This window comes from Littorina saxatilis, linkage group LG7 (genome assembly GCF_037325665.1).
Source record: "Littorina saxatilis isolate snail1 linkage group LG7, US_GU_Lsax_2.0, whole genome shotgun sequence".
In the NCBI taxonomy this organism is placed as follows: domain Eukaryota; kingdom Metazoa; phylum Mollusca; class Gastropoda; order Littorinimorpha; family Littorinidae; genus Littorina; species Littorina saxatilis.
Window position 1 is genome coordinate 29,253,021 of NC_090251.1, and position 72,089 is coordinate 29,325,109.

Sequence of the window (72,089 nt, forward strand, 5' to 3'; positions counted from 1 at the left end):
ATCAATGTTTCACATGGCGTTCACAAGAGAGCATGCGAAGTTTCCGACAGTCTTTAGGATTTGTAAAAAAGGCCGTGTTTTGCTGTACATGCAAAAACTACCTGTCAAAAGGGAAAGTGCCTAACAGATTGCAACAACATTCCTATTTCAAGCTCAGCCACACGCCGACATGGAAGTTCAATGGTACTTTCAAACTTTTTCTTCTCTTCGTCGTATTTAATTTCTTTCTATTTCATAAGTCGAGTGCATATGATTTCGGCTCGTGTTCATCGTGAGATGGACTTAGTTTCTTGTATTCTGTGGGTTCGACAGATTGACTAAATGTTGTAATTTCGCCTTACGCGACTTGTTCTCTCTCTGTTGGCAGCGTGTAATGCAGCTGGTTAGAAATTAGAGTTTTATTTTGCAAAGTGTGTACCAAAAGTTTGTCATGAGCTGCTTTAGGTTTGGGGTGTGGGTTGGTTTGATATTTCCTCCTTGCAGATCAAATCTGTATTCATTTTTGATGTTGTGTCTTATTTTGTGAAAGGAAACATGCAGACTGACTGAACCTATATATATAATTATGTAACTCATAAACACATGGGTGTAGTTATGTTCATAACACACACACACACACACACTCACACACACACACATACACACACACACATACACACACACACACACACACACACACACACACACACAACTGTGTAGATGTATCGTACACCTGATATATTACTCAAAAAAAATTGAAGTTCACGAAGAAATCGTTTTATTTCTGTGTCATTCAACATCTAGTTTGAATCAGACAAATTGAAACTGGTACAAATATTCAATAATGTTGCGATGTGGAAATGGACACGATATCGGAAAAGATAGACAACGGCAAGATTATTCAAGTATGTACATGCTTGTTGATGTCTACTTAGGCGATGCTCAGAACACTAGTTAGATCTTCCGAGATTAAAAAATGACGATGATCTGTAAACAAACCAGGACAAGGAAAGAAAGACAAAACGTATTTGAAAACAAATCATACTATACAGATTGACAAACTGAAACTTCGAACTCTGTTGATATTTCACGGGAGATGAGGTATGGTGCAAACGTATATAATTATACTGACTACATTTTGTTACGTACTCATCAACAACAACAAAAACCGATATAACCAAAGGCACACACACACACACACACACACACACACACACACACACTTTGCTGGTTTGCTGATGTCACAGGAAACGAATGAACAATAGAAAGCGTGATAAATTCCTGGCCAGAAATCAGTTACAAAGACCTGAAAGTCTGCTGAATGGAACTGCTTAATGTACACATTTGAACTGCTGTCAAAATTACTATGTAATACGATATTCGGGTTTTAAAATTGGTAGCACATTACAACCAATAATGATGTTTTTTGCTTCGGCATTGAATAGAAGCAATGTTCACTATTTACTAACAAAATAATGACGAAATAAACACAAAACCAAATCAGTGAGGCAGAGGGGACAAAAAGCCGAGCGGGTGTGTGTGTGTGCGTGTGTGTGTGTGAGCTAGTGTGTGCCTGTGTGTGTGTGTGTGAGTGTGTGTGTGTGTGTGTGTGTGCCAGTGTGTGTGTGTGTGTGTGTAGAGCGATTGAGACCAAACTACTGGACCGATCTGTCGAACCCACAGAATACAACTGCACGCACTGCAGTGTTTTCAGTCACGAGAATAAAACAGCTTCGTCAATCCACGCGGCAAGGAAGTCGCACAATTTTTGCGTGCAGCACGAAGTAAACAGACATGCAAGAATATCGACGGGTTCAAGTTTAGGTCGCTCCAGGAGAAAAATTCTTTTGGATGTTTGCCTTTAAGAATTGACCCAGGAGAGCTCACAGAGATCTACAATAACATAAATTTATATTTACGCACAGTGACCGTTGGAAAACAACAACTATGTAAAACTAGAACAGAACTCCAAACTTAACAAACACACAAAATCATAGAGTCTTGATGATCTCAACAGCCACGCAAGGAAGATACAAAGGCTTTTCGAGGCAGTCGAGTAATTGGCAATCCTCTGAACATTTGAAAATGAACAGATCTGGTAACTGATTTACTATCTTCCCCTCATGACTGGCTAATAAGTTAGCTGTCCGTTCAACTCACTCGTAGCTTCTTAACCTTGCTCAGAGCTATTATGCACGTGTTGCATTTTTCACATCATGGTTTTGCGACAAGGCAGGCACATTTCTGCGTGCGTGCGTGCGTGCGTACGTCCGTACACGCGTCCTTGCGTGCGTGCATGTGTTTATTTGCGGGGGTGGCCCGGGCGGGGATGGTTCCCACATGGTAGCCACAAGATAACATTTCAAGACAAGGTGATCGATACAATGTACTTGCCTTTCAACTCTAACTGTGTGCTCAGCTCGTTCATCTGTGTTGTTGCAGAAACTGGACGTGTAGATGGTCACATTGGGTGGCTCGGGTACCCCTCTGGTCGGGTTCCATTCCGCTTGACTCGAGGTGAAGGTCACACGGTCCCAGACGATCTCTGTCCTGGCCTTCTTGGCGTTCCTGATGTTGAGTTTGGGGGCTTCGGTGACGGCCCAGTTTCGCACCAGTTGCTCCAGGTCGGCCACACCCTTGCTGGAGCTTTTGTCTTCAGTAACAGTTGAATCCTGATTTGCAATAAATAAAGAAGAAGAAAATCGGAAATAAGAAATCATTAAATTTGTAAGAAACTGGTGTGTGTGTGTGTGTGTGTGTGTGTGTGTGTGTGTGTGTGTGTTGTGTGTGTGTGTGTGTGTGCGTGTGTGTGTATGTGTGTGTGTGTGTGGTGTGTGTGTGTGTGCGTGTGTGTGTGTGTGTGGTGTGGTGTGTGTGTGTGTGTGTGTGTGTGTGTGTGTGTGTGTGTGTGTGTGTGTGTACATTAACCTAGTCTTAATTGTGTATGTATGCTATGTGCGATTTTAGCATCCACAGTTTGCTCAGGGTCGGACAATATTAAAACTATCTGAAAGAAATACATTGAGGAGAAGTCCCGACTCGTATAAAGCTTAAAAGTATAAAATTTCCACTGCGCAATCAATTGTTAAAAATGACTAAAAGCAAAACGCTTTATTTTTAAGAAAGGTCTATTCATAGAATGTGTAACAAAACAGGGAACTAAACATCCTCCACATCTTCCCACCTTCGGTCTTCGCAGTATAGGCCTATATGTATATGAATAGATAAGATACACAACCAATAAACATAATGAGAAGACGAACACTTGGCCTCGGGTAGTTGAGTTTGCTTCTCAAGAAAATGAAGCATTATATTCTGCAAACTAAATATTGTTATAGTTCCTTTGCGTTAGGCTACTACTGCGTATGGTAGGTCTAACCCGTTGCAAAATATCCTGATTTTCCTGAAAGAGAAAGAAACGTAATTTTTTTACTCACCAACATCATGGTGTCGTTGGAGCTGCAAACTGAACCCATATGATGCAAAAAATATCAAGATGAATCAATATCCACCGTCTGATAAGTAAAGACTGGGACTCCTTTATATACCTTTCGCCCTGCAAACCCGTAATTGTTCAAAACAGATTTAAATTTAACTCTGATTCTATCTCCCTGTCTGAGGAAGAAAAACTTGCACGCATGACAGGCAGAATTTTCGCGAAACAACGGTTTAAAAATAGCAATGAACAAATACTGCATTAAATATTCATGCACGCGCAAGTTGGGTTAGCTTATTGCTATGCAATGCTGTAAACATGCAACTTCGGATGGGGATCTACCCGACCCAAATCACGCTTGCTGATGTAAGAATTACCTGTACTTGTAAAAATGAATCCCCCAACGCAGAAAGGATATTGTATACCATGTAAGAATGCAAGCAAATCGAAATCAAAACTAGGAAATACATCTACCTTACGTAAGCAATCGTGACACTATAAACATCCGAGAAAAAAAGAAAAAAACATTGTGCAGATGGGTCATAATGCCTTGGCATAAGCGCGACGGAAAAGACCTAGCTGACAAGCTTGAAATAAGAAAAGGCGGGTTGCTCTTTTACGTTTGGACGACTGCCACTGAGACACCTGAATAGCAGCATAATTATATACGACTCATCATAGTGTAAATTGTTGTAAAGGGGGTCCCCCTGTTACAACAGTGTGCGTCACTTTGACGGCTCAGTAGTGTTTATGTCAGAGACTATTGTAGCGGGATTGCAGAGTTTGTTACACGTACGGTACTGTAGTGTTTCTGTCGAAGACAATTGCTGCGGCATTGCAGAGTTAGGTACACGGCTCACTGAGTAGAGTTTATGTCAGAGACTATTGTACATAGCGGCATTGCAGAGTTTGCTACACGGTACAGTAGTGTTTCTGTCACAGATTATTGTAGCGACATTGCAGAGTCAGGTACACAGGCACCGTAATGTTAATGTCGAAGACGACTATAGCGGCATTGCAGCCTCGGAGAAATATCCAGAAAGCTCCGTACACGTGGACGAAGAAATATCCAGAAAGCTGTAAAAGCCTAAGAATACGATTTTAAAACAATGAAAGAAAGAAAGATAAAAGCCGGAAACAAACAAATAAACTAACAAACAAATCAAACAGATCGAGACTGAAAGAAATAAATTGTAGCCGAGATGTTGCTCTCAACGTGCACATGACAGTCATCATCATGAGTGATTTGCGATTCTCTGTTCTTTTACCAAAAAAAAGAACTTGCTGCACATGTGGAGTTTTCGCGTGGGTGTCACATAAATTTAGCTCATTTTCACTGCATGACGTCTTTTCATTCAAACTCAAAATAGGACTGGGTTTTTCGACCAGGTTAACCATATCGCTGATAAACGGTTATTTACGGCAGTGGACAGCTCCGCTTACCCCCCCCCCCCCCCCCCCATTATAATGGATGTACATGTCGTAATATAGATGTACAGAAGCTATGAACAGAAACTCAGTCTAAAATAAGCAGTGTCGTAAACGAAAGGCAGTGTTAAATGGGGGATCGTAAAAATGGCGTTCCACTGTAAGATAATTTTTTTTTTTTTTCTTTTTAAACAAGCGCCACTCCGACCTAAGCACCCGGTCGTCACTTAGTGTCAGTTAGTGTCACTCTATACATTGCACAATGAGCAATTATACTGTCGCGGTCGGCGGTCCCGTCATCATCAAAACAACAACAAGAACTGGTTCTACTGATGTGACACTGGAGCCTCTGACCGGCTAAAATTACTATATATGACACGTCATACTGAATCGCTAAGGTCGTGCTTCCCAAGAATATTCTCCCTAGGCCTCTACTCTAACAAACATCATTTCTTCAACTGGTAATGATAATAAATGAAAATACGTGCATAATTATATAGTTTTACTGACTTGAAGTTTTACTGACTTCTGGATAGTTCTCTGTCTGTGTGTGTCTATCCGAGTGTCTGTCGATCCGACCCCCCCCCCCCCCCCGACCCCCCCTCCCTCTCGATCCCTCTCTCTCTGCTGCATGTCTCTGTCTCTTCTGTCTGTCTGTCTGTCTCTGTCTGTCTGTCTGTCTGTCTCTCTCTCTCTCTCTCTGGCTCTCTCTCTCTCTCTGGCTCTCTGGCTCTCTCTCTCTCTCTCTCTCTCTCTCTCTCTCTCTCTCTCTCTCTCTCTCTCGTCTCTCCTGTGCTCTCGGCTCTCTCTCTGTCTCTCTTTGGGACATGCTTTACCTACGGCCGAGAGGGCAGCAGGTGAACAGGGTCCGCCTCAAGGAAGAAATTGAGCAACTAAACACAGACTTGCATGACTATGTGCGTGAAATACGAACTGAACATTCCTCAGTCGAGACTGGAGAAAGACTGAACTGTCTCTGCCTTTGTGTTGATATATAAACAGCATCGTTATTCGCGATCGATCACATTGACATTGGTCTCAGACGAAAGACACGCTGTCGACTTGGATGTGACCAAGTGGATACTAATTCCGGGTTCGGTTTTCCACCCGGTTTTTGTTTTACTGAGTACCTTCGTTGCGCGTGACATGATGTGTAATATTCCCATTGCAATTAAGGGGCCGATGATAGTAAAACGGGGGGCGGCAAGGCGGCGGGGGCCCGGGTAGCTCAGGTGGTAGCCTGAGAGCACTGGACTAAGTTGTGATCGAAAGGTCACTGGTTCGAATCCGGGCCGGGACGGACACGGGTCAACTTTATGTGCAGACCCAGAGACGGTATCCATCTCCCACCGGCCCGTGTCAGTCACCACAATGGCACGTTAAAGATCTTGGTCATTCTACTGACCACTAAGTGCAGATGGCTGATACCACCTAAACACGCATACATCAAAAGCGTAAAAACTCGAATCGTATTTTAACCAATTCATGTCCAATTATAGGCAATTAAGACCTGACGGACAATAAGCCCCTTACTAAAGTGGCCCTTACAAGGCGGGGGCAAAGATTGACTGATGTGCGTGTGCCTGTGCCCTGTAGGTTTAGCCAGGAAAGATAACTTCGCAGCAACAAGTTGCAAGTGGTTGCCTCCCTACGATTGGAAGCAGACGCGGCCTACGTGCGGAAAGCAGGGAGGGATCGGTTTCCGCAGAAGTTTGGCGAATCATCTCTGAATCCGTTGCGTGCTGTAGTCTGGATCCAAGATGGCATCTTTTGGACACGTAGGCACCGGCTCACGCGTGTTTCTTCAAAATGTTCACGTCGATTCCGTCATGAAAGTTGTGATTTGTGTGCTTACACTTACAGTTTTGGAACTGCGCTCGTGTGTTGCAGACGACATTTCAGCAGAAGAACCGATGCGCTTTGATCAACTTTATGCCGAAGGTGTGAAGGCATACAATGATCAGCTGTGGTATAAGTGTGCTTACAACCTCGAAAATGCCGTGAACGATTACAGAAACTTCAGGAGAACTTTGACCGATTGCCGTTTGGCGTGTAAAAAGGGAGAAAAGGAGTCGTACTTGGACGAGTTGCCATCAGATTTGGGCGATTTCTCTGTATTCGCAACTTTTTTGAAGCACGCAGATTGCTTCAGAAGATGCAAGAGTGTTGTCTACGCACAGAGGCCAGGGCTGAGATTAAACAAAATATTGGAAACGACGTTTGAGACTCGAAAACCGTACCAGTATTTGCAGTTTTGCTGGTACAAGGTGAGTGCAAACCGGCATGACCACTTACTAAGCTGTTAAACGTTTCTAAAGAGAATTGTATCACGTTTCACACAAAAACAGCAGCAAGGCATGAAACTATGTCAGTGTGCCTGTGATGAATACTATACATGTATGTGCAGTGCGTAAAACGTACTAAGTGGCCTATCACCTGTTACGTGCAACGTTTTGTTTAGAGGGTCAGTGATGTTTATTAATTATACACAGGGTTTTCATGAATCTTCAGCAAAACGATTAGTGAAGTACGTGTTGCACTTGCTGCTGAGATTCTTGCAAGGTAACAAAGAGTGTTCTGTTTATTGAGATTGAGTACACCAGTACAGTTAACTTAATCAATTACCAAGACCATGCAGCTGATAGTGATGCTGATAGTAACTGTTGTACTGATGAGATGATAAGATGTCAGCTAGCTAATAGCTAGTGTAAGAAACCTATGATTGATTCTTTCTCAGTTTTTATTGTTTTAATTTTGTTCATTGTGAGAAAACATTATTATTTCATTAGTTAACTGTTAATAAGTGTGGTGATTATGTGTTTAACAGCTTAGTCGAGTAAAGCAAGCAGCATCAGCTTCCTATACGTTCTACCTTGCCAACCCAGAGGATTCCGATGTTAAGATCAACATCGCTTTTTACAGAGACAGGGCCAAGGTGTCTGAGTCTGACTTCTTGGACCTCGAAATGAAACCTTACAAGGTATATATTTATATTCTTTTGTATCACTATCAGTGTAATTGTGCATACATGTGCAGAAGGTGCAAGAGTGAAGTGAAGCACCTGTAGCTAGGTCATATGTTTGATTTTTTCCCTAACCCCTGAGAATAAGTAGCATTAAATGATTAATTGAGATCTTAATATGCACACTTTGAAGAAAAAAAGTCATGAAGATAAAAAAAAAATGTTCATACTTAGCACAATAATGTATTTTAGTGATTTTTTACTAGTGTACTGTTACCATAAGCATAGAATAGCTAGGCACACAGTCAGAATAAATGAAAGCAGATTAAACAATTTAAACTGAAGTACATTGTAGTAAAAACAGAACCTTCCACAGCTATGTGCGAGATGTTATAAAAATAAGTGTAAAGAGCTGTAAATGTTCGCCCAACATTCTATGTAAAACTTGTAAACTTGCAAACACACAGAAATAAGGTTTTACGTGGGACTAACTTCTTTTTAACACATCACCAATAAACTTTATAAAGTTCCACCTTTTCAGTTCACATTATATTAAAAAAAAAAGAGTGAAGAATACGAGCTCAATTTTCTTTTTCACCTTCCTAAATGTAAAGCATACTGTAGTGCAGACCTGGGAACCCATACGATTTCACCTTATTTTGTACGCCCTTTTTGTTCAAAATACAATCAGTACGGTCGGTTGAAAAAACACGACGAAAAAATTCCCAGACTACTTTTCTTCACAAGCGTAACCCTGCCTTTCCTGTCTTTTTACTGGGGCACCGTTTATTTTAATGATTAAAAATAACATTGTAACTCGGCATTTGATCAATGATTACAGCTTGTCATTAAACATTGAAAGAAGCATTTGTTTTAAATGTATTGGTAAACTTAATTAACGGTGCAACGGATGCGCGCAAAGCATGTTTGTTGGAATCATCGATGTTCAAATGTTTTGTGGAGTACACTCATGGTTCTGAAAATAAGCCAAGTTTGTTTGAGAATACTCCAAGTACATAACAGGGGTTCCCAGGTCTGGTAGTGACTGACTGAGTCAGTGACTGATGTGCAACAGATGTTTGCATAGATCTAGGAGTCACAGTGCTTTGTTTACCGGTTGTTTAACGCTAACACAGTAACAGGAATGGTATCTGGCTCACAGAAGGAAGTGGGTGGGGCGGTAGTTCCTTAGCAGTTGTAAGGGAGCTAGGGGGTTGGGGTGAGGGGGGTTGGTGGTGGTGTTTGATCAAATGAGTATGTGTCTGTCAATAATTTCTCATCTCCTCCATCTCCTCTCTGTTTCGGCGTTCCCCAGGGATCAGTTCTAGGCCCAGTTTTATTTGTACTATACACCACTCCTCTCTCTGCCGTCATCAAGCAACACGCAGTCAATCACTACCTCTTTGCAGACGACACACAACTCCAACAAGCATGCAAGCCTACAGAAATCCAAGCGGTGACGCACACTCTCCAAAACTGCACTTCAGATATTAAATCATGGATGACAAACAATATATATGCTCAAGTTAAATGATGACAAGACTGAATTTCTTCTTTTCTCTGGAGCTTCCTCTTCAACCACTTCCCTTCCAGCCTCCATTACAGTAGGTTCTAGTGACATTTCTCTCTGATAGTGCTAGGAATCTTGGGTTCATCATGGACTCCCACCTCTCAATGAAACAACACATCAAAAAAGTCTGTCAGACATGCTACTTTGAGATCAGGACAGAAGAATAGGTTCCATAAGAAAATTTCTCACTGTTGATGCCACTAAAACTCTCGTTACATCCTGCATTCTGTCCAGATTAGATTACTGCAACTCCCTTCTCATAGGCTGCCCTGACTCCACTCTCCAACCCTTGCAAAAAGTACAACACTCTGCTGCACGTCTCATTTTCAGAGCACAGCATCGACAACCCTGCACTCCTCTCATGAGAGAACTTCACTGGCTTCCTGTATCTGAACGTATTAGGTATAAAGCTGCCTGCTTCTGCTACAATATCATCTCTGAATCGGCACCTGCCTATCTTTCTGAACTGGTCTCCCTCTACACTCCCTCTCGCACCCTTCGTTCTTCTGATGATGCTCGACTTCTCCGTCAAGGTCGCTTTAAACGCAAGTTTGTCTGTTGCAGGTCTGCCACTGCCGCTTTTAATTCCACAATGTGGCCTCGTTTTAACTTAAGGCTTTCCAGGTCCTTTTCTCCTGCATATTTCAAGGCACTGAGGCTTGTGAACTCCTCTTTTTCCAGAACCTCAATTACAGTTTGGGGCAGATTTTTTGCCCAAGAAGTAAAATTGAACTCCATAGTTTTGCAGAACTGAAAATCGCTGAACTTGCTTGCTGGCCACTGCGCTGCTACTAATGACTTCGGTCCTCGCTCTCTCTCGCTCTCTCTCGGACTCCCTTATCTGTTACCATTGTTTCATTCCAGACTGCTCTCCTTCACTCATCACCTCCCCCCTGCCCTCCAACCCTCTTCCATTCCCCGCATTCGTTCCCACGGGACTCTGCTATCACTTCCTCCTGCATTACCTCTACTGACACCTCCTCCCCCCACCCCCCTTCCTTTTGCTGCATATCTGTCTCGTTTAAATAGAGTTTATGGTCGCTGACCGCTCCCTCTAAACTCACACTTAAACGCAAGGCTCATGGCTTCCGCACGATTTCGTACTATGGACCTCAGTTATGGAATTCACTCCCCTTTCAATTACGTCACTCTCCATCCATTTCATCTTTTAAGTCCAATTTGAAAACTTACTTAGAGAAGCGCTTGACACACTGAAAAAGGCCTACTACGAGCAAAAGAAAAAGAATCAGTGATGCATGTGCTTTTGATGTGATCTTCTTTGAAATTATGATGACTACAAAAACTGACTGATGTGTTTTGTTTGTGAATGATGGATGTATGTGCATGATTGCGTTTCGCAGACACAGTTGTCATATGCGTTGTAATTGGCGACGAATGCTGGATGATTACTATTTTTGTGCCAGGATTACTATTTTTGGGGCTGAGCATTACTCCAAAACACTTATGGGGGTAAACAGGTCTGGCATGATGTGTTGTTTGAATCTGACAGTGATTGTATGATTTTTGTATACATGTATTGTTGTCACGCGCTTTGAACTTCTGATAAGGCGCTTTATAAATGCCCGTTATTATTATTATTATTATTGCAGTCTGTCAGGAAAGAGGGTCTAGCTGGCTGGGGTTTGTTGGCGGCTCCAGTGTTATTCCTTTGATGTTGATAATAATAATAATAATAAATGAGCATTTATATAGCGCAACATCATAACTTTACAATTATGCTCTTTGCGCTTGACACATTTATAATTAAAAACAGTTATACAAGCATTTACATCTACATTCATAGTCAACAACGCTTAATTAAAAGCATACACCATCGAACATACAGTACAAAAAATTCTTCCACTAACTAAGTAATAAAAACATGAATAAAATAGGTAGTGAAAACAAGGAAATGCCAGCTGAATACCCAACAAAACATGATCCCTATTGAGACAGCTAAACATAGTGGAGGTTGTTTTGTTTGAGGACTGTGCCCTTTTGATTGGGATGCATGCATGCTCTGGTTCACCAGAAAGTGTAGACAGCTGGTGTGTGTGTGTGTATGCATGTATACTTATTTTTTTTGTATGGCTTTTTGAGTATTTTCCGATGTAGGAAATATATAATATTTACTCCAATATTTCCTTAGATTTAAATTAAACTGTTTCAGTGTTTGGTTATGTGTTATTCTTGATGCAGTAAAAACTTGTTTATGAATGATTGAATCTGATTGTTTTCATCATGTCACAAATTAATAGATCTATTATACTTGATTTACTGTAACTGTAAGGCTCCCCCCCCCCCCCCCCCCAAAAATAAAAATAGTCTGTTTACGGTAATTAACATAGGCAAAAACAATAGGGTCGGTAGGTCGGGATTTTTAATAGCAGAACTGTTGTTCAGCAGTTGACATGCGCAGCAGGGCTGCAGCAGTAGCAATGTTGCATTGAAAGGAGAAAGAGTATCACTATCAGACTCTAAACTTTTCAACATACCAGACTTGTTGTGCAGTGGAAGTGTGCTATTTCCATTCAGCTTGCTTGACAGCTGGAAGGTGTTTACAAGGAAGGAAGTTCATTTACAGGAATGCAACCTTTTTGGTGTTTCCCATCCAACAGAAACTGGCATGATTACACTGCTTGATAAAATCATTTGAATGCATACAAGGGCGGATCAATTCACTTTGGAGGGGGGGGGGGTTACAAAATGACTGCGAAGATACAAGTTGAAGGCGCCTAAGCCTCTAGGGGGGTCCGGGTGCATGCCCCCCCCGGAAATTTTTTTTATCCAAAGAAGCAAAATAGAGCTATCTGGTGCATCCTGAGCCAATAAATTACCTCTTTTTTGGCGGGGTGGGGGGGGGTTACGTAACCCGTGTAACCCCCCCCAGATCCGCCCTTGGCATATACTGATAGTTGTGACATGTAGAAGCTAGGTCTTAGCAAAAATATTTGGACTTTGATTACACATTTTCAATCCAGGTCCACTGAGTCTGGGAGCAACACTGGACATGTGTCAGCAATTAAATGTTCTTCAGCTATGCATACTAAGCACAAAGCAAATTTTCCAGTCATGCAGTTCCTTCTAAACTGCATTTAGCATACAGTTTTGTTTTAATTAGTTTTGAATTTCAGCTGGCTAATCTGTGAATCATGTATGTGAACTTACAACACACACACCCCCCCCCCCCCCCTTCCGAGTCTCTCTCTCTCTGTCTTTCTCTCTCTCTCCCACACACACACACATACACACACACACACACACACACACACACACACACACAGAGTTTCAATGTTAAAAACTTGAAACAAGTATCCCTGTAGCATCGATGAAGGTTGTGTACAGGAACATCATAAAAGCTTGCTTACAAACGGACTCGCTGTCTTCGAATAAAACAGCTTTCGAATAAAATAGCTTACCGTTGGATCTGTGCTCAAACTGCGGCTTTCTTGTCCACATTCCTGGCGCACAGATCTGCAATGTGCAAGGTTACTGTTGAATACACACAATTTATGTTGAAGTCACAGGGCACAGACAGACATATCCCCCCCCCCCCCCTTACACACACACACACGCGCGACTGCGTGAAGATGCACGTCACCTTATCATTTAATCACACAATGTAGAAACGTGGTGGTCAAAACTGAATAGTATCATGAATCTCTGAAGAGAATTTTTTTTTTTTAAACAGTCGTTCGAGTAAGGCACACGCAGACGGAATGTAGCTGAAGCCATACCGTAAAAACTATGAACAGATCTATAAGATTCTACAAAAAATGTGACATTTTAGTTCTATTCATCTGGATGAGCTTGATCTATTCGAAGTAGAATCGGCCACTGAAAATGCAACAGAGTCCCACCCACCACCCCCCCCCCCCCCCGCCCCCGTTTCCCACGACACACACCATGACACGCACCACGACACGACACTAGCTGAGAAAAGGAAAACGTGTGGAGGAATACATAATGTAACAAGAGGCGAAGCCTTCAAGGCTCACGTAAGAAATCGACAAACAGTAACACAAACTCAATCACTCCGTCACACATACACACACACACACACACACACACACACAGTGAGCATAGGTGACACTGTGCAAGAAAGCGAGACACTAGATCTAGATCTAGCCTACTTAAGCCTGTCCTTAATTGAGCCCGTAGTCGACTACACGAAGCTTCGCAAAGTCTTAATACCCAAAACCCGCAGCTACGGCGTGGTACTTTGACCCCAACATCGCTTCTCAAGTTTTGACATGCGAAGCTTCGCCGTAGCTCGCAACGAAGTTTGTTTGTTTTTTGTAAGAAGAGTGCTTTTTGATTCAAGATGGACGACGAAATCAGACTCAATACCATAGTGAAGAATGCACTTATCGACTTTGGTCGATATCGACTAACCTCCTACCTGTATTATTTCATACTGCGATGCATTGACATGTCGAATGAAACTCGAAATCCCAGCGCTCACGCCAACTGGTCCCGGCCGTGCTCAGTCAACGAAATAGAACACATACACTTAACTTACGTCATCATCAAGTACGTAAAGTACAATTTGTGACGTAAAGTACTCAGAAAGAAGCACACCACGCGCTGGTCGAGACTACGTGCATGCGCTTTCTGACTAATAAGATTTGAGACGCCAAGACATGAAAAGATAACTCTCTTTTCCGCCATAGTGCCTTCCAACTAGTCTCGGCCCGCTCAAAATAATGAGCCAAAATGACCGAGACTTTCAGTAATTCTAACCTTCTTACGCCATAATGTACGTCTTCAAATGACGAAATGTTAAAGTTTCTACCACAGACATACACACGCACACACACACACACACACACACACACACACACACACACACACGCACAGACAGACAGACAAAGTTACGATCGCATAGGCTACATTTACGTGAGCCAAAAACCAGATCTAAAAGTAAGCCCGGTTTACGATTTCAAACTTTGAGTATAAAATGTTCGGACGCGCCCTTTCAGCCTACAGTGAAATGGTAATGTACGTACAAGCTTTGTTTCAGAACTTTGAAACGTAATAACTAGGTTTGAATTCAAATATACAAGTAAAGTTAATGGAAGATCAAAGTAAAGGTTGGGTGTAATGTCAAAAAGTATACTTAATCTCAGCATGCTCTTCCACAGAAAAAACTCCCAGGGCTTTGTCCTGCTTGCGATTTTGCCAAAAGTACTTTGAAAACACCCCCGACGTAACTTTCTATGAGCATCATAGTGTTTTTGCCACTTGCCGGTTGAATTTGGCGCCCAATTCCAACTTTGCTGCATCTCAGGGTTGTTTCTGGTCCCCCAAATGTACACATTCAGACCTATGCCACCCTGATCGATCACAATTTTGTTTTTTACGTAACTGGCGCAAGATAGCAGACATCTTTGGACCGTAAATGACTCTTTGCGCATGCGCCGCTAATAATTTGATTGGTCGATATTTTTAGGCAAAGCACATGGTCTCAGAAAACCGAAAACAAAACATTGGAAGCGTGAGTCACGCTTCCAAAAAATAAAAATAAAATTTACACATATTTTTTTTTCTATAACTTTTTTCCCCATGGTTCATTCATCATCTGACATAACTTTTTAGCAAAATCTAACCATAAGATTATTGAAAAAAATAAAAAATGTAGACGACCACCTTTTAAAATATGGGTTTTTTAACTTTTTTGGGGGAAAAAAAAATATCCCGACCTACCGACCCTATTTTTTTTTGCCTATGTTACCGTAAACAGACTTTTTTTTGTTGGCCTTATACCTTTATCGTTGTTCTTTTAGGACTCGGAGGAGAATAGGTCAGTTGAACTGAATTGACAATATGTACATGTGCAAATGTTCTGCCTACAAGAAAAAATTTTCTGTCAGACCTGAGCTACATGTCAAAACTATCTGATGATTGACCGGCCAGGGATTGGAGCAATGCGTAAACAAACAATAAAATAGGCGACAGAGACCAAAGACCTAGGCCTGAGAACAACACTGCCTTTACAGTGATGTTTTTATCATTAATTGTTCTTTCAGGAACACTACATCCGAGCAATGCTGGCCTACAGAGAAGAGGATTGGCTGGGTGTGGTTGATCAGCTGGAGAAAGGCATTGACCAGTTCTTTACGGAAGAGGAGAGATGTCGAGCTGACTGTGAAGATGAGATGGACAGCACAACGTCCAGCGAACCTTCACACTTCAGTGGTTTGATTGCAGGTATGACTTTCTTTTTATATTGTAAGCCTTCTACAGCGGTCATGTTAACCGAATAATAGCAAGATCTAGATGCTGCACTTTTCAGCACGTGTACGGGTAACGTCATCAAGTCTAGTCTTTACGTCACGCGTTTGCCAAGATCTGCAGACTTGGTGGGAGCAAAACAACGTATGATTTGGAACATTAGAGAAATAAAAGTGAGTCATGGGTGATGCAATATCTACACGTTCGATCATCTAGAACACTCCTCGCCCCCCCTAATTGGCGTAGAGGCGCGTCCCCCGGGTGGTGGATGGGGGAGCCTTCTCTACTAACTTCTGAGAGAAGGTCGCATCACTCTCGATGCCGTGAACCTAATTAGGATCTTTTTCTTGTTTCTTCTCTATTTCTGCCTCCCCAAAGTCCTTTTACTTTCCTTTTCTCACCCATAAAATTCTTCACTTATTACTCTTGTTAAGTGGTTCTTGTATAGAATATAGTCAATGTTTGTAAAGATTTTAGTCAAGCAGTATGTAAGAAATGTTTAGTCCTTTGTACTGGAAACTTGCATTCTCCCAGTAAGGTCATATATTGTACTACGTTGCAAGCCCCTGGAGCAATTTTTTGATTAGTGCTTTTGTGAACAAGAAACACTTAACAAGTGGCTCTATCCCATCTCCCCCCTTTCCCCTATCCCATCTCCCCCCTTTCCCTCGTCGCGATATAACCTTCGTGGTTGAAAACGACATTAAACATCAAATAAAGAAAGATCTAGAACACTGTATTGTTGATATTTTACCATTAACAGTTTGGTTTAGATCAAATAGTTGGAGTGCTGGAATGTCAGCAGGGTTGCGAAAACAAGTGAGCAGTGAAGTAATGGTGGTTTTTGGTCTGTTTTTGTCTGTTTCACAGATCACATAGTTGGAGTTCTGGAATGTCAGTTGGGGTGTGAAGGAAACTTGAGTGTTGTATACTCAGAACCCATCGAGGACTTTCTGTCTGAGCAGTTTCACTACCTTCAGTTTGCCTACTACAAATGTGAGTATTGCAGTGGTATATATATCTGTTTGCTTCTGAAGCATTGGCCACTCTCTGGCCTTTTTTCTGTAAATAGAATTATGTGCGTGCACCTAGAAATGTCCTCTTGCTATCAGTTTGTTGGAAAGACACAGTGGTACTTGTGACGTGGGGCCCGTTTGATGACATTAAGACACCTCCCAGGAAAGGACACATACCTAACCTGTTGCTCCTTTGTGTAATATCTTTAGCAAGATCATGACAGGCCACCTGCAATTAATGTAGGGACCCTTTTTGTTAGTCCAAAAGGGTGTCCTTTTTTATTGCAGGGTAGACCACTGCACCTTTCTTCAAAAATTAATTTCTCTGTTTCAGAGATAATTTAGTAATATTGTATTGGTACTTCAAGCTTTCCTCATGAATACAAACTGTAACAGGTTCATTACACTTGTGCATGTGAATTTATTTCAAACAAGGAGATCTCGAAGATGAAGATCTATATTATTTAGCAGCTGCAGACTGTATGGACTGTTATTGACTTCTGCAGTTGTAATCTCGCTGTCTGTGAATTTGCGATGCAGTTGACTCCCCTTGGAAGACAACCAAAGATCTCAGAAAATCAGGTCTTAAAAGGGAGCAATTAATTAAGTCTTAACATGAAGGTAAATTCGCAGATGCTGTGAAAACCTGAAAAGAGCAAGGTCTTAGAAGTGAAAAGTAGGATATGCGCCGAAATGGCTGCGATCTGCTGGCCGATGTGAATGCGTGATGTATTGTGTACAAAAATTCCATCTCACACGGCATAAATAAATCCCTGCGCCTTGAATATGTGCGCGATATAAATTGCATTAAAAAAATTTTTTACAAAATTAAAAAGAATCCCTGCGCTTAGAACTGTACCCACGGAATACGCGCGATATAAGCCTCATATGGATTGATTGATTGATTGAAGTTAGAAGGGGAAAGGCGGGCGCTGTGGTGGGGTGGTAAGACATCAGCCTCTTAATCGGAAGGTCGAGGGTTTGAATCCGGGCCGTGGCCGCCTGGTGGGTTAAGTGTGGAGATTTTTCCGATCTCCCAGGTCAACTTATGTGCAGACCTGCTTAGTGGTTTATCCTCCTTTTGAGTGTACACTCAAGCACAAGACCAAGTGCGCACGAAAAAGATCCTGTAATCCATGTCAGAGTTCGGTGGGTTACAGAAACACAAAAATATCCATCATGCTTCCTCCGAAAGCGGCGTATGGCTGCCTAAATGGCGGGGTAAAAACGGTCATACACGTAAAATTCCACTCGTGTTTTTGTACGTGGGAGTCTAAGCCCATGAACGAAGAAGAAGAAGGGGAAAGTCTTTCAGTCTTAAAAGGGTAGATTCACTGTATCACTTGATTACGCTTATTCTATTTTTCTTTCTTTCTTTCTCTCTAAAATTTTCTTTTCTAACCTATAAATCATGATTTGTGCTTCCAGTGGAGAAAATTCAGCAGGCAGTGGAGGCTACAGGGTCGTTTCTCCTGTTTCACCCAGACAGTGAAGTTGTGAAGGAAAACCAACAAATCTTCATGAAGAAGTACAAGTACTCAGAGGACCAGTTTATCCCTCGCAAGGTCAGTGGGACTAGATACTGTGTGAAGCTCGTATTTTTAGGTAAGGGGCTACTAGTGACATGAAAGTAAAATAAATAACATATTTTGGGTAAAGTTGAGTCGTAGGGATTAAACCTGGTAAACTGCTGAACAGCATGACGGAAGTACTGGGGGTGGACATAGGCGTGGATTTTTGGAGTGTGAGAGTGTGTGTGCATGCAGATTTGCTGCTGATGCTATGAATGGGAAGTGCAGTAATAAAAAGATTAAAACATTTAAAAAATCTTAAAAAATTGACATACATGTACTTTCGTGGTGATTTTCTGAAGAGATCCCATGGCAGTGAACAGAATCTGGACAGTTGAGAATATACCTATTGTCAAAAATCGAATAGTGAGTTATTACATGTAAAGACTGACATTATTCTTGCAGGATGTGAAGCAGTATGTTGAGAGGCAAAAGAAGCTACAGACACTACTAGACTTCCTGAAAGAAAACCTCATGCCTGAAGTCCCTGATGAGGTAAGATGTGTTATCATACTAATAATCAGAACAAAGCAAAGATAAAAAAGATATTAAACAAAATCACTCTTAATAAGCATGAGTTATAACAGTTGTATGTAATTCTGTTAGTTAGTGTATTGGGCACTTTTGATTTTTACATTTAGTCAAGTTTTGACTAAATGTTTTAACATAGAGGGGAGAATCGAGACGAGGGTCGTGGTGTATGTGTGTGTCTGTGTCTGTGTCTGTGTGTGTGTGTAGAGCGATTCAGACTAAACTACTGGGCCGATCTTTATGAAATTTGACATGAGAGTTCCTGGGTATGATATCCCCGGACGTTTTTTTCATTTTTTCGATAAATACCTTTGATGACGTCATATCCGGCTTTTTGTAAAAGTTGAGGCGGCACTGTCACACCCTCATTTTTCAATAAAATTGATTGAAATTTTGGCCAAGCAATCTTCGACGAAGGCCGGGGTTTGGTATTGCATTTCAGCTTGGTAGCTTAAAAACTAATGAGTGAGTTTGGTCATTAAAAATCGGAAACTTGTAATTAAAATTATTTTTTTATTAAACGATCCAAAAACAATTTCATCTTATTCTTCGTCATTTTCTGATTCCAAAAACATATACATATGTTATATTTGGATTAAAAACAAGCTCTGAAAATTAAAAATATAAAAATTATGATCAAAATTAAATTTCCGAAATTGTTTTAAAAACTATTTCATCTTATTCCTTGTCGGTTCCTGATTCCAAAAACATATAGATATGATATGTTTGGATTAAAAACACGCTCAGAAAGTTAAAACTAAGAGAGGTACAGTAAAGCACAGCGCAATCGCTACCGCGCCAAACAGGCTCGTCACTTTCACTGCCTTTTGCACTAGCGGCGGACTACGTTCAGTTTCATTCTGTGATTTCCACAGCTTGACTAAATGTAGTAATTTCGCCTTACGCGACTTGTTTTAATTTGCTATGCTTGCTTTAAGTTTAAGACAACCAAAAATCTGCAAAAATCAGGTCATGAAAGGGAAGGAGTCTTAACATGAACAAGAATTTGCAGACGTTATTGAGAAGAATCTCAATAGCAAGGGCATCAAAGGGGGTTTCTGTAATCGAGGTTCTTTAAAGGTGGGTTCCACTGTACCAGAATCTTTCATCATAAACATTAAGATTTGTGTACATTTGTACATGTATCAAAATCTTGTTTTGCAGGTGTTTGTGACTGAAGACGACACAGAACCAGACGAGCAGTCACAGGAGCAACCAGACAAGCCCACCACGGAATATAGCAAGTGGATGGACCGCTACGAACGCCTGGGTCTCCACCTGATCGCCAAAGCTCACGACATGCAGCGATCGTACAGATTTGCAGCAGACGGTCTGTTGAAACAGGAGCAGTGTGAAGACATCCTGACCCTGATGGAGGTGAATGTTGATTTTATTCTTTTGAATTCTTTTGTGCTGAAAGATTTGGTGGGTGTGTTTTGGTCTATGTGTGAGTGATTTATGAAAAGCATAAGCAGTCCTAACTTTGCAACATTCCATATTCTAGCCACTTTTAAAATGCTTTAGTAAAATGACAGAGAGACATGTTAAAGTAATGGTTGCAATTACAATTTTCTGCTCCTTTTTTCTTTGTTCCCCTTTATGTTTATCTTTCTATCTTCTTTTTTTTAAATCATTTTTGTTTAAGGTGGTACGTGTTCGTCTTCTGTAATGAGCCTGTACATGTATTTGTTGCAATATGATGACAGTTTCCATTTTTGCATTTCAGGGCGTGGAAGTGGACAAGAAAGGTGTTCAGACATTTACTATGGAACATGGGAGAAAGGTAAGAAACCGAAACAGTGTTTCAGGCTTTCCCGCCTTGTGCGGAAAAAAAGTGGTTTAAAGAATTCCACACCTACATCAAAGACGCAAAACGACAGCAACTTTTGTATTTACCGTACTTCTCAAATGGAAATTCTTGAACTAGGAAAAAGTTATTTAGCTGCATTTCAGTCAGTGCAGTGCATCAGGATGTCATTACATTTATACAGCGTATACAGTGTATTTTATAATCATTGACAGGCAGGTAAGATGTGTGGAAGACAATTATCCATTTTAATGTATTCATTTTAAATGGACAATAAAGTGTTGTTACTGTGTACCGATTCTCAAATCATTTTCAGGCTATGATTCATAAAGATGAGAGTTACGAGTCCTCTATGCGGCTGTTCATGCGTGCCACAGAAGTGATGCGTCATTACACTCAGCGCTACTACAACATCTCAGAGTCCCTGTTTTTCAAAAACACCACCATGGTGTGCTGGAGACACCTTGCAGGTATGTACAGCGGTACCTGTGATGAAAGGACACCCTTGGGACCAGCCAAAAGTGTCCCTACATTGCAGGTGGCCTGTCATGACAGGTATACTTTGGTAGAGATAATATAAAAAAGGGACAAGAGAAGGTGTTCTTTTAAGGGAGGTGTCCTCTTATGGGAGGGTCCACCTCATCACAGGTACTGCTGTATCCCTTTGACTGTGATGCAGAAGCTGGGGACTAACAATGTGTAGACCTGGGCTTATGTGCATTAGAAAGTTACCAACAGGGTGGGAGCATGCAGCCGTAAGGTCGGATTGGTTGAAACAACAGACAAACCTCAATTTCAGCCAGTCTGACCCCTTGGCTGACTCCCACTCAGTTCATAGCTTGAGAGATCTCAAGCACATAAGCCCGTGTTCGAAAGCGCTATAGAAATCACCATTATTATTATTATTATTCTACTGCCAATTAATGAGCGGGGATCACATTAACTGGACATTTCTGGTATTCTACCAGAAGAAATTTCACAATAAGGGAAATTAAATCAGCAATTGCATGGTCATGCATACTATTTGCTATACGTTTGTTTTGACAGTTTTCTGACTAACAAATATTGCATAATTACCATATTTTAGGACTAGTACGGAATTGTTTGGTCGGCATAATGACTGATTTCTGTTGAAGTCAGACTTTGGTCTTCGGTTTGAGGTTGGATTCATGACTACGTCTGATAGGTTGAGTATGGATATTTTTCCAGTCTCCCAAGTTAACTTGTGTGCATACCAGCAAGAACCTAACCACGCTGTGTGTGTACACGCAAGCACAAGACGGAGTACGCACTGAAAAGATCCTGTAATTCATGGCAGAGTTCTGTTGGTTATAGAAACGTGAAAATACCCAGCAGACATCCCCGCAAAAATGGAGTATATTGGCTTCATAAACAGAAAGGGAGGGGGGTCATACAACACATGAATGTACATGGGAGTTACAGCCCATGAACGCAAAAGAAGAAGAAAATAGCTAGCCCAATGTCTGTGAGGTTCAAAATACAGTGCAACAGATTGTGTGGGAAATTATTTCGCCCTGGTTCATGGACGTTTTAAGACTTGAACTGTTGTTTACACTTTAAGTGATGAAATCAGGCAGCAAACGGGCGGGGATGTAGCTTAGTCGGTAGCGCACTGGATTTGTATCCAGTTGGCCGCTGTCAGCGTGAGTTCGTCCCCACGTTCGGCGAGAGATTTATTTCTCAGAGTCAACTTTGTGTGCAGACTCTCCTCGGTGTCCGAACACCCCCGTGTGTACACGCAAGCACAAGACCAAGTGCGCACGAAAAAGATCCTGTAATCCATGTCAGAGTTCGGTGGGTTATAGAAACACAAAAATACCCAGCATGCTACCTCCGAAAACGGCGTATGGCTGCCTAAATGGCGGGGTAAAAAACGGTCATACACGTAAAATTCCACTCGTGCAAAAAAAACACGAGTGTACATGGGAGTTTCAGCCCACGAATGCAGAAGAAGAAGAAGAAGGCAGCAAACACTGCAGGGTTATTAACTTTTGGCTTCTTCAGTGTGTGTGTCTCTGAGAGAGAAAGAGAGAGAAAGACGAAAGAACCAAAATCATCATACTAATATGTTTGATTCTTTGAAATTACCCTTTTTATAGAGCCTGAGGTGGAAAATGACTGCATCCCACAAGAATTTGGAACCTGTGAACCAGAGTCCAAGATCAAGGACAGTGAACTTATGGAAAAACAGTTTGTGTATGTTTTCTTGAGATTCGTTGATTCTTCCCTATAATTGATACTTCACCTGTTGTCAATTTACATTATGAACGTGAAGGTTAGCATTTGCGTTAATTGTTGTCCTTTTCCTAGCGGTGTTTGCTTTTGGTAATCAAGAAAGTGTTTTTAACCATTCTTCATACGGTGGTACCTGCGATTAAAGGACACCCTTGGTATACTTAGTTAGTGTCCCTATACTGCAGGTGTCCCCTCAAAACAGGTTTATTTTGTTAAAGTCAATAAGACAAATGGACAACAGAAAGTAATTGCTGCTCATGGCAGGTATTATCTTCTCTTTGGAAGGACCTCGATCACATCACAGAAACCACTGTTGTTCAGTGTTAGTATGATACGCTACGTGTCAGATCCCCCTTCATACATTGATACTTTGTGATATTATCTTTGAATGATATTCAGTGGAGAAAATTGCTGTCTTGTGTTTTGACATATAATTATAACAGAATGTTAATGGCTTGGACTACTGTACCATACCCCCCTTACTGTCTAACCCGGGTTCATGGGCCGGGTTTCACCCAAAGAATCCCAAAGATTTCGTTAGATGTTGATAATCCTGCTGCATTTCGCTAACCTGGCAGAAAGCCGAGACTATCCAACATAAATATCTACTTCAACAATGGGCAGAATGTACCCATCCTCAATTTGTTCATACCAGATTTTGTGTGTGATTTTTGCATTGTACCTTACATTGTTTTACATCTGGTAGCATGTGTTATGAAATCAAGACTTTTGCTGTTTCAGGACCGCCACCTATCTCACAGGCCTTGATGATGGGGATGTGTATTTCCTGAGTAAAAATGCCACCATAGATGTGAGTATTCTACTGCTCTGTGTCTGAACTTGTATATCCATAGCTTGGTTTTTCTTCGTTTTGTGTGTGTGTGTGTGTGTGTGTGTGTGTGTGTGTGTGTGTGTGTGTGTGTGTGTGTGTGTGTGTGTGTGTGTGTGTGCTTTAGTAATTACTTCTTTCGGATTGAAATGCTCAATAGAAAATTTGTATAGATTTTGTCTTCTAATCTAATGATATTCACAGACTTTATTTGGAGTCAAATACAAAAAGGAGATTTACCAAGAAAATGCTCTACTGATTATCTTCTCCCTGACTTTGTCAGAAGTTAATAATTGGCTCCTAAACATTGTAAATTAATTCCCTTGGATCAAAATCCTAAAAACAAATTGTTGTAAAGTTGTCTTCTTAGAAGTGAACTAAAATGCATGAAGAAGAATCTTCTTGAGGTAATTCCTGAAGGATGATCAGTATAAAAAAGAAACAAAGGTCAATAACTGAATAAGTGTTTGAATCTGGGCCAAGCCTGGTGGGTTAAGGGTGGAGATTTGTACTATCTCTCAGGTCAACTTATGTGCAGACCTCCAAGTGCCTTATCTCTTTCATGTCCATGTACATGCAAGCACAAGAATAAGTACTTAGAGAAAAGATACTGTAATCCATGTTAGAGTTTAGAGGGTTAACGAAACACAAAAATACCAAACATGCATACCCTGAAAATGGAGTATGGCTGCCTAAAAGGTGGGAAAGAAACTATTATACATGTAAAAAAAACTTTAAAAAAAACACTCATGCAAAGTCCCAGCCAATAAACCCAGAAGAAGACGAAACAAAAAGTCTTCCCCCATGAAAGTTACATTCTTATGATCTTCTCCATAAATAAGGACATATAATAGACCTCAAAACATTGACATTTGTTTGTTCTACATACATCACAGTAGGAGTGAAATGGAAAAAGAAGAATTGCTGTAAATATTATCTTTTAAATTACGGATGTTCTCCATGACTTCACTACATTGTCATTTATCTTGCCCTACAGTCCTCACTGGGAGTGAAATGCGGACGTATCGCAGGCTTCCAGGCGGGCGACCGCCACGGTCTTCACATTCCCACCTCGGCCCCGCGCTGCGCCATGGTGATCACCTACACCACGTACCGCAGCAACGACGAGATGGACTACATCTCCACCATCCAGATGCTGCATCAGATCGAGGAGCTCCGCATGAACAAGAGAGGCATGATGAACCAGCAGCAAGTCATGAAGAGCTTTGAGAAGATGGGTGAGTGGGACAGACGATGGAGTGATACAGTGGAACCCCCCTTTTAAGACCTTCACAAATCTGAACAAGTCGCGTAAGGCGAAATTACTACATTTAGTCAAGCTGTGGAACTCACAGAATGAAACTGAACGCTCTGCATTTTTTAACAATGACCGTAGTCCGCTGCTCGTGCAAACCGCAGTGAAACTGACGAGACTGTTTAGCGCGGTAGTGTTTTCGCTGTGCTGCATGGCACGCTTTACTGCACCTCTCTTCGTTTGAACTTTCTGAGCGTGTTTTTAATCCAAACATATATCTATATGTTTTTGGAATCAGGAACCGACAAGGAATAAGATGGAATTGTTTTTAAATCGATTTTGGAAATTTAATTTTAATCATAATTTTTATATTTTTAATTTTCATAGCTTGTTGTTAATCCGAATATAACATATTTATATGTGTTTAGAATCAGAAAATGATGAAGAATAAGATGAACGTAGTTTTGGATCGTTTTATAAAAAAATAATTTTAATTACAATTTTCAGATGTTTAATGACCAAAGTCATCAATTAATTTTTAAGTCACCAAGCTGAAATGCAATACCGAAGTCCGGCCTTCGTCGAAGATTGCTTGGCCAAAATTTCAATTAATTTGATTGAAAAATGCGGGTGTGACAGTGCCGCCTCAACTTTTACAAAAAGCCGGATATGACGTCATCAAAGACATTTGTCGAAAAAAAGAAAAAAACGTCTGGGGATATCATACCCAGGAACTCTCATGTAAAATTTCATAAAGATCGGTCCAGTAGTTTACTCTGAATCGAATCGCTCTACACACACACACGCACAGACAGACACACACACACACACACATACACCACGACCCTCGTCTCGATTCCCCCTCTATGTTAAAACATTTAGTCAAAACTTGACTAAATGTAAAAAATCAAGTCTTAAAAATGAGGGTGTCTTAAAATGGGGGTACATTTTAAGAGATTATGAACAGGAAATGTGAGAAAACAGGGTCTTAAGCCTTTCACTAGCAGCCGCGCATCTACGCGCGGCTGTGAGGTCACTGTTCTAAATACAGCCCTCACGCTAGTCACATGATCAAATCACATGACTTTTATCACATGGTCAGTCACGTGAGTTTACTACAAATGGCTGCCTCCATGTGTCATTGAAAAGCGATTTTAAAGTGTGTATTTTGAGGTTTTTCTCGGGGATTGTTTCATGTGATCCAAGATGGCGTCGAGGTTTGTGCGTAGGTATGATGTGGAAGACGTTCATCGCTTTATATTTGATGTGGTAATGGAGATGTCAGCGATGAGGAAAACAGTTCCGACGAAGAAGGCAATGTTTATGTTGAACAACCTAACAACGGTGAGTCTGATTCTGACTATTCTGAGGAAAAACCTTCGACAAGTACATCAGTACCGAGAGGGCGTGGTCGTGTTCGTGGTCGTGGTGGTCGTGTTCGTGGTCGTGTTCAAAGCAGAGGTCGTGGTGAATGTGCTAGACATGATAGGGTCGCAGAAAGTGTTGATTTAGGACCTATGGATGAACATGTACACAAGGACTATCCTGTTTACATCTGATTGGTCTAGATTAATTAATATGATTTTTCTAATGAAGTACCCCAGATTTGGGGAAATTTCCTTCTGAGTGCTGAGGGTCAAAGGCTTAAAAGGGGAGAGTCTTAAATTGGGGGGTCTCAAGAGGGGGGGGGGGGGGGGGGGATTCCACTGTATGTGTAAAAACAAGAGCAGAACGAAACAAAATGTTTCTTTGTTTTCTGTTTAGCAATGATGTTTTATGAATTCTTAAGTTCTTAACCCTTTACTTGGCACAACATGGCCGCTTGTTTACCTCCTCCATGGCAGCCATTTTTCAAGATGGAGACCAATTTTATTATGTGTTTATTAAACATGCAATATTTATGTGTTGAGTGCATGGATTTGAATGAAAGAAAGTGCAAAAGAGACAGAAATGAATTGTCAATAAAATGGGTCTTACCTGGATATCCACTTTGCAGATACATCCACATGAATCCGTTGTCACACACAAAAAAATCAAGAATTTTTTATTTTTTTTTCAAAAATCACTTTTCACATTTATATATTACACTTACATTTACAGTTTTTTTCACTTATATTTACACAATTTCATCCACTGGCACTGCACCAAGATGTTGAGGAAAGCAAGTGCTAGCAGGGTACCGGCCCTATGGAAAACTTCATGCATTGTTCCTGTGCCAAAGAAAAAGACTGTGATAACCATGAATGACCTGAGACCTGTGGCACTTACTTCTGTTTGTATGAAAGTCTTTGAGAGAGTTGTTTTGTTCAAATTGAGTGATTGTGTGAAAGATTTTATTGATCCATGTCAGTTTGCATACAGGAAAAACAGGAGTGTTGATGATGCTGTGTTGAATGTTTTAAACAAGATCTACTCTCATTTAGAAAAGCCTGGCTCTTATATTCGCTTGATGTTCTTTGATTTTTCCAGCGCTTTTAATACTATACAGCCTCATTTAATGGCGGAGAAGCTTTTTAGCATGAATGTCCCAGCAACAACCATCCTCTGGGTTATGGACTACCTGACAAACAGGCCACAGTATGTTAGGGTGGGGGGGCAATCAGTTTCAGACACAATCTGCACAAACACAGGGGCACCACAAGGCACAGTACTCTCACCTTTTCTTTTTTCTCTCTACACAGCAGATTTCAGAAGTTCTAGTGACTCCTGCCCCATAACCAAGTTTGCTGACGACACTGGACTGACCGGACTGCTGACTGTTGACGACGACTCTGACTACAGGCAGGAGGTAGATAGGTTTGTGGGGTGGTGTGAAAACAACTATTTAGAGCTTAATGTGGGGAAGACAAAGGAAATGATAATGGACAACAGGAGGGGGGAACATGTACACAGGGAGATAGTGATCAAGGGGGAGGTCGTAGAGAAGGTAGAGCAGTATAAGTATTTGGGGGTGATTATAGACAATAAGTTGACATGGAAACCAAACTCTGATGCCCTTGTGAAGAAACTCCACTCTCGCCTGTACTTTTTGAGAAAACTCAGGTCTTTTAACATCAGACAAGAAATCCTTCAGATGTTTTACACTTCAACGTGCAATAGTGTGTTGTACTTTGGCTCCGTGTGTTGGGGTGGCAACATCAATACGAATACGAATACTTTATTATCTCATACAGAGAAATTTCAGTGTGGTGCACATTAAAAGACGAAACAAATAATAAGACAACAGATAAAAATACCATACGAAGCATACTACACTCGCGCACGCATATGTACACTAACAGGAATAGTAACATGATTCCAAATAGGTAAATTGCCGTCAGCTTTAGCTAAAAGTTTACCGCTAAAAACTATCATTATCACAGGACTAGATATGTCATTGAACAATATTTATCACAGGACTAGTCATTCGAGGGTTATCACACTCAGCATAAGGGTGCACATCAAAGAATATAAAAAATATTCATCACAGAAATCAGTGCATATGTTCACCGGCACACATACTAGTTTTAATTAACTTAGGTATTTAAAAAGCCAATTGACTTTGGAATAAAACTGTTCTTAGTTCTGAGCGTGCGGAATCTGGGAGTGCGGAGGCGACGTCCTGAGGGCAGGACCTCAAAGTGGTGAGCGAGCACATGACTACTATCCTGGATGATGCAGCGGGCCTTTCGCACCACACGTCGTTCATACAGCACAGTCAGTCCTTCCTGTCTCACCCCCACAATCTTACCACATGTGTTCACCACCCGCCCAAGCACATTCTTACTCTTCACACACAGACCTCCATACCAGCAGATGAAAGAGAAAGTGAGAATGGATTCAATGAATGAAGTATAGAATGTTTGGAGGATGCGGCTGTTGATGTTCAGACTTCTGAGCTTTTGTAAGCAGTAGATTCTTGACTGACACTTCTTGTGGATAGCTTTAGTGTTTGAGGAGAAATTTAGTTTGTTGTCAATGACTGTACCGAGATATTTGTATTCAGTCACTCGCTCAACTTTCACACCATCTATGTATAAATCTGAAACTGTAGCTGGGTTTTTGCGAAAGTCAATAACTAGCTCTTTTGTTTTTGTCACATTTAGGGCTAAATAGTTATCTTTACACCAGGAGCTGAAATTTTGAACTTCAGAAAAATAAACAGAATCAGAGTCAGACAGGTCTTCAAGGGCAGAATCGTCAGAATATTTCACAATATATCAACAAGCAAGACAGGGATAGATTAGATAAATTCATCAGGAAAGCAAGTGGGGTGGTAGGGAGGAAGCAGGACAATTTCACATCAACACATGAACGACGACTGACTGACAAGGTACAGAAGATTTTGGCTGACGACTCGCACCCACTCAGACCGGAATTTGACAGTAGACGGACAGACAGGAGCAACAGATTCAGACAACCAACCGCAAGATCCACACGCTACAGAAATTCGTTCATTCCATCTGCAATTCACATCTTCAATTCTCAGGTGGGGCGGTAGATGCTGGTGTTGTCGCTCTGATGCACGGGGTCAGTGTTCTGTATTGTTTCAGTATTGTTGATTTTGTTTTGCATTCTACTCTCTTAATCTTAGACAACATGTGATAACCGGCAAGGTGCTGACTTTCTTTTGTGCATTGTTGATGGTGAATGCATGTTAATTTATTTTTAATATACTTTCTTATGTGATAACCAATGTGCTATATTTTCTCAGGACAAAGAACAAATGTTTATTTTGAATGTGTTATGTATGTTATTATTACGGACACAAACGCTCAGCAATGTAATTTCTCTTTTAGAGATTAATAAAGTTATTGTATTGTATTGTATTGTATTGTAGAAGTTTAATTGGCAGATGCCACAGCCGTAGCTCGACTCAACTGCACGCCCAGTTGGGGTCTGTCTCCTCAGGTTCTTGCAGGTGATGCAGGCACGCTTTCTGCCATCAAACTTGATGAGTGTGTGTACTCCAATGTTGGCCTCGTTGACTATCTGTGCCTTTCTCTTGGGTGCAAGCTTTTTCCTCGAAGAAAATCCCCCAATGAGGTGATCCGCAAGATCAAGACGGAAGTCGAGGAGGGCGTAGCGCGTCTTGGGTTTGTCCAACACTGTCTGGTCGTACAGAATGTAGGCATTGTTGATGCAGGCGTCGAACACAAAGCTCATCAAGTATCTCCAGTATTTGTGGCTCTTCTGCACAGTGTTGTAGTAGCCTCGCATTTGGTCTGAGTTGTCAACTCCGCCCATGTGTTGATTGTAGAGCTTGACAACGGATGGGCATGGCACGGCAACTCTGGCTTGCTGGGTCCGGTCCCACCTCAGCACACTGTTGTCTTCGTTGCTGCAGTTGGTAGAGAGGAAGTTGACATCTCTCTTGTCGTGCCAAACTGATGCCAGTGTGTTGTCCTTCTGAAAGACAAGGCTCTGCCCCTTTGTCAGCTTTCGGTGCTGCTTCATGCCTACTGGCAGGCCAACCCGGTTGGATCGGACGGTGGCACACGCGTATGTGCCTTCTGCCAGTAGATCTGTCATTAGCGTCACAGAGGAAAAAAAATTGTCAAAATACAGGTGATGATGCAGTCCAAAGAAAGGGGAAGACAGTCTCATCACCACATCATGGCCCAGACCATGTTGTGTGCCATCAGCTCTCCTCCCCGTGTACACTTCAAACTGGAGAAGATATCCTGTGTTGGATTCGGCGGCACACCACACTTTCATGCCCCATTTGATGGGTTTGATGGGCATATACATGCGTAGTGTGCTTCTTCCCTTGAAAGCCACCATGGCCTCATCAATACTGATGTCACAGTCAGGGGTGTAGTGCTCCAGGAAAGACTGGTTTGCCATGTCTAGCAAATCCCTAACTTTGAAGAGGCGGTCTCTGTTTACATCTGCTGGGTCAGGTAGGTGGTCATTGTCTGCCAGGTGAATGAATTCTTTCAGCTTTTGGTAGCGCTTCAAAGACATCACTTTGTTTACACCTGGCACACCAAGACGATCGTCAGCACATGTCGTCTCTTGGGAGGTTGTGAATCCCCATCAAAATCAAAACACCAAAAAAAGCTTTCACTTCCTCTGCAGTGGTGTCCTCACGCCAATGTGGATCGATGCCGTTTGGTTTGTTGGCGATTTTCTCCCTCGCATACTTGTTTGTCTGAGTGACGATGCTGTCGATCATTGCTGGCTTGAACAGCAGAAAAAAAAAGTCAAGCTGGTTCGGATTATTCCCCAAATCATCGGTTTTGGGGCCAATAACTCGGGGACCAAAGGGTGTGATGGCGATTGGCGTCGTCACCGAAGCCCATCCAAATCGGTCAGTTGGAACCGGAGCTTGCTCCTCAAAATCACTTTCGGAATCACTGTTACGATCGTCCCAGTCGGACAAATCAGAAGTATGCACACTACTGACATCACTGACATCAATGTCCGATTCTGGTGCATCAGGACGAACTGGAATGTCCGCAATATCGAAACCGACGAAGTGTTCCTCGTTTTCAGATTCGCTAGAACTTTCCATGGCGTGAGTGAAAAAATATCGGCGCAAAAACTTGAATAACACGATCGAATGTTGCTTGATTCAAAGATGGCGGGCACAGGCACGTGGGTTGGCTTTAGCCTGAACTTCCTGCGAGATCTCACGAGATTTGTACGGAAACTTTGTTTGTGAGAGCTAACGGAAATACACGAGTGATCGCGGACGCTTTGCCCTAAAGCAGTACGGACGTTTTCGGGCGTTGTGCCAAGTAAAGGGTTAATTATACTCGCTGTTACTCGCATAATATTGGCATTCCACGGTTATTTGTTTCAAATAAATTCGGATATTTGCACCGCTTGTTTACTGTTACAGTGGACTTTGCTGATTTTAGACATTGTATTTTTTTTTCGCCTGCAGTGCTGACTTTTTTTTTTACATCAAAATGAGCTAGCCATTACTGATTGTTTTTGTCACAAAGAGACCTGTCAAACCAAATAGCTATCGGTATGTTTGACTGGTTGTCGATTTCATTTGTGGTATTTTAAGATTTCCAACAGAAAAATACTGGATTTACAACGATTCCTGTTTAACTGTTGGATTATGTTTGTACAGGTGTTAAAGTGGTGAAGAACGGTACTGGGCTCCATGGAACAGAGCGTTTTGTGGCTGACGGGCTGGCTTCGGAAGCTGAATGCATGTCGCTCAAAAACATGGTCATGGTGAGAGCTTTTGTCTTTTTTCTTCTGTCAAATCAAGTTAAGAAGTCAGGATAGGAGTTGAGAAAATCATTTACTTATGTTTAGGTTGAATTTAGAGCATTAGGCATAGTCACGGTGGACGCAAACTTAAAATTAACTGCATGAATAATTGTAACATAGAACAAAGGCAAATACAAAAAATAGTCAAGCTAATTTAAGTTTTTGTCTTTCACAATTTCAGACTTTTTGTTACCTCATGATACCTCTGATATTTGAAAGAATATGTATTTGCTGAGGAAGTTTTCTTGAAAAATTTGGTAATTTGAAAAGTAGGTGTTTTTTAATGTGGTTTTTTTACCTACCTTAGGAATCGGTGAATCATTGTATTTGGTACTTTTTGGTTCTCATGGATGGACGTGCTCAGTTTTTAACCTAACCTTACTCAGAGCATTGCAAAACAGTGAATACATCTTGCAATCTGGCAGTGTGTATGAATACCTGATTAATATGCCTACATGCATAATTATTTCACTTGAAACGATATGGTGGTCTAATGTATTCACTTTAACTGATTTACTTCATTACATTGTCCTTGAAATAAAAGAGATCACAGAGGTAACAAATAAGCCTGAGCAGACAAGCATACAAAATATGTTTATTTAGATTGATGAGCCTGCATGCCAGTTGATTGCTATGAAACATTCACTTTTTTTTCAAAATAGTACATGAAAACTAATCACATTTTTCGTGTGTTTGATCATGCTTACCCTTTCCTGAAGTAGGATCATCGCAGACATTTTGTACGTGATGTATCCAAATTTAGGTGTGTACGGTCTACAAGGCCTATAGCTGTACGGGCAAACCAAATTATTAGGGCAACTCTCTTGACAACAATAACAGTAACACATGCAAATGAAGATTAACACACATACTCAGGCATGACATTTGACTCGGATACACACACAGGTTGCAGTGTAGGGTTCACGTTGGGGTGATCGACTGCTTGAATATTTAGGTCAGTGTATCCTTTATATAGCCCACTTCCATGGCTTCAGTGACCTTCCCGGTTTCAGATAATTGCATGATCTCTGACCAGTTCTGATTTGAGTTGGATACATGGAGTTCTTTTGAAAATTAGAAAGTGGAACAAACTTACTAGTAACTTGTTTCTCTTTTAATTCAATCTATGATTCAACCATCATTTGAGAATTTAACCCCAGAAATGATGAATTGAAAAGCAGCATGAGAGATTATGCAAATGAGGACTAAAAATAGACCTGACAGTGCCTATGCCATTTTCCAAACCTTCTTCCTTTTAACCTGAGTGAGCCGTTTTGAAAGTTACCAAATGGAAACAATTTTTTCATTTAAATTCAAGTTTTGAGTCAGTAATTATTGATAATTTACCTCAAGACAAGGGAGGCAACTGTGTTATTTTTTTGTGTTATTTGTCAGAAATTTTGTAAGCATGGTTATTTTCCGTTCTGTAGTATGAACATTCATTCCGGGGGTAAACAGCTGGTTTTTGTCCTTTTAACAACAAAAGAAATGTTACTGTTTGTAAGGGATTGTTACCTTGGCTTGAATACAATTTCTAGTCATATTAATACAGGTTGGCCTTGGAAGGGGTTGACAGGTCTGCAGTAAGTCGTTTACCATTGGTGTTCAGTGCTTCGTTTTGTTTTGTTTTAAGTTTTGTTTGCTGTCAGTTTTCCCCAAGCTTACCTCCCTACCCTTTCCAATCATGGTTGTGACAACGTTTCAGGAACTCGGCAAAGCAGGCGATGGTTACGCAGGCCGCGAGTCTCCCCACACCAAAAACGAGTTGTTTTCAGGCTTGAATCTTAAACAGCTTTCACAGGTAGCCTCCCCTCCCCCGTCTCCTTTTCACCCAGCAAGATTTAACCCACCATGGTAGCTGTACGGATAGCTTGGGTTGCTGGCTTTCGTTGCTGCTTCTGGGACTTGTGTAGTTTCACCCATGAGATTCATTAATTGGTTTTGTAATACTTGTGTAGTTTCTTTCATTCAGTCATGTATTTGTCATTCTTTGCAGCACGGAGTTGGGGATGAGAAAGAATTAAGCATTTAAAGTGCTAGAGGATCTATCTTTTACCATCTTTGGAAGCTTGGGAATGGGATGTTTATTTTTTCACAGTTTCAGAGTTGGAGAGGCTTCTGTTAATTCTCTCTCTCTCTCTCTCTCTCTCTCTCTCTCTCTCTCTCTCTCTCTCTCTCTCTCTCTCTCTCTCTCTCTCTCTCTCTCTCTCTCTCTCTCTCTCTCTGTCTCTCTCTCTGTCTCTCTGTCTCTCTCTCTCTCTCTCTCTCTGTCTCTCTGTCTCTCTGTCTCTCTCTCTCTCTCTCTCTCTCTCTCTCTCTCTCTCTCTCTCTCTCTCTCTCTGAGTCTCTCTCTCTCTTTTGAGCCTGTGAATATTTCAGAGTTGGTGATTGTTCCATTTTCCTTCTTTTTTCACACTGACACTTAGTGACAGGCACTGCACTGACACAGTCTTTTCTTTTATGCTCACTTATTAAAACTGCCTTTGTTTGCTTCCTGTTTTGTTTGTCTGTCTGTTTCTTTGTTTGTTTGTTTCTTTGTTGCAAATAAAAGAAATGGACTGAATTTGCCCATTGGAAAAAGACTTGGTAGACTACATGTTTCTTTCTGTAATACGTACGATACAGAAAACCCTTGTTGGAATTAAATGTGTGTACTTACTCATTTTGTATTCATGCAAGATGACCTATCTTGGGGTGGGGGGTGGGTGGATGTGGGTTAGGTGGGAAGGGATAGCTGAGACAGGGGCTGTTATTCTCATCCCTCAGGTTTACTTCAGTGTGGGCAGGGTGAAGTGGAATTTTTTCTTCTGTGGTGTACGTTTTTTTTTTTTTATGAATGGCATTTTTCAGATACAACTGAGTTTTTTCTCATCAAAATACTTAGTGTGTGGGTGGCTTCTGAAAGCTTCATAGTTGCCATGGATTACACTGTACTCTTGTGACACATATCTAATGTTTGTATTCTTAAGTGCTGTACTTGTATCGTTTTTATGAATTTCTGAAATCCTGGATAATACTCACACATCGACATTGTAACGAATAAAGGTTTGAAAGAATGTTATTCTTAATAGTCAAACTTAACTTAATTAGTCTCACAGGTTAATTGTTCTTCGTGGTTGAAAACGACGTTAAACACCAAATAAAGAAAGAAAGGTTAATTGTTAGAAAGCAGGAGGGTTAAGTTTAGAAGTAAGATAGTGTGAGCAATATGTTTGCACAGGATAGGGGGAGGCAGATTTGATCATTAGAAGAAGAAGGGGGGTGCAGGCAGGATCAGCAACTTTAAATATCAATTTCTAATTGTTTTGGAATGTGGTGCGGTCATGGGTGCAGAATTAGGATTTAATTGTAAAAACATAGGGTTTTTATATAGAGAAGGATGTATCATCATTATGCTTGTAGCAATTGTGTCTGCACAGTTAGTTTTTGGCCCCGCACACTGCACTAATCCATGTGCTATGCTGCTTCAGTGCTTGTGTCGCAGTAGAGCCTGGAAATTACTGGTTAGTCTTTTAGCACTTACGGTTATTTTTTCAGATGGTCCTTTCGTTTGATGTTTAATTTGCAAGAAATCGTCAGTGGAAGGGATTTGCCTGGAATATATCTTGTTTCACAGAAACAAACTACCAGATTTAATGTTTAGTTTGCTAGAAATTATCGTCAGTGCAGAAGGGATCTGCCTTGGATATATCTAAATGTCTTGTTTCACCGAAACAAACTACCAAATCAGGAAAGACTATACTATCGGACTGGGTGGCCGAGTGGTAACGCACTTGCGCTCGGAATCGAGAGGTTGCGTGTTCGACCCTGGGTCGGGCCGCTATTTTCTCCCCCCTTTCCTAACCTAGATGGTGGGTTCAAGTGCTAGTCTTTCGGATGAGACGAAAAACCGAGGTCCCTTCGTGTACACTATATTGGGGTGTGCACGTTAAAGATCCCACGATTGACAAAAGGGTCTTTCCTGGCAAAATTGTATAGGCATAGATAAAAATGTCCATCAAATACCCGTGTGACTTGGAATAAAGGCCGCGAAAGGTGAACATTCGCCTAACAGGCTTGAGGTTTGCTGGTCGATGTGAATGCGTGATATATTGTGTAAAAAATTCCATCTCACACGGCATAAAAGCGCTTTGAACTTCGGATAAGGCGCTATATAAATAAAGAGAATTATTATTATTATTATTGGTTGCCCATGAATTAGTTAAAAGTTGTGAGGGTGTTCATGTTACTTTTAGGATTACACTCAGCATTCGTAGTTGCGTTTCTCAGTACATATTGTCAAACGCTCAATTAATAGGTTTCATGCTGAACAGAAATCCAATATTTGTATCTCCTTTCTTGTCCTTTCAAAGGGATCTTTTATGTCTTTCACAGGCCCAGAGAGCTGAAAATAGCTGCCTTCAGAATAAACTGCTTCCATAAATTAACGTTAGCTATTTTAATTAAGTTGGCATTTGCAGACGCAAAACCAGGTTCTGCTCTGTAGTGCTTGTGGCTGTGTTGTTTTATACCCACAATATATTTACAAAGTAGTGTCATGTTCATACTTTCATTTTCATGGCAGATTTGTAAGAAGGGCTGAAAAAGGTGGTGGGTTTAGGCTTTTCAGCATTATGCAATGGTATTCCAGTTATCAATTTAGGGAAAATTTGCTTTTAGTGTTCGGGTATGTTGTGTTTAATGTTATTTCTGCATGTTTGATACTCAGAACCTTCTTAGCCAAAGCAACAGTATATTTTTTTATATGACTGATTTAAGTTGTACCTGTGCATTTATTTGTCTCATTAGTAAACCTACCAGAGTTGTTTCACTGTACGTAGAAGCACATTCACACTGCCTCCCCTACACCTTTTATCAGATATTACTCTTAGGCAGAGCGTGTAAGTTACATTAATTAAGTTCTTGTTTTAGTCGTCGTTAGCTTTTTATTGATCTCTTTGTCTTTTTCTGCTTAATGTCTTGGGTACATTATACGAAAAAAGTAAATTTGATATATGTGACCCTCCACCACGGAATGAGTCGCATATGTCACCTTTGCATGATTTTTATATTTGTGTATTTCCTGAAAGAGTATGTTGTGCTCTATCCAGTGGTGAAAACGGTTTTAGAAAAGAGCAAAAACTTTTCGAGTTATAAGCCTGTGACTAAGGTGACCCTCACCCTGATACCTGAGACATCCCCCGGGCGTATATTAGGCCTAGCGCAGAACCGCGGTTGTTACTATCAGCGTGGGTTCAACCCCCAAGTTCGGCGCGGGATGTGTGTCCCAGAGTCAACTTTGTGCAGACTCTCCTCGGTGTCCGAACACCCCCGTGTGCACGCATGCGCACGATAAAGATCCCAGGGTCACAGCGAAAGCCTCAGGCCTTGGAAACACGAATACATGCATGCAAAAATATGAAACCCGGGTGTCCGTTTGGCCAACAGCCAATAAAGTAACCATTTCAGCACTGACCCAAGACGACCCAACCCGGTCCCTAGCCCATTTCAGGTCTCCTCTAGCAGTCGGCAGCCAGCTGTCTACATCCCCCCCCCCCCCCCCCCCCCCCCCCCCCCCCCCCCCCCCCGCATTTTTGACTCACATGCGAAGCAAAAGTGAGTCTATGTACTCACCCGAGTCGTCCGTCCGTCCGTCCGGAAAACTTTAACGTTGGATATTTCTTGGACACTATTCAGTCTATCAGTACCAAATTTGGCAAGATGGTGTATGATGACAAGGCCCCAAAAAACATACATAGCATCTTGACCTTGCGTCAAGGTCGCAGGGGCCATAAATGTTGCCTAAAAAACAGCTATTTTTCATATTTTTCCCATTTTCTCTGAAGTTTTTGAGATTCAATACCTCACCTATATATGATATATAGGGCAAAGTAAGCCCCATCTTTTGATACCAGTTTGGTTTACCTTGCTTCAAGGTCAAGGTCACAGGAGCTCTTCAAAGTTGGATTGTATACATATTTTGAAGTGACCTTGACCCTGAACTATGGAAGATAACTGTTTCAAACTTAAAAATTATGTGGGGCACATGTTATGCTTTCATCATGAGACACATTCGGTCACATATGATCAAGGTCAAGGTCACTTTGACCCTTATGAAATGTGACCAAAATAAGGTAGTGAACCACTAAAAGTGACCATATCTCATGGTAGAAAGAGCCAATAAGCACCATTGTACTTCCTATGTCTTGAATTAACAGCTTTGTGTTGCATGACCTTGGATGACCTTGACCTTGGGTCAAGGTCACATGTATTTTGGTAGGAAAAATGTGTAAAGCATGTGAGTCGTATGGGCTTTGCCCTTCTTGTTATTTTTTATTTTCATAGAAAGCCGGGTTTTCCCATGTAACATGCCCCTAATGGCTTTGCCGTGAGGGCGTAAAACTTACACTTTCTTCCTCGCGCAAGGTGACATCCGACTCATTCTGTGGTGGAGGGCGACATATTTATTATTTGGAAGTGGACTTCCACCCTACACAAAATGAGCACTAGAACTAAACACTTCAAATTCAGACACTTCAACACAATTTATAACAATTTATTTTGATGTACATCACTAGAGGGACATACAGATCCTTAGTATTGTAATTTGTTAGAGATAAGGCCTAAAAAAAAAATAGGTGTGGTTACGGTAACCCGACCTACCCTATTTTTAGGGGCCGACCCTATAACTTTTTATTACATTTGTCCCCAAAAAAAATGAATACAAGAAAACGAGTGCAGAAAACGCAATGAAAGCGAAAGCGCTTGAGTCGTCATGCAGACGCACATTTATTTCCCTGTCAAGTAGGTTTAATTTGTATACATTAGAAAAAAAAGTAAAAACAAAAAAAAAGTGATTGCCTACCTTCCTACCCTATTTTTGTTGGCTAGGTTACCTTAACCACACCTATTTTTTTGTGTGGCCTAATTAAGAAATGCTTACTACTGTTAAAAAAAAAAAAAAATGATGATATTCAAGTTGATTGTTTTGCCTTTTGGAAATACTCTGTGTTTTGTTAAAATTAATCTGTTTGCATTAAGTTCTTTTAACATATTTTTTTGCAGGAGATTAAAAGGGTGAGATGAGAAAGCAGTGTACACGTATTTCAGTGGGAGCTGAGCAGTGAAAGAGTCATCATGAATTTATGTGTTGCTTTTTGTTGTGGAAGCAGCCTTGTATTTCCTCTTGTAGATGTGCTATATTTGCCTATTCATTATTTGTCACTCTGCTCTTTGTAAGGTATGGAAAGGTGAAATCATTCTGAGCAGTGGTGTGTTGCTTTTTCTTTTTCCTGCTGCAAGGTGGTGGCAGTTTTCTTTTTTGCCAGGCAAACTTGGAAATGTAAGAGATTTGCGACATAACATTTTCTCTTTCCTTTCGTTCAGCTCACAGGATTTTCATGCTAACGATGCAGTTCTTTGAGTTTTATACAGTTTACAATTTCATTAACATTTCTGAAACTTTTTTCCTTTGTTTATTCTGGACTGCTTGTGATAGTTGTTTTGTTTATTGACATTTGGGGGGAAATTGTTTTTTTTCCCCTCATCATATTTGCTGAGTACACTTCAGGTTGAAATGATTAAAATCCTCAATGCTTGTTAAATGTAATTGTTATCTTAGGAGACCACAACATTGTTAACTTTATTTTTAGTGTGCGAAAAAAATGTTGTGGGGAAAGATAGTGAAAACATGTAACATTTCATTAGAATTTTTGGAGTGAAGTGGGGGGGGGGGGATTCGTTCATTGAGTGTGGTGTACAGAAGCTGCTTCAGTTAGGCATTAATTGCCAAAATACTGTGAGAGCTGATCAGCATCATATGCACATTTCTGCTTTTTTCCTGCTATAAAAATTGGAGGGTTTAATTTGATACCTTGTCTTCATTCCGTTTCTCTTAATATTTTTTTTCAGACTCAATACTTTTGTAAAAGGTCGCTCACAATGTCACATGAAAAAAAATGTTTATAATTTCTAACTATTGTTACTGTGAGATGTTTTGTAAGTTTTTGAAAACCGTTTGACAGCTGTCGGATAGGTGCTCATGACATCAAGAGCAAACACTATGACAAGGGAGACAACATCTGTAAATTGTTCTTTGACTTGCATCAAGCTGATTGCTTCCCCTGGAGAAGATTTTCTTTAGGTTTTGGTAGTCGGTTATTCTTCTAAATCTGACTCAAATGTTGACATTTTCGCAGGTACATCTTCAAATGTAACACATTATTATGGAACTTTGTATATTTATGAAAGAAGGAACAATTCAAAGAAAACTTCTGGTGCATTCAAACTTGTCGATAATGACCTCCCCTGGGACCGACAGAAAATGGTTGTTGAAGACATGAGTTCCCTGTGTAAAGGTGAATTATATAGATAAAAATAAAAATAAATAAAAACACGGAGGGGATCTTGCAGGAGGTCATTATGGAGAGATGGCCGTTTTGGCAGGTTTGAGTCTGTACTGCACATCGTCAATTGGAACATATGACAGGCTATCAGACCTGGGAACCCATACGATTTCGCCGTATTTTTTACGCTTGTATAAAATACAATCAGTACGGTTGGTGGAGGAAAACAAATACGACGAGAAAAATTCGTGAACTTTTTTTTCTGTCTCTTGTAATGATTAATATAACTTTATAACTCGGCATTTGGTCAATGATTACAGCCTTTGTCATTTCACATTGAAAGAAGCATTTATTTTAAAGGTATTGGTAAACTTAAATAAATGTGCAACGGACGCGCGCAAAGCATGTTTGAATCATCGATGTTTAAATGTTGTGTGGGGTACACTTATTTTTCCGAAACGAAACCAAGTTTGTTTGAGAATACTTCAAATGCAAAACAGGGGTTCCCAGGTCTGGGCTATTATTTGTTCATCAGCTGCATGTACATGTATGTCAAATTCGGAACAACAACATTTATTTTAGGAGGATTTCTATACTTCAACTGATTTTTTTCCAAATGAGGTGACCTTATACTCTCAGAATTCCGAGATCCAAGTCCTTTCACACTTTTTCATTGTTTGGGTTCTTTGGGTTGCTTGTCTTTGTAGAGTGGTGCTTTAGTGGGTGACGGTTACGACCATCTTGAGAGCAAACCCTCCCTGATTTCCCCCCACACGGAACATGAGTTGTTCCAAGGTCTCACCGTGTATAGAGCGGCAAAGGTGGGTATTGCAGGGGTATATTTTCCTTCTCTCCGTCATTCCTCTGTGTTCCAGGGTGTTGCGTTTCACTCTCTTCTGATGCATGCAGACTACAGTCAAAGAAAAGTGGACTTGAAAGTGGAATTAATTACTGTTGTGGCAGCTAGGATTCAGTCTGAGAAGTTAACTAAAGGTCAAAGATGGTAAATATCATTTGCTATATTATCACAGTTTGGTTAGTATGTATGATGTTCTTTATATGTGCTGTGTGGTCAGAGGCATAAATTGTAAAAGCAATAGATCATACCAACAAAAACAAGTCGCGTAAGGCGAAAATACAATATTTAGTCAAGTAGCTGTCGAACTCACAGAATGAAACTGAACGCAATGCCATTTTTCAGCAAGACCGTATACTCGTAGCATCGTCAGTCCACCGCTCATGGCAAAGGCAGTGAAATTGACAAGAAGAGCGGGGTAGTAGTTGCGCTAAGAAGGATAGCACGCTTTTCTGTACCTCTCTTTGTTTTAACTTTCTGAGCGTGTTTTTAATCCAAACATATCATATCTATATGTTTTTGGAATCAGGAACCGACAAGGAATAAGATGAAAGTGTTTTTAAATTGATTTCGACAATTTAATTTTGATAATAATTTTTATATATTTAATTTTCAGAGCTTGTTTTTAATCCGAATATAACATATTTATATGTTTTTGGAATCAGCAAATGATGGAGAATAAGATAAACGTAAATTTGGATCGTTTTATAAATTTTTATTTTTTTTTACAATTTTCAGATTTTTAATGACCAAAGTCATTAATTAATTTTTAAGCCACCAAGCTGAAATGCAATACCGAAATCCGGGCTTCGTCGAAGATTACTTGACCAAAATTTCAACCAATTTGGTTGAAAAATGAGGGCGTGACAGTGCCGCCTCAACTTTCACGAAAAGCCGGATATGACGTCATCAAAGACATTTATCAAAAAAATGAAAAAAACGTTCGGGGATTTCATACCCAGGAACTCTCATGTCAAATTTCATAAAGATCGGTCCAGTAGTTTAGTCTGAATCGCTCTACACACACACACACAGACACACAGACACACAGACACACACACGCACATACACCACGACCCTCGTTTCGATTCCCCCTCGATGTTAAAATATTTAGTCAAAACTTGACTAAATATAAAAAGGAAGCAAGAAAGTCAAATCTACAGAAGCAGAAACTGTACATAAAGCAGATAATATTGGTATAATTTAGCAGGGTTTGTGCAATTCTTGAGTCCACTTTTCTGTGTGTCTTTAATCTTCTTCTTTCTTCATTATGTTTGCATGTGTTTTAGGATTACATGTATTTGTGTTCTTGTGTTATTTCAAGGCAGTGTAATGTGTATGTTTTGTATTGAAAAAAAATTAAAAATGGAGGAAAAAAAGAGAACATAGTTTAGTCTAGAATAAAGAGAGAAAAAAAAAGAAATTAATGCATCTCAATCAAATCAAGAACTATCACAATTTTGTCGAACTAGACACATCTCATGTTCATTAATCATTTTATTTGTGGTTTTCCTATACTAATCTGTTTTTGTGTGTGCTCGTTATGGTATATTGATTGTTCTGAAGTTTTTGTACTGCTGTAAAAAGTAGTCAATTGCTGCAATCTATAGATGCAAATACCCTGTTCCAAGTAGAGATTCATGTTTGTTGTTTTTTGGGCATGTTTTTTTCTCTTCTTTTCAACACAGTTTTATTTTAGCTACTGTATTCTTTATACGGCTGTAGATTACATAGCAGGTTGCCTACAGATGTGCTCTGTAAGCGACAGTATATGCTGTACATGTAATAAGTGTATCCTTTGCTTCATGCTGTTGTGTAGTTGGATGTGTCGCAGAGGGTCTGCTGAACTAAAAAGTTTGCTCTGTTTGTAAATGTGTGTGTGTGTGTGTGCATGTTTTTCATTGCTGAGAGTTCAGTTGCATAAATCTTTGAAATAGTGTTGCTGACGCAGTTGCATTTGTTCTGAACTCATTTTCTCTGGATTTGTGATGATCTGGAGTAGGACTGCATCAGCCATGATTGCAGAAATTCATGATATATACTGTTTTAAAATTATCAATGTCATACCAAAACAATAACAGTACAGTTTTATACTAATGTTATCATAGATAATTAATCATAAAATATATGAATGATTTCCTAAATATCGATCAAGAAAACAGATCACAGTCTTTAAATGCTTATCTTTGAGATGCCAATGTGCATTTGAGAAAATTATAACAATAAACTGATTTTATTTTCTCGTGTAATATTTGACCTCTGCAGTTTCTGTTGTTGTTTTTATGCTCATTCAAGTATAATTTTTCAGTAATTTTGAATGGTGCTTAACAGCTGCACTTACTTTGTTTGGTAGCAAACTGATAGCAGTTAGAATGAATAAGTAATATTGAACGCAGAAGAAGTATGAATAAGTATATTACTTTTTGATACAAAAACAAATAAATACAACAACCAAGTTTTTGCTTGTGCATGTATACACACACCAATGATTAAATAGCACTGACCCACTGTAGAATGTTTTTTACTGACCTATTACTGTATGTTTTTCAGCTGATGCATTCAGGTCTTGTGAACACGTTCTCCATGCAGTCCTTTTTGGATCTGAGCGAGAAAAGTCGTCTGTACTTGGAGAAGTACTTCAACCTGTCTCGTCCACTCTACTTTGATTTCACCCACCTTGTGTGTCGCACTGCTGTCGATGGTAAGACGTTTGTGGCACCACAGTGTCTGTCTGTTGAAGATACCATGCTTTCTGTGTAAACGATAAGGTAATACCGCCTTAACTCTGTCCTGGCTTTTTTTGTCGGATAAGAGCATATTTTTCCACTTGTTTGTTTGTTTGTTCGTTCATGGGCTGAAATTCCCACGGCTTTTACGTGTATGACCGTTTTTACCCCGCCATTTTGGCAGCCATGCGCCGCTTTCGGAGGAAGCATGCTGGGTATTTTCGTGTTTCTATAACCCACCGAACTCTGACATGGATTACAGGATCTTTTTCGTGCGCACTTGGTCTTGTGCTTGCGTGTACACACGGGGGTGTTCGGACACCGAGGAGAGTCTGCACACAAAGTTGACTCTGAGAAATAAATCTCTCACTGAACGTGGGGACGAACTCACGCTGACAGCGGCTAACTGGATACAGATCCAGCGTGCTACCGACTGAGCTACATCCCCGCCCTTTCCACTTGTGAATTATGCTGAAAATCTAGAGTGACGGGTTTGAATCCAGGCCGGAACGGACACAAGTCAACATTATGTGCAGACTCAGAGATGGAATCCATGTCCCACCCCTGTGTCACAGTGGCATGTAAAAGACCTTGGTCATTCTGCCATAAGTGCAGGTGGCTGATTACACCTAAACACGCACACACCTGGGTGGCACGACTCTTGTTGCTGCTAGCTTTTCACTGGGAGGAAGTGACCCGAATTTCCCATCAACTGAATAAAAGAGTAAATGAAATGAAATAAAATGAAAAAGGAATGTAGAGAGTTTTGAATGAAATAATGTTAAAATTGACATCTGTCTCAATCTGCCTAGTTAATTCATCAAAACATTTCCGACCTGCACAGAAAACTGTTTGGCTTTAGTTTTTCCGGTACTTATCAAGATGGAAAGATGCTCTAAACCCACGTGAAAGTCTTGACAGATCAGTAACAGTTTGCATGTTATTTGCAAAGTGAAAACACAGGCCCATTGTGATGTGATTAATACGTCTTATGGAAAATGTTTCTCCAGTGATGGGTTTTTTTTTTTTTTTTTTTTTTTTTTTTTTCAGTGATGTTTCTTAACACTAAGAGACAGTAAAATACCAAATACTAAACATTTCACTATATTTGTTTTGATTGATCTGTTGCAGACACCAAGGAGCGCGATGATCTGAGCCACCCAGTGCACGCAGACAACTGTGTGTTGCAGCCCAACGGAACCTGTCTCAAGGAATACCCTGCCTTTGTTCAGAGAGACTACAGGTACCGCAACTAATTACAATTCAATAGACAATGTTCGGAGTTATTATAGGTTGTGGAAGAGTTGCTCTTTCTTGGAAATAATGAGGCAAATACAGTGGAACCCCCTTTTAAGACCTAAACAAATCTGAAAAAAATCAGGTCTTAAAAAAGAAGGAAGTCTTAAAATGGGGGTACATGAAAAAAAGGGCGAAAAGACAAGGTCTAAAACGGGAGGAAGTTTTTAATTGGGGGTCTTAAAAGGGGGGGTTCCACGTACGTACTGTATACCCACAAGACATTTAACCCTTTGACTGCTGATTTAATGCAGACCGTACCCTCCAGGGCCGCTATTAGTGTCACGGCTCACCCTGCCTGGCCTGGTTTATTTTCCAGCCTCAGACCGCTTGGACAGATGTGTAGTCAGCTGTGTTCGCTGACCTGTATCTATTTTTAGACGCTGAGTGCTTTGGCCAATCAGAACGCTTTGGGTCTCAGTTTCCTAGGCCAATCAGAATTCGGCAAGAGGCAACTGACATCTCAGTAATGATTAACCCCTTCTGTGTTTTTTGCACTGGCTGCAATACTACGCTCTTTTTGTTTGAAAGTATGCACATTTAAGCTGATAACCCATGCCAGATGCGATTGGGCGTTTCGGTGCACAGATTGCCTCGGTGTTTCCAAGGAAAAGCTACTCTTCCACAACCCATAACCGGCAGAGTTATTTCTCGAATTTGTCTTTTCTTGCTGTAATGTTTTAATTGTCTGAGGTAGCAGCTATTTTGAAAAGTTATAGAGGGATTTATAATGCATGTAAATCATAAGTTGGTTATCAATTTTGTGTCAACAGCAAGCCAGGCTGAAATATAGTTCAGACCTGCTGTTCCAGTGGAGATTGTAACATGTTTGATGTGGTTAGTATTAATTAATTAAGCAATTATGTCTGTCTGATCATCAGGTGTGTGCGATTTACTTGATTAGTAGGTGTGTTTGATGTACCCGAATCATACATTGGGTATCTTTATTGCAGCTTGCGCCAGACCATAATTATGCAGTTTTAGGTAGTTGAGACTTGCTTTTTGAGTGTCAAGATTGTTAACTTTGATGTTTGATGCAGTTATTAACAAATTGTAATTAAGTTCTTTATTTTCAATTGAGAACTCTTGATTTCTGCTCTTACTGACTTCCCCGTTTGTATATTTTGTGCTGCTTCTTTGATGCCAAATAACTGTGTGAATTGTCGTGTTGCCCTTGTGTGTTGCAGTGCTATTTTGTACCTCAATGATGACTTTGAAGGAGGAGAGTTTTTCTTCGCACACCCTAATAAAAGTGAACAAGTAAGTATGGTTTATGTCCTGGTGCGAACATATTTCACTTCTGGGTATATTAACTTTGTCTTTCTGTTTTCTTTCTCTCTTTTTTGTACACATGGTTTATATGTATTCAATAACATGTGTCTGTAATTGTGTTGCTTACAGTAAATCTGTGTCTATGAATAATTGATCTTTTGTTGTTGTTTCGTTTTGTGTGTGGATAGTTCTGTTTGAAGAGCTGTGGAATATGTCAAATATTCTGAGAATAATATCAATGCAGTAGAGATGGATATTCAAACAAGCATTCCACTTCTAGACATTGCCAATTAACACAAACTAATCTAGAGTAATTGCTGCAGTAATTAGCAAATCTGAATCGAAATAATTACCACAAGCTCCTCGTACATCTAACCATACTTTTTGCAGGTATCACTTCGTCCAAAGTGCGGCAGACTTGTCGGCTTCAACGCAAAAGAGTTTCACGGGGTCAAGGCTGTTCGCAGCGGTGTACGCTGCGCTCTCGCCCTCTGGTTCACCCTGAACCGTAACTTCAAGGAACTTGCACACAGCCATGCCAAGAAAGTTTTGCAGTCCATTCAAGAACAGAGAGACTTGAAAGAAAAAGACGCGGAAAAGTCTTCTGCAGCACATCATAAAGACTCTGACCCTCAAGAAAAGTCACAGGAGGAGAATAAAGATACGCAGGATACCGCAACTAGCAAAGCTGATTTAGGATTAAAGGAGGAGGGTAAAGATACAAACGAGGAAATTGACTTGGAGAAATCAAAAGGGGAGTTTAGAATTAAGGAACTCGCTTTAGATGACAGTGAAGATAAGGCCACTGAGACTGATTCTGATGATAGCAACAATGAAGTTAAAGAAAGAGATAAACATTCTGATGATAGCAGCGATGAGGGTGGGGAGAAGGATGAACTGTAATGGCAGGTGTAATGCGCATTCCTCTTTTCTGTGTGTGGCAGTTTTTGAAAGAGCTTCTGAATTTGAAGTTGATTGTGTTGTTTTAGTTCGTTTGTGTACAGAATTTATTCACTGGGAGAGTCATTGGTTCAACTACTTTATATCGCCATTGTATTTTGTTTCAGGTGTTATTGTGTTTTTCTGTATCTCTTGTGTGTGTACTTGCTTGTGCAAATGGGTTTTGCATATTTTATTATATGATCAGTAATCTGATCTCGGTGTGCCTGTGCTGTTTTGGTCAGTCAATTTGCAGCATCTCCGCATATGACGCAAAGGTTGCACTAACTTTTTAAAGGTAAATGTATGAGTTTAGGTTGACCACACATTAAAATACACAGGCTTAGTTTATTTTGACTGTGCTTAGTGTGCTATCAGAAAAAAAAATGCTTTGAGCATATCACTCAGCTTTTGTTTTTATAACAATTATCCTATGAGCTTGTTTAAGCTACAATTCTCTAAGGCAAACTACTAGACAGCTGCTCAATGAAAATTTTGATTATGGCTTTTTTCCAGTTTGAAACATGTAGGAGACAGAGAAAGTGAGTTGGCATGTTCATTATCTGTATGTCCTAAGACCTGATTTAGTAGAATTTTTTTTATATTCGTTATTGCAATCTTGGTTCACATTGTGCTGTTTGGTATTTTCGGTGGGAATTAATCTGAGTATAAGAAAGGATAATTTGGAATGTGTTCTCTTCTTTGAACAAGTAGCTGTAACTTTAAAAAAAAAAAAAAAGTGATTTTCTGTTATTTTATTTTATTTCATTTCGACCATTGTCAGCAATCGGGTGCAATTGTGATGTTTGAACTGATAAAAAAGGAACTGGCACCGGACATGCTGCTAGTTTGGTGGGTTTTTTTTTACAAGCTGTTCTTCCTCACCATTCTGTGTAAGGTATCTTCCAAAATTAACATCCTCTTAATATTTTTCACAATTCATCATTCATTTTGTATATTTTGCCTATGGAGCAGTAACATAAAAATAATATTATATCGGTAACACATGTATCGCTCTTTATTTTGATTGACAGTACAATGTACTGTGTAGAATGGTGAATATAGAAACATGCTACATGATTTCTTCCATAGAGCATATGCAAATCCTGTAATACGGCATGAATTGCTCAGTGTTTGAATACTCTTTTATAAATCTGTAGGTTACATACGTATTATTCAAAAGAACACAGCTGCATTTTTTTATAACAAAGTTGGATCTGTAAATTAACAATGGGCTTGCATGTTCCAGTATTGGCGGTATTTTACCGGTTGAAATGAGAAAATACCGGAAAATAATTGGCTGCCGGTATAACCTACCGGTTGATTTTTAGAACTACCGTTTTTTTCGCTGGTAAAACAACAAAACCAGTACTCTGAGTTGGACTCTTACTGGTTCCAATGACCAGCCTACCGTTTTTTGAGTCACTTGAGAAAAAGTGACTCTATGTAATCGGTCAGTGTTAGTCTGTCCGGCCGTCCGTCCGGCCGTCCGTAGACACCACCTTAACGTTGGACTTTTCTCGGAAACTATCAAAGCGATCGGGCTCATATTTTGTTTAGTCGTGACCTCCAATGACCTCTACACTTTAACGATGGTTTCGTTGACCTTTGACCTTTTTCAAGGTCACAGGTCAGCGTCAAAGGAAAAATTAGACATTTTATATCTTTGACAAAGTTCATCGGATGTGATTGAAACTTTGTAGGATTATTCTTTACATCAAAGTATTTACATCTGTAGCCTTTTACGAACGTTATCAGAAAAACAAGGGAGATAACTAGCCTTTTCTGTTCGGCAACACACAACTTAACGTTGGGCTTTTCTCGGAAACTATAAAAGTGACCGGGCTCAAATTTTATGTGAACGTGACTCATTGTGTTGTGAATAGCAATTTCTTCCTGTCCATCTGATGCCTCATATAATATTCAGAACTGCGAAAGTGACTCGATCGAGCGTTTGCTCTTCTTGTTCTGGACAGTTTTCATCATAAAAGTTTGTGTACCAGTTTGAAGAAATATTAGCGCCATCACTGATGTTCAGTGTGTACAGCTGTATTGAAGTGTACATAATATTTGAAATTGTAAAACCCAAATGCCAGTCTATGAACGGACAGACTATTTTTGCAGTATCCCTTCAAAGTTTGGTCAGGATTGTATCCTCAAAGTTGGAAACACAAAAAACATTCCCAAGTTCATGGACTAAAATTCGTGTTTTTTTTTTAACCCACCATGTTTGTCTTTCTTTCCTTCCATGTTCCATATTTGTGTACATGATACATAGTCTGCCATATGTGTCAGTTATAAACGGATAAGAATGTTGTGTGAATTGCAACACCCATAACACATGTATCGTTTTGACGGATTCTAGGCAAGATGGTAGCACAGGGGCGGAGCAGTTAAGCCAGAGGGAGGAGGGGGGGGGGGGGGGGGGGGGGGTTACAACCTGGGGTCCAGGGGTTGGTTGGGGGGTCTGGGTGGCAAAGCCCCCCTGTCTCTGAAGAACTAAATTCGCTATTTCATAAACAATTTGTGGCTTATCCTTGATTTTAAACATGATCAACTGGTGTCAGCAGCCACTCATTTAATTTCTATTAAGTTAGTATTAAATAATGGCAATTTATCTCTGTGTTTTTCACAGACAGAATAACAGTTTTATTGTTTGTTTGTTTTTGTTTTTGTTTTTGTTTTTTTGAACCCCAGTAACACCCCCTCCCCCCTAATCCACCCCTGTAGCACTTGTACAACTTGGAGGTTTCAGCGATCTAGCCTGTCCTAAGTCACCACATACCAATGAACTTTAATTACAGCTTAAAATTATTGAACACTATTTGAGTTTAAAAATAATCCAAGGTGACAGCAATTGCATCTCATTTTTGAGAAAGGGTGATTTATGTATATATTGAGTAATTATTCTTTTGTCCGCGTAAAATGTACAGTGCAAAACTAACAAAGTCTTTTGCCATTGTGGTGCTATGTACAGTGTATTTTAAATAAAGGACATTAATGTCTGGAGAAACTGTGATGAATTTGAGATCAAATTTTTCAGCATTGCATTTATTTCTTTGTAACAACTTGTGGTTTTTCTGGTCTGAAATCAAAATGGTCTCAAACGTTGCTGAAACTGTATTGCTTGGAAAAGGTGCTCTTGATCTCTGATTTTGTGGAATGTTCTTGTTGGTTGTGTGAAATATTTGATCCAAAAGTATCATGTATATATACTGTACTTTGGTGGGAATCTATTTGTGAACTTGAACTTAAGACGGAAACACTGCGATTAAAGGAGACCCGAGTGCCAATGAATTATTGTGAATTATTGTGAATTATCTGCCATCTTCTTCTTCTTCTTCCTCGTTTTTTGTTTGTGTTGTGTGTGTTTTTTAGTGGTTTTTTTTACAAGCTACCAACATGGTGTCGAGTCGTCAATAACAGGGCAGGGATTTATATGCAGAACACATGAAATAAATCATTTTTGACTCACCCGAGTACATGTATAACCATTTGGGTGGCCGTGTGTAGACAGAAAACTTAATGTTGATGGTTTCTTACATGCATTTTTTTTAAGCTACTGCAGCCTCCAAATTTCAAACACTGGTAAGTTTTAATGATCTTCAGAAAAACCAACACCCATGTCAATATTCAAGGGCACAGCATGAAAAACAATTATGGAGGAGATTGATTATCACTCACTGAAAATCTTGCCTTCAAGCTATTGAGAAAATATTCATTGACCACATCAAGTTACGATGTCAGAGTGTTTGATTTTTATGGAGCTCAAGCTATATTTTCTTTTTATTTTATATATGTGACAGTGTATTACTAATGACAAAAGGCATGAGTATTGTCCCTTCTTGTTGGCGTGAAAATTATAAACATTTTGTAGCTTCAGCCCCCACCCCCCTCTCCCCTCAAATTTACCCGAGGCACAACCCTGCAAAAACCATCAATCGCAATCATTTTGTTTTTATGAGAAAACAATTCTGTAATAGATTACTCATGCCATCTAATTTTTTAATTATATAATTGTGTGTCTTTGCATCCCAAGGACAGATTGTAAGAAAAGGCGTAGCCTTAAATCTTAATCCTTGTTAAATAAAGTTCAATTCAATTCTCATTTGTGGGTTTTGAGTTGCTTCCCTTGGTCCACCATTGCATTCAGTTAGGGGTTTGTCATTAAAATCAAAAATTGCTTGTTTGTAAGTGTATTTATTTCATGCAATTAATGTTTTTGAAGTTCAACCCGTATATTCAAGGCTATATCAAGCGTGCCCCAACGTACCGCCAAGCGATTGTTGGTTGATGCTGTGTGGTTTCAAACGGCGGAGGCAATTTTATTCCGATAGCCAAATATATGGCGTGAAGTTGGGGATTTAACATCCAGGTGGTTTTTGACTCACATGCGAAGCAAAAGTGAGTCTATGTACTCACCCGAGTCGTCCGTCCGTCCGTCCGTCCGTCCGTCCGGACGTCCGTCCGTCCGGCCGTCCGGAAAACTTTAACGTTGGATATTTCTTGGACACTATTCAGTCTATCAGTACCAAATTTGGCAAGATGGTGTATGATGACAAGGCCCCAAAAAACATACATAGCATCTTGACCTTGCTTCAAGGTCAAGGTCGCAGGGGACATAAATGTTGTCTAAAAAACAGCTATTTTTCACATTTTTCCCATTTTCTCTGAAGTTTTTGAGATTGAATACCTCACCTATATATGATATATAGGGCAAAGTAAGCCCCATCTTTTGATACCAGTTTGGTTTACCTTGCTTCAAGGTCAAGGTCACAGGAGCTCTTCAAAGTTGGATTGTATACATATTTTGAAGTGACCTTGACCCTGAACTATGGAAGATAACTGTTTCAAACTTAAAAATTATGTGGGGCACATGTTATGCTTTCATCATGAGACACATTTTGTCACATATGATCAAGGTCAAGGTCACTTTGACCCTTATGAAATGTGACCAAAATAAGGTAGTGAACCACTAAAAGTAACCATATCTCATGGTAGAAAGAGCCAATAAGCACCATTGTACTTCCTATGTCTTGAATTAACAGCTTTGTGTTGCATGACCTTGGATGACCTTGACCTTGGGTCAAGGTCACATGCATTTTGGTAGGAAAAATGTGTAAAGCAGTTCTTAGTGTATGATGTCATGAAAGGTCAAGGTCAAGCATGTGAGTCGTATGGGCTTTGCCCTTCTTGTGTGTACATGGTGTACATTTTCTCGCTGTACTTTTGTTAGCAATGTTTTTTTTAATGCTATTTACAGCTGTTGAAAGAAGAAGGAAAACAAAACAAAAGGGGGAAAAATTAAAGTTACAAAGCTGAAGAACATAAGATGGAGAACAACCAGATTTGCAGACATTCTCATTGTGAGGTATTGGTACATGAGGATGCTAACTAATGATTAGTAACAATATACTGTGAGGTTATTTGCTTATGATGATGTCGAAAATATATCATAGCTATTACACATTCTTTGGGGAGTGGGAGTGGGGCTTGTTGGGGTGAGTTTGTGGTAGGGTAGGATAGGTTCTCTCACTCTCTTTAAATGCACACTCCTTCCCCATTCTGATCATCATCGCTTTAGTCCCTCTGACCGGACGCTAAAGTCCTACGCGAATCTATCAAAACAAGAATACAGAGTGATCTCCCATATTGTGTTCGCGAGCAGTGTTCGCGAGACGAAAATGATTGCAGATTGGCCGACTTCGACAGTGATCTCCGTTCTGTTCTTCACAGTTATGATAAAGACATCGTTCTAAGGTCAGAACAAGTCGAAATTTTGGGACTGCTGCCGGGAGGAGACCGTAATATATGGTTGCATCACTGTAAAAAAAAATTTCTGCTCCAGCGAGCGCCGAAACCAAACGGTTGATTATCACGTGACACTTTTGCCATATTTTAGAGTTGTTTGCACAGTAAATACAGCTGCGAAAAATAGCTCGCTTGAAACTGTCTTACATATCAATTCCTTTGTAATTTAAAAATTACACAACACCATGAAAAATCATTATCGACGATCGCGAATCTGCTTACATACATAACACATTATGAAACTTGACTTGACTTATTCCTGTAGACTCCCTGTGGAGCATAGGGCCGCAACAACTCCTCGCCAACGCACCCGGTTCTGGGCAGCTCCTTTACACATTATGAAAAGATCTAAATAATGTAAAAACAACCAATTTCCTCGCCAGACAAGGAAAACCAAGGCATCCTGTCAGGGATAGAATGAGCCGAACTCATTTTGACCTGAGTTCAGGATGACTCCTTCCCATGTAAACAACTGTTTGGCTCACCATCTCAGATCTAGCCAGGCTTTTACATGGAATAAGACCATCCCCTCCACTTAGTCACATACAAAAAATGAACAGCCTGGGCGCGCTCAGGGCGCTAGTATCTTTTAAGAAATTACTTAATCCAACAAAAAAAATCCATCTCGCACCAGCAAGCAGTTTTTTGTTTGTTTGTTTGCTTAACGCCCAGCCGACCACGAAGGGCCATATCAGGGCAGTGCTGCTTTGACATATAACGTGCGCCACACACAAGACAGAAGTCGCAGCACAGGCTTCACCTCTCACCCAGTCACATTATTCTGACACCAGACCAACCAGTCCTAGCACTAACCCCATAATACCAGACGCCAGGCGGAGCAGCCACTAGATTGCCAATTTTAAAGTCTTAGGTATGTATGACCCGGCCGGGGTTCGAACCCACGACCTCCCGATCACGGGGCGGACGCCTTACCACTAGGCCAACCGTGCCGGTCCCGCAAGCAGTCAAGGTGTTGATACTTGGTATGTGTCAAAGTGGAGGGATGGTTTTATCCAATGTAAAAACTTGACATATCTGAGATGGTGAGCTAAGTTTATACCGGAAGGAGTGTGCCTTCAATTTAATTTTGTTTTCTATACTCCTTTTCTTTGTGTGTGTGTGTGTGTGTGTGTGTGTGTTCAATACTTCTTTTCTTTGTGTGTATGTGTGCGTGCGTGCGTGCGTGCGTGCGTGTGTGTATGTGCATTATTTTCCCTGCAGTGGCTGGGTTTTTTCGTTTGTTGTTTGCTTTTTACTTCCATTTTATTGCTGCCTGCTGCAGCGCAACTTTGGTTTGTGGCTCAGTATTTGAAATGTACACTTTCTGCTATCTTGCAGACACCAGTAGATGCGAACTTGAACTTGCCAGGTCTTGAGGAGTAGAGATGCCGAGAAATGATGTGTTGTTCGTGTGTCTGACAAGCTAAGAGGTCTGTCAGCCTCACTTATCAGTCAAGGTTAGGGAACTTGTAAACTGTGTAGATATTGCGTGTTTGGACAACAAAACCTCATTACAATGTATGTGTGTTGTGTCTGTCTGTGTGTGTGTCTTATCAGTTTGTCTGTCTGTCTCAGTCTGTCCGGCTGTGTGCCCGGTGTGTCTGTCTGTCCGTCTGTCTGTGTCTGTCCGTCTGTCTGTGTCTGTCAGTTTGTCTGTGTGTGTCAGTGTGTCAAATTGTATGCAGTAGTTTTGGCAAGGAATGCAATACACATGGGCCTATGGTCAGTCTTCTAATATAATGTTGTAGTAAATGTAGACAATTGGCAAAAGTACCGGTCGAAGTCGTGCAAATATCGGAGGAAAGTAGTATACTAGCAGCAAAGAGACGTCCAGCAACAACACAAACAGTGTTTAAACCGTGGCCGGACGTGGATTCACTGGTGAATATACATGTATTCAGTAGAGTCAAGTTATGAAGGGGTACTGCCTCCGTCTTCACTATCTTTCTGGTGGGCGTCAAAATGTGACAGTTTATGGTTGGAATATCTGGCAAAACTATTTCTGTGCACTGATGTAGACGGTTATCTGTTGCCCAATGTGAATAGGGAACTTTTTTTCCGGTGAATTTGTGATGGTGTGAGCCGGGTAACCGCGCTTAAAATTCTCTCTCTCTCTCTCTCTCTCTCTCTCTCTCTCTCTCTCTCTCTCTCTGACACACATAATGACACACACACACACACACACACACACACGGCACACACACCTTTAGAACCTGCTCAGCAACGGCTAACTGTTTGACAGTTGTAAGCCCATCGGCATTGATGAGGACTTATACCTTTGAAATAAACATGATTCAAGAGACCGAAGAAACATCGCAACTGACAACTCTATTTTTGTAAACACTGACTGCCATCTCAAGCGTTCAGCGTAAAAACTGAATGCCAGTACGGTTACGTTGCCAGCTATATCTTAGAACGTTAAGGTGCGTGTCAAGGTTTTGGTTGTGTATCATCAAACAAGCCACTGTGACATGCATTACTTAACACTTGTTTGTCGGAAATATGCAAGGGGGGGGGGGGGGGGGGGGGATGTTGCTTCGCATTATGACTTATGATTTATTTCTCTCTCTCTCTCTCTCTCTCTCTCTCTCTCTCTCTCTCTCTCTCTCTCAGTCTCTCTCTCTCTCTCTCTCTCTCTCTCTCTCTCTCTCGTTGTTTACCAGAAAATCCCACCATCTAGCTTCAAAACAAAGCCTTGTCGTATGAATCATGCCGGGGTTGTCCTTGCAAAAAACATGTCTCACTTGCGAAACTGCTGCCAGCTGTGCTGTCGGGGATCCATAAACTGCAGCCGCGTCACGTGATATTGGTTTCCCGATGGCTCACATCACTGTATGTTCTCATTGGGCAAAGCGGCTATTGCGGCGGCTAGTCTGTCTTGTCTATCTGGATTTCATTCTGTTTCCAACAGTTGGACAAGCTTAAGTGTTTGGGCGGGTTGTTAAAAGTACCGTATTCGCAGGCTGTTAAACACTGACTGATCAGCTGACACATTATTCCCCAACAAAACCATGAAATATCAAACGGAATATTTGAAAATAAAGTTAAATACCACTTCTTTCTTTTTTAAATCCGTGCGAAACAATCTTGCTGACCGGTTACACATATGATTATACTTCTTTACATACACTATATAACCACAACTGTTTCTGTTCAGAAAAGATTATCCCCATAACGTATAGGCCTACGTGCGACCTTTCCGGGCGAGCCGGGCCAGTTGTGTGTCAAGTAATAAATTAAGTAGATGTGTACTGCCGGGCAGTACATACCCCAAGCGAAGTCGTCCATCTGTGTGTACATGATTCTCTCTCTCTCTCTCTCTCTCTCTCTCTCTCTCTCTCTCTCTCTCTCTCTCTCTCTCTCTCTCTCTTCTCTCTCTCTCTCTCTCTCTCTCTCTCTCTCTCTCTCTCTCTCTCTCTCTCTCTCTCTCTCTCTCTCTCTCTCTCTCTCTCTCTTAAAATGTGTCATCGATGACGTGTTTTCATACTTGCTAATGCGGCAGGCTAATCATGACGTCAAATTGAAACTTCTTGAAGTCTCTCAGAAAGGGACATGAAAACCATGTGGGGGTTACTGGTTTGGGCTGAAAAAAAAACCAACTCCACCTAAAATTCAAGCGCCTATGGGGCTGAATTATGCAGCATAAATTGTGAAACATCAGGATATCTCACACTTTCAATTCTGCCTTCATGTCAAATCTGACAACAAACCTACCCACAAAATGTCATAAATATCGGTGTAGAATTGAGACTTAACGGTTTTTAACTGCCAAAAATAAGTTTTTTTGACTGGAATAGTTTGTCTTGAAATTCAGTTTGGGACAACGGACCCACCCACTAAATTTCATAAAGATAGGTGAAAATTTAAATGTAACGGTTTTTAACTGCCAAAATTATGTTTTTCTTCTGGAAAAGTATGGAGTGAAAATCAGTTGGGGACAACGAACCTACCCACAAAATTTCATAAATATCGATGAAGAATTGAGATTTAACGGTTTTTAACTGCCAAAAATAAGGTTTTTTGTCTGGAAAGGTATGTCTTAAAATTCAGTTTGGGACAACGGACCCACCCACTAAATTTCATAAAGATAGGTGAAGAATTGAAATTTAACGTTTTTTAACTGCCAAAATTATGTCTTTCTTCTGGAAAAGTATAGAGTGAAAATCAGTTGGGGACAACGAACCTACCCACAAAATTTCATAAATATCGGTGAAGAATTGAAATTTAACGGTTTTTAACTGCCAAAATTATTGTTTTTCTTCTGGAAAAGTATGGAGTGAAAATAAGTTGGGGACAACAAACCTACCTTTAAAATTTCATAAGAATCAGTGAAGAAATAGGATTTAACGATTTTGACACTGAACATTTGATAAATCATTGGTGATGTCATCATAACCCAGTCGTTGTAGTTGTCGTCGTAGTTGTTGGTGTTGTTGTTGTCATGTTCGTTGTCGTGATTGTTGTTGTTCTCGTGTTGTTGTTTTTGTTGTTGTTGTTGTTGTTGTTGTTGTTGTTGTTGTTGTTGTTGTCGTCGTCGTCGTCGATGTCATTTGTTGTTGTTGTTGTTATCGTCGTCATCGTCGTTGTCAGAGGTTATTTCTAAAGATTTCATTGATAGTCTTTGTTCTCGTCACCAAGACTTGCTAAGAACAAGCTTGGAACAGCAAGAGTTCCAAGAACAAGATTAGAACAACTCATTACATCATTACCAGTACGTCATTTGTATTTAGAACACACTTTAGAAAAAACTCTTCAGCTACAAACCAGTCACCCTCACATGGCGGAGGTGTTTGTCTAAACCACTTACTGAAATGTTTTGAGGTTTAATGACCATACACATGTTGAACCGGTGAGTGTCTTCCGCTGCTTAATTCGCAAATAACTATTTTATTAAAGTCCGCTTGAAACGCTCAAAGATGAAATTCCATGTTAAAAAGTGACAAAAGTTTCACATTTTCCCGTTGTAACAGCTTCCGATGATATTATATGAAAATTCTGATCCTCTGAGAGGATTCCCCGAAACAAAATCAGTTTGTACGCCTAATTTTAATAGAATTGTCCAAACAGTGTCGCTAATATTGTGCTAAAAGATGAATTCTAGAACAATGTCCAGACAGACACCACTTGGCAAAAAAATTTTCAGTGCTGGGAGATGAAAAAAAAAACTACCTCGCTACGCGCGGGCTTCGCCCGCGCTCCGCTTGGATAAGAAACAGCTTACTAATTATGTAATATATATGACCCTGACTTCGACCTTCCTGTCCTCTTTCAGTCCCCCCCCCCCCCCCCCCCCCCCCCCCCCCCCCCCCTCACCAATTTTCCCTTGATAATTACAATTATGAGGTTTTGGCACTAGTAAGCCCGATGACGGCTTACTAGTGCCAAAACCTGGGGTTACCCATTATCACGTGATAATTACTAATTAACGCTGTCAGTTACTGTTTTCACCTGTTAGTTACTCATTTTCACGGAAAAATTACTATTTTTTAGTTTTGGCACTAGCAATCCGTCAGCCAAAACTAAAAATTAGTAATTAACAGGTGAAAGTTAGTAATTATTCCGGGAAAATTAGTTATTTTCCAGGGAAAATTAGTAATAAACACGTGAAAATGGTAATTATCAAGGGAACATTACTAATTTTCCCTTGATAATTACAATTATGAGGTTTTGGCACTAGTTTGTTTGTTCGTTCATGGACTGAAACTCCCACGGCTTTTACGTGTATGACCGTTTTTACCCCGCCATTTAGGCAGCCATACGCCGCTTTCGGAGGAAGCATGCTGAGTATTTTCGTGTTTCTATAACCCACCGAACTCTGACATGGATTACAGGATCTTTTTCGTGCGCACTTGGTCTTGTGCTTGCGTGTACACACGGGGGTGTTTGGACACCGAGGAGAGTCTGCACACAAAGTTGACTCTGAGAAATAAATCTCTCGCCGAACGTGGGTCGAACTCACGCTGACAGCGGCCAACTGGATACAAATCCAGCGCGCTACCGACTGAGCTACATCCCCGCCCCGCCTTGGCACAAGTAAGCCGTCATATCGTTAGTTACTCATTTTCACGGGATAATTAGTAATTTTCACAGGAAAATGACTAATTTTTAGTTTTGGCACTAGCAATCCGTCAGGAAGTGAGCCAAAACTAAAAATTAGTAATTAACAGGTGAAAGTTAGTAATTTTCCCAGGAAAATTAATAATTAACACGTGAAAATGGTAATTATCAAGGGAAAATTAGTAAATTTTCCTTGATAATTACAATTATGAGGTTTTGGCACTAGTAAGCCCTATCACGGCCCTATCACGGCTTACTAGTGCCAAAACCTGGGGTTACCCATTATCACGTGATAATTACTAATTAACGCTGTCCGTTACTGTTTTCACCTGTTAGTTACTTATTTTCACGGGAAAATTACTAATTTTTAGTTTTGGCACTAGCAATCCGTCAGGAAGTGAGCCAAAACAAAAAATTAGCAATTAACAGGTGAAAGTTAGTAATTATTCCGGGATAATTAGTAATTTTCCCGGGAAAATTAGTAATAAACACGTGAAAATGGTAATTATCAAGGGGAAATTACTAATTTTCCCTTGATAATTACAATTATGAGGTTTTGGCACTAGTAAGCCGTAATACTAAAAATTAGTAATTAACAGGTGAAAGGTAGTCATTATTCCGGGAAAATTAGTAATTTTTCTGGGAAAATTAGTAATAAACACGTGAAAATGGTAATTCACGTGTTAATTACTAATTTTCCCGGGAAAATTCCTAACTTTCATCTGTTAATTACTGATTTTTAGTTTTGGCTCACTCCCTTGATAATTACAATTTTGAGGTTTTGGCACTAGTAAGCCGTCATATGACGGATTGCATGTGCCAAAACTAAAAATTAGTAATTTTCCCGTGAAAATGAGTAACTAACAGGTGAAAACAGTAACTGACAGCGTTAATTAGTAATTATCACGTGATAATGGGTAACCCCAGGTTTTGGCACTAGTAAGCCGTCATAGGGCTTACAAGTGCCAAAACCTCATCATTCACATTGTAATTATCAAGAGAAAATTAGTAATTTTCCCTTGATAATTACCATTTGCACGTGTTAATTACTAATTTTCCCGGGAAAATTACTAACTTTCACCTGTTAATTACTAATTTTTATATTTAGTCAAGTTTTGACTAAATATTTTAACATCGAGGGGGAATCGAAACGAGGGTCGTGGTGTATGTGCGTGTGTGTGTCTGTGTGTGTGTGTGTGTATGTGTGTGTGTAGAGCGATTCAGACTAAACTACTGGACCGATCTTTATGAAATTTGACATGAGAGTTCCTGGGTATGAAATCCCCGAACGTTTTTTTCATTTTTTTGATAAATGTCTTTGATGACGTCATATCCGGCTTTTCGTGAAAGTTGAGGCGGCACTGTCACGCCCTCATTTTTCAACCAAATTGGTTGAAATTTTGGTCAGGTAATGTTCGACGAAGCCCGGACTTTGGTATTGCATTTCAGCTTGGTGGCTTAAAAATTAATTAATGACTTTGGTCATTAAAAATCTGAAAATTGTAAAAAAAAAATAAAAATTTATAAAACGATCCAAATTTACGTTTATCTTATTCTCCATCATTTGCTGATTCCAAAAACATATAAATATGTTATATTCGGATTAAAAACAAGCTCTGAAAATTAAATATATAAAAATTATTATCAAAATTAAATTGTCCAAATCAATTTAAAAACACTTTCATCTTATTCCTTGTCGGTTCCTGATTCCAAAAACATATAGATATGATATGTTTGGATTAAAAACACGCTCAGAAAGTTAAAACAAAGAGAGGTACAGAAAAGCGTGCTATCCTTCTTAGCGCAACTACTACCCGCTCTTCTTGTCAATTTCACTGCCTTTGCCATGAGCGGTGGCCTGACGATGCTACGAGTATACGGTCTTGCTGAAAAATGGCATTGCGTTCAGTTTCATTCTGTGAGTTCGACAGCTACTTGACTAAATATTGTATTTTCGCCTTACGCGACTTGTTAGTTTTGGCTCACTTCCTGACGGATTGCTAGTGCCAAAACTAAAAATTAGTAATTTTCACGTGTAAATTACACATTATCCCGTGAAAATTAGTAACTAACGAGTGAAAACAGTAACTGACAGCGTTAATTAGTAATTATCACGTGATAATGGGTAACCCCTGGTTTTGGCGCTAGTAAGCCGTCATATGAAAGTCCAGAAAGAATCCGTAACACATGATAAAGAAGAGAACAAAACATCTTGTTTCCCGAACCCTCTACAGATAGAAACAAAATCTTAAAAGGGGGATGGGAGCTTACATCAGAGGGACGGGTGTGTGTGTGTGTGTGGGGGGGGGGGGGGTCCACTGGGTATTATACTTCTTAGTTTTGACGATCCGAGCGTGTCAACGGAAACCTGTTTTACTGTTTCAACAAGACTAGTCTGGAAAAAAAATAAGGCAAGTAGCCGAAGCATTGTGCTTGAGAAACCGCTCGGTCGACACAATGACTCAGGCACAGGCCGCGCGTGAAGCTGTATAACAAGACGGTAAGGGTACTTTCCCTGACTGACTACTGCATGGGTCATTTGTGAGCACTGGCATATATATATATGTACTAGTAATAACGGACATGGGTTAGTTAGCCAGTGATACGTAAAGTGGATACTACTTTCCTTTTGACCGTTCAGTGACTGCTATCCATTCTAGGCGGTCATGATTGCGTTGCTAAACAGATCGATACTTAGTAGGATCTTTAACGTGCGAAAACTGTATAACTGACTCCATGACTGTGCACGCGAACAGCCGGCTTTTCAATGTCAGTGTGTGTGTGTGTGTGTGTGTGTCCTCTCACCCTATAATTCCTCCCGTATTGGCCTCATGTCTAGGTACACTGGCATATGACACTGGGGGTCTTACTCTCGTACCGTAGTGTTTTTATGCAAGAGCCAGAGCTCATCCTCAAATGTCCCCAAACCCCCAACTAGTATTGTGATAATGTGCCTGTGGTTTGAGACCGGGCGGAGTCAGTAGCGCCGGGTCCCGTGTCCGTTTTCTTGCTCCAAGATGACCGAACATGACCTTGGCTGGTCTGACAAACAATATTGTAAAAGCACACACACACACAAACACACGCACGCTCGCACGCACGAACACGGCACACACACTGACACACTCACTCACGTGTACACACACACAAACACAAACACACACACAACGGCGTACATGTCAGCCAAATGTGCTTAGCGGTTTCCCGTTGACCGTGCCATTTACAGCGAGTCGCCGGGGTCAGTATTTATTAGCATGGCTGGTCAGTGCTTTATTTTGTTATTCAGTGTCAGATGTCGGTCCGCTCTTTTCATGATTGCCGGGCAAGGCCTGATTGTGTGTGTGGTGGAGCCGCCGTGCCAGTCAGTGTGTGTGTGTGTGTGTGTGTTTGTCGGTGTGTGTGTGTGTGTGTGTGTCTCGGTGTTGTGTATAACTTTAGTGTCGGTGTGTGTGTGTGTAGTATGAGAGAGAGAGAGAGAGCCGAAAAGACTGAGAGGGGGAGGGGGGGGGGGGGGCAGGCAAAGATACAGATAAGGACGCAACTGATACACCAACCGTCTGCTCAAATCCACTCATGAGTTGACTGCAAACAAGTTCCTCGGCGATAAATAAAAGCGCAATGCACGACATCCTTGCACGCTGCGCAGTCCGGACGGATCTCATCTTTTATCTCTCAGACGTAGACAGGTGTGATTTGTTTTCCGGCCTGGTGATGCTGGGGTTGGTCTAATGTAGGGCCTACATGATTTAGTAGAACGAAACAAAGAACGCCTCTGTTCGCTTGCAAAGCACAACAAAAGTAAAAAGCTACTGAATAAAACCTTCACACACACACACACACACGGCACACACACACGGCCGTGACACACACATGCACACACACACACACGCACACACCGTCACACACAATCTTAAAATGACAAATAGAGTAGCCTAGGGCCCGTATCAGTGCATACATACACACACACACACGTGACACACGCACGCATGCAAATTTCAAACTCTCCACAATAAGCAGCCAGTGTGTTGATTTTTTGTATATGACCAAGCAGCAAGCGGACGGATGGTTTTATCCCATGTAAAAGCCCGTCCAGATCTAAGACGGTGACCCGAACTGTTTACACGAAAACGACGAGTGTGCCTTTGGCGTACATCTAATCAGATTGTCCTACTGACCTGGCAGTGAAACGCCGCATAGTTAAAGTGCAACCGTGAGCACTGACCTGCGGGTTAGGGGGAAGAATTTACCCGATGCTCCCCAGCATGTCGTAAGAGGCGACTAACGGATTCTGTTTCTCCTTTTACCCTTGTTAAGTGTTTCTTGTATAGAATATAGTCAATTTTTGTACAGATTTTTAGTCAAGCAGTATGTAAGAAATGTTAAGTCCTTTGTACTGGAAACTGACTTGCATTCTCCCAGTAAGGTAATATATTGTACTACGTTGCAAGCCCCTGGAGCAAATTTTTGATTAGTGCTTTTGTGAACAAGAAACAATTGACAAGTGGCTCTATCCCATCTCCCCCCCTTTCCCCGTCGCGATATAACCTTCGTGGTTGAAAACGACGTTAAACACCAAATAAAGAAAGAAGAGCACTGACATGATGCAAATACTGACCTGCCCAAGCTTTGCTCATCAGATCGTTCAGTGACACCTGTGAGCGGCTGTCACAGTGATAAGTATTTATCAGCAGTGTCAGTACATTCGTGCAAGTCCTATATATCTAGGACATTATACACCATTGCGCCATCGTGGTAGTCATTGTGCTTTGCTCTCTTTGCTCAGGTTACCGATAAAAAATTACATAAATGCGTGTTTGGTCGGTTGGTTTGTAATTGGTCTAAACAAGGTTTTATTCTGTTAGACATATGGTACAGTAGTAAAACAAGAAATAATAGGGACACGAACTCAAGCGAACGCTTATATTACGTGCCCTATACAATGTTTGTAATTGTTGATCAGTCGGTTGGTTGGTCAGATTGAGTGGTATAGAGAGTTGGACAGAGAGAGAGGGGGGGGGGGGGGGCGGGGATGATGGTGCTGGTCGAGAGGACCACAAAGCATCGTTGTAGAGGCTGATGAAGTGTCCTAAGGATGCTGTTGTGTTGGAACCCAAGTTTCACAGTGTTTCTTTGGCTGCCTTTACAGTGCTTAACAAATTTGCGACACCCTTTTGATGAGAAAGAGACAGACAGACAGACAGACAGAGCGAGTCTTTTACGTCACTTGAGCAGACATTCGGTTTGTCCTTGTGGATAGGACTACGGTATTGGCGTTGTGTACCAGACGGTTCAACTCCAGCATCTATACTCATACTCAATATACACCCTTCCAAATGCTATGAGGGCCTTCTATATCAGTCCTATTACTTGGTTTACGTGCACGAGGTAAGTTCAACGCTATACTGTCTAACCTTGCTGTATATCTATGTCAGTCTGGATGGCTTCGGGCCTGCACCCAATGTAGGAAGTTTTAAATCGTAACATTGTCCGTGACACGACAACCGTGCTGTCCCAATTCATAGACGGTCTCAGTGCTGCGTCCGCGTAAGCATCACTCAAGTAGGAGGCGCCAGTGTAACTAACATGAAAACACATTCAAAATGAAAATGCATAACATGCACTATAGAATGCATTTTACTGAGTTGCACATTCAGTGAGTTTTACGTTTTGCAAGTAGAGTGCATTATAAAATCATGCACATTTAATGAGTTTATTATGTACATAGGATGCATTTTATGCCCATAAGGTTAAACATAGAATTGACTGACAAATTGTGCCTCATAGCATGCGCAGAAAACGACCGACTGCTATACAAGATACAAGATATTTATTCACCAATTATTTTGCAAAAGGATTTCATACTGAATTTTGAGACAGCCACGATTTTGCGACAACCACACAGAGCCCATCCTGAACTCAGGTCAAAATGAGTTCGGCTCATTCTCTCCCTGACAGGATGCCTTGAGTTTCCTTGTCTGGCAAGGAAACCGATATTTTCTTTTTTTTTTTTTTTTTTTTTTTTACATATTTAGAGCTTTTTGTAATGATTTTTCATGGTGTTTTGTAATTTTTAAATTACAAAGGAATTGATATGTAAGACAGTTTCAAGCGAGCTATTTTTCGCGGCTGTATTTACTGTGCAAACAACTCTAAATATGGCAAAAGTGTCACGTGATAATCAACCGTTTGGTTTCGGAGCTCACTGGAGCAGACGATTTTTTCTGTAACCAGTTGACAGTGATGAAACCATATATTACGGTCTCCTTCCGGCAGCAGTCCCAAAATTTCGACTTGTTTTGACCTTAAAACGATGTCTTTATCATAACTGTGAAGAACATAACGGAGATCACTGTCGAAGTCGGCCAATCTGCAATCATTTTCGTCTCGCGAACACTGATCTCAAATTCAGATCAGTGCTCGCGAAAAACATATGGGAGATAACTCTGTATTTTTTTGTGTGGATAGATTCGCGTAGGACTGTAGCGTCCGGTCAGAGAGACAACTGGCAATAGCCGTGGAGCGATGCTTATCAGAATGCACAGAGCCAGGCACCGTCAGGACACGATTTCCCGTTTGGTCGCGGCATGCTTTCCACGTTGCAGTTTGAAACTTTGTAACTAAGTACATCGCTTTTGGGGCGTCTGAAGATGCGCCAAGAAACTCTGCAGCCGGGACTTTACCTATATCCCCTGATGTAAACTTTCTTACAAGAGAGCTGCTGTTGTTTACTGGATTTAATCCAAAACCTAGCAAGTTATCTGAGTGTCGGGTAAACAAGCTTTTTTATTTTATTTTTTTATTTTTAAGGCCGAGGTGCACAAGAAATAAGGTCTTAAGAAGTAAGAACCAGGCACACACACGAACAAATAAATAACTGAAAGAACAAATCAAAATCGGTTAAAAGTGGATACAAAGACTGAGAAGAAAAAGGACACTGTCGGTTTCATTATAAATTCGTAAAAATGATCAAACAATCAAAAACATAGAGAAAAACATTCGTTGACTTTGCAATGCATAAGTTTATAATGAAACTCAGTCATTCTAATTCGATTTGGTTGTTCATTTCTTCCGCTTGGATTCACTCAGTGGTTACTGACTGACACAGGGAAGTAAAGTAATCTTCATAATTAGACGACTATTAACAACGCCGCTACCTACTTTCATTTGGGCAGATAATATTCTGGACGGAACATCGGGACTAAAAAAACAAGTCGTGTGAAGCGATATCAAAACATTTAGTCAATCTGTCATGTGACGTGTCGGCCTGAAACTAAAATACCAACACTGGAATGAACCATTCCTCACCCAGACTGCATGTGGTAAGGCTTGGCTAGCCGAAACCGAATACCGACACGGGCATGTGAACGAAGCCGGTACCGTCGAATGTACATATAAACCGATGTTCGTTAATTCTTAGCTCATCAGTTTTCTGTGTAAAAATGACAAATATACATTTTGGATTTAAGAATTGACAAGGAATACAATGCAAAATAATGTTTACATCTGTAAGTGAAAATTCGACAAATTTAATGAAAACATGAATTAATCAATTTTCAAGTGAGGACTAATTCCGAGCCGGAAACGCAATTCAATATTCCGGACTGAGTCAAAGAATGCTTAAAAATATTAGGTCAGCATGACAGTGCGGCTTCGACTTTTGCAAAAAAGTCGGATATGGCCCGGGGTCATCAAAAAACAATAATCTAAAACAAAAAGAGGAGAAAAAACCCGCGTGGAAATATTAGTTTTAAGAACTCACATGCAACATTTCATTAAACATCTGTCGGGTAGTTTTCAGTCAAGGAATCACTGCGCACACACACACACTGACATACACACACACACACACACACACACACACATACACTCCGGCCACACACGGCACACACACACACACACACACACACACACACACACACATACTCATACATGTATACATACACCACGACCACCCTCGTCTCGATTCACATCCTCGGAAAACATTATTCAAATTTTGACTTTATGTAAAAATAACTTGAATACATCAGGTGCCATAACTGAAAACCATAGACCTATAAATAGATATAGGTCCCTGCTGAAACTGATCCGGCGAGCCCGGCCGGTTTGGCTCAGTGTCGCAGACGACACTTAACCCAATACACCAACACTGACTAAAATGTACTTTTTATCTCGCCACTTATACTTTGGTGACATACAACACGTACTCTCTTTGCCCTTGGTAAATGTCCCTCGTTTATCAACCGAGAAAAACAACCAACCACAAGACCGCCCGCCGCACTAATCTCGCGATTTATGCAAAAGCGGCAGATAGAAAGAGAAGAGTTCAGTCCCCTGTTGCACTAACCGCGATTGGAGCTCCCGCGCGCTTGTTATTTTTGACCCACATAACTGAGGCCCAGCTGCAAAGGCACACAAAAAAATAGTCTGTTTACTGCGCGGTAGTGGTTTCGCTGTGCTGCATAGCACGCTTTTCTGTACCTCTCTTCGTTTTTATATTTAGTCAAGTTTTGACTAAATATTTTAACATCGAGGGGGAATCGAAACGAGGGTCGTGGTGTATGTGCGTGCGTGTGTGCGTGCGTGTGTGTGTGTGTGTGTGTAGAGCGATTCAGACTAAACTACTGGACCGATCTTTATGAAATTTGACATGAGAGTTCCTGGGTATGAAATCCCCGAACGTTTTTTTCATTTTTTTTGATAAATGTCTTTGATGACGTGATATCCGGCTTTTCGTGAAAGTTGAGGCGGCACTGTCACGCCCTCATTTTTCAACCAAATTGGTTCAAATTTTGGTCAAGTAATCTTCGACGAAGCCCGGACTTCAGTATTGCATTTCAGCTTGGTGGCTTAAAAATTAATTAATGACTTTGGTCATTAAAAATCGGAAAATTGTAAAAAAAAAATAAAAATTTATAAAACGCTCCAAATTTACGTTTATCTTATTCTCCATCATTTGCTGATTCCAAAAACATATAAATATGTTATATTCGGATTAAAACCAAGCTCTGAAAATTAAATATATAAAAATTATTATCAAAATTAAATTGTCCAAATCAATTTAAAAACACTTTCATCTTATTCCTTGTCGGTTCCTGATTCCAAAAACATATAGATATGATTATGTTTGGATTAAAAACACGCTCAGAAAGTTAAAACAAAGAGAGGTACAGAAAAGCGTGCTATCCTTCTTAGCGCAACTACTACCCCGCTCTTCTTGTCAATTTCACTGCCTTTGCCATGAGCGGTGGCCTGACGATGCTACGAGTAAAATGGCATTGCGTTTCATTCTGTGAGTTCGACAGCTACTTGACTAAATATTGTATTTTCGCCTTACGCGACTTGTTAACTTTCTGAGCGTGTTTTTAATCCAAATATATCATATCTATATGTTTTTGGAATCAGGAACCGACAAGGAATAAGATGAAATCGAAAATTTTTATCTAAATTTTGATTTGATTAATATACTTACCCGAATCACATGATTAGCATTGACCCACTTCGATGCATAGGTTATGATAAAAGCTACCCCGTCTAGGTATAAGGGGAGCAACCCCAACTAAAAAAGTGACTGCACCAGCATGACTGACACCCTGGGTTACGTCCCATGTAGCCTACTACGTCATCAATGGTGCTGGTCACGTGATACCCCTTCAATCGACTAATTGAACATCAAAAATCGTGCGGGGCAGGAGGGAGGGAATTACCCATGTGATTCGGGTAAGTATATTAATCAAATCAAAATTTAGATAATTTTCGATTATAATTACATATTCTTACGCCGAATCACATGATTAGCAGATAACTCCAACCAGGCGGTGGGTAAGATCAAAGAAGTTCAAACCCACTCTTAAAATCTGGAGAGGCATTGTCCCGCTGCCACCAAAGCAGGAAGGGACCTAGATCCATCGTTACAGATAGATCCATACTGCCAGAAGGCAGCAATGTCTCCCTATTAAACTGATAAAGACAAAAGCCGAGCACCAGTAAGCTGTGTGCAGGACATCATCCAACCTCCCAGACCGTAAAACGGCCGAGGAGGAGGCCCAGGCCCTGGAAAAAGAGCTCGGGCTGAGCCTAGGGGAAAGATAGCCGAAAGCTACGCCAAGGCGGAGGGGAAGAGAATCCCTCGCCAAAAAACTGGCCCACTGCCAAACATCAGGGAAAGAGCCGGTGAGAAAGAAAACATCTAGCTCACTCTAAAACCCTTGCCAGGAACTGGCCCACTGCCAAAAGACAGAACGAGGACCGAGAACCAACCTAAATGACAGTCGCAATGCCGCTCAGGCAAAAAAGCGAAAGACAGCATCAGAGAGCCCGTAAGCTGTGCTCAGCACTTCTTGCCATCTCCTGAACCATAAAGGGGCTCAAGTCTTGAATAACCCGAGCCGAGTAGAGGGGCAGACAAGCTGCCCCCCCCCCCCCCTTACTATTGGAAGGAAAAGCCAAAAACCCTGGAAACGACAAGCGTAAGGTTGACCGATCATAAATGAAAAGCACCAACCTTCCCCAGGACCGTAAGACAATCATGCCAAAGAAAAAACCTTGGCATGGAGAGAGGCCCGAAAGGCCGGAGAGATAACGGTCAGCTCCAGAGAGGAGTGACCTGTTTCCTAGAAAGAGAGAGAGACGTCTGAGTACAAAAAACCAGAGTCAAACTCAAAGAAAAAACTCAGAAGAGACGGTCACCAGAAGTCCACTACCAGACCATGCAGAAGCACAGAGGGAGGTAAACAGAGGAAGAAGCGGCCTACGAAAAGTGTAAGCCGCCAGCAGAGCGGAGAACGCGATGGCCAAAGCCTGATGTGACCGGTGACTCTAACCAAAATGACTAAAGTCAGAGTGATCACAAAGCAGTCTGCTTGTAGGTAAACGAAAGAAAATCAAAAACCCAAAACAGAAACGAGGCTGGAAAGGAAAAACAGAAAACTGTGAAGCTAACCAGCCTTAAGACTCCCTGAACGAGAGTTCACAAGAAGAAGGGCCCGAAGAAATTTCGCGGCCGACCGAGCCCAGAAAATTCCTGAGTCTGGCTGAAAAACCAAACACGTCTGATACCTCAGAACCGAGAATCAGACACGGAACACAACAGGCAAGAGTCCGTAATAGTTGCCAGCGGTAGAAGGGTGACCGTAACAGGCAACCCACCCCACCGGAAGTCGACCCGACCCGCCTCCTGGCAGGATGAGGTAAAAGAGGAAGACACAAAATCTAGAGACACGGAGACCGTAGTCGCCCATGCCAGGCAGGAGACTATTACACGGGCTAAGGCTGAGAGCCGTAACGCCCGTAGACCCGCCATCAAAGATGCTGGGCTGAAAGCCCGCACCAAGAAACCAGAAAATTAACTAGACCTCTACCGAAAGGGGAGGTTTAGCCAATAAAGCTGAGAAAAGTGATAGGCCACAAGAATGACCCCTCACCATGCATTGCTAAAACCAATGCAAACTCAGTAAAATCTGAATGTAACCTCCGAGGCCACCTCAAGTAAACCTTAAGTTTGGACGAAACACCAGAACAAGTCCGATCGCTAGAGAAAGACAGAGTCAAAATCGGCGAAAAGCCCACTAGGACCAAGTCCAAAAGAGTAGACAACAACCACCACCACCAACGGATGAAATGGCTGTTGCACCAGCCGAGGCTGAAAAACCCGGATGCCCTAATGCAGGCTGTTGTTCCCAAAAAATACAGACTAAGACGTCTGTGCAAGGAAGAACCTCTCCGGATAAACCTGAGCTGAGGACTTAGCCTGAAAAAGCTGAGTCTGCTTAGGTAGAGCCCGTTTTGCTGCTTCAAAGCTTGGAGAGCAAAAGAAGAGACCTGAAGGTCCCTACACATCTATATCTCCTTGGAGGCCAGGAGGCCAGGGAGGCCTTGGAAGCCAGGAGACTTAAGAGGCCAGGAGGCCTTGGAGGCCCGGAGGCCATGGAGGCCAGGAGGCCTTGGAGACCAGGAGGCCAGGAGGCCTTGGAGACCAGGAGGCCAGGAGGCCTTGGAAGCCAGGAGACCTTAGAGGCCAGGAGGCCTAAGAGGCCAGGAGGCCTTGGAGACCAGGAGGCCTCAGAGGCCAGGAGGCCTTGGAGACCAGGAGGCCCGGAGGCCTTGGAAGCAAGGAGACCTTAGAGGCCAGGAGGCCTAAGAGGCCAGGAGGCCTTGGAGGCCATGGAGGCCTTGGAGACCAGGAGGCCTCAGAGGCCAGGAGGCCTTGGAGGCCTTGGAGGCCGGGAGGCCCTAGAGGCCAGGAGGCCTTGGGGGCCAGGAGGCCTAAGAGACCAGGAGGCTTCAGAGACCAGGAGGACTTGAAGGCCAGGAGGCCTTAGAGGCCAGGAGGCCGAAGAGAGACCCATCCACCGAGGGTGAAGAACTAAGGGTGTCTCATTGATTCCTCACAAACTAGGAATGGGCGAGGAACAAGTCCCGTCTGTACATGACCGTATGGGCATTGTGCAGAGAGGAAGGACTTCTCCGTTCTAAATTCGCCCTAGCAAAAGTGGAGAAAGCATCCCCTGCGTCCTGCTCTAAACTGAGAGTAAAGGGCGCAAAGAACTCCGTAAAGGAGTGTCTCCGAGATGGAAGCAAGTTCCAAAAGCTGTCTGCCCACTTCCTCAGAGGGGAAGAGAGTCTGCTCAGAGAGCAGGGGACTCAAAACGTTCCCCAAAGAAGAAGTTCCGGCGTGACCGGCAAAGGTGCACGCAGAGGGGCAAAAGACGACAGCAAATTCCGGG

General features: G+C 41.0%; 2 protein-coding genes across 5 annotated transcripts in view; one reads left to right on the forward strand and one right to left on the reverse strand.

Annotated features, from left to right (window-relative positions):
* LOC138971111 (uncharacterized) overlaps positions 1-3,570 on the reverse strand; it is a gene marked incomplete at its 3' end in the record, with an annotated part of 5,654 nt that extends 2,084 nt beyond the window's left edge. The window contains 2 exon segments of the mRNA XM_070343731.1: positions 2,374-2,651; positions 3,417-3,570. Of these exon segments, the coding sequence (XP_070199832.1) occupies positions 2,374-2,651; positions 3,417-3,455 (317 nt within the window).
* A 2,892-nt stretch (positions 3,571-6,462) lies between these two features.
* Positions 6,463-49,917, forward strand: LOC138971112 (prolyl 3-hydroxylase 2-like). 4 transcript variants are annotated; one of them, XM_070343734.1, is made up of 19 exons: positions 6,463-7,110; positions 7,671-7,823; positions 15,405-15,585; positions 16,480-16,605; positions 18,054-18,190; positions 18,602-18,691; positions 19,892-20,104; positions 20,454-20,510; positions 20,851-21,004; positions 22,655-22,751; positions 23,532-23,601; positions 24,617-24,857; positions 31,941-32,047; positions 33,792-33,887; positions 39,131-39,142; positions 43,817-43,967; positions 45,124-45,235; positions 46,476-46,548; positions 46,951-49,917. In XM_070343734.1, the coding sequence occupies exons 1-19, from the start codon at positions 6,604-6,606 to the stop codon at positions 47,461-47,463; spliced, it is 3,090 nt and encodes a 1,029-aa protein (XP_070199835.1). In that variant the 5' UTR covers positions 6,463-6,603; the 3' UTR covers positions 47,464-49,917. The 4 variants fall into 4 exon arrangements, with proteins under 4 accessions (XP_070199835.1, XP_070199833.1, XP_070199836.1 ...); XM_070343732.1 differs by lacking the exon at positions 39,131-39,142 and adding an exon at positions 41,118-41,231; XM_070343735.1 differs by lacking the exon at positions 39,131-39,142.
* Positions 49,918-72,089: the final 22,172 nt, after the last annotated feature.

Excerpts from the sequence above, each read along its gene's own strand:
- LOC138971112 (XM_070343732.1), top strand. The coding sequence starts at position 6,604 with ATGGCATCTTTTGGACACGTAGGCACCGGCTCACGCGTGTTTCTTCAA. Across the intron at positions 20,105-20,453 it reads ACATCCTGACCCTGATGGAG|GGCGTGGAAGTGGACAAGAA; the intron begins GTGAATGTTGAT and ends TTTGCATTTCAG. Across the intron at positions 21,005-22,654 it reads GTGCTGGAGACACCTTGCAG|AGCCTGAGGTGGAAAATGAC; the intron begins GTATGTACAGCG and ends CCCTTTTTATAG.